Source organism: Lygodium microphyllum, chromosome 28, assembly GCF_053477565.2.
Source record: "Lygodium microphyllum isolate KBCC chromosome 28, Lygodium_microphyllum_v1.1.10, whole genome shotgun sequence".
NCBI classification, from domain to species: domain Eukaryota; kingdom Viridiplantae; phylum Streptophyta; class Polypodiopsida; order Schizaeales; family Lygodiaceae; genus Lygodium; species Lygodium microphyllum.
Window position 1 is genome coordinate 79,334,154 of NC_141162.1, and position 72,089 is coordinate 79,406,242.

General features: G+C 42.4%; 1 protein-coding gene across 2 annotated transcripts; it reads right to left on the reverse strand.

Annotated features, from left to right (window-relative positions):
- Positions 1 to 330: 330 nt before the first annotated feature.
- On the reverse strand, positions 331 to 49,818 carry LOC148011646 (DNAJ heat shock N-terminal domain-containing protein). 2 transcript variants are annotated; one of them, XM_087669925.1, is made up of 9 exons: positions 48,905 to 49,818; positions 35,140 to 35,268; positions 34,803 to 34,932; positions 34,578 to 34,698; positions 33,828 to 33,909; positions 27,697 to 27,750; positions 1,275 to 1,313; positions 916 to 1,024; positions 331 to 787 (listed from the first exon to the last, which is right to left on the reverse strand). In XM_087669925.1, the coding sequence occupies exons 1-9, from the start codon at positions 49,286 to 49,288 to the stop codon at positions 627 to 629; spliced, it is 1,209 nt and encodes a 402-aa protein (XP_087526051.1). In that variant the 5' UTR covers positions 49,289 to 49,818; the 3' UTR covers positions 331 to 626. The 2 variants fall into 2 exon arrangements, with proteins under 2 accessions (XP_087526051.1, XP_087526050.1); XM_087669924.1 differs by having other exon boundaries at positions 331 to 796; positions 48,905 to 49,764.
- Positions 49,819 to 72,089: the final 22,271 nt, after the last annotated feature.

Sequence of the window (72,089 nt, forward strand, 5' to 3'; positions counted from 1 at the left end):
TAAAGTGTTGTTTAAGTTTAGCTGAATAAATGCTTGGGTTGTCTAATTTCTTTCAGCCCTTGATGGGTATAGGTAAATAAGGACTTACATTGCCTATTTTCCTAAAGCTGCAAACATTTATGCAAGTGTCAACCTAATTGTTTCTAAGCCAAACATCGTCTCTAACTTTGTTTGATGTGCCCAATACATTTACCACAATCAAACTTTAGATTAGATAGAGATACAGTTAGAAAAAAACGACTCCAATTTTGGGCAGGTTGCATCCTTAAGTCCCTACAGTATATCCTTCAGTACTCGTCACCTATATAGGTTCAGGTAACTTTTCATAGCTAACAAAGTAGGCTTGGTATTAATTCAGTATAATTTTTTGGAAAAATCAGATAGCTTAGGATCCATGACTCACAGTAGGACTTCTGCCAATAGTGCAGTGTAATCAACAATAAATCATACAATTTATAAGTTCACGACTAACAATTGACATCTGCCAATAACATGGAGCAGATGCTGCTTGCAGGTAGTTACAATTATGGTACATAATGTTACAATGCTGCTGGACTATACATCAGTGCTGTTGAACTGAAGTGTAAATGATCCAACCCTTCATCACAGAGCCAAAAAGTAATCCTTCAATTCTTTGCCATCTCGGCAGACGTTTCACATTCATCATCAGACTCGGAATTGCAAATTGGAGGTAAATTGTAGATGGGCCTTCTATCTGCTCCCTTTCTGGAGTATTCCCTCCATCGTCTTGCTGCCGCAGCAGCCTTTGCAGCTCTTTCTTGAATCTCTGCATCCACTGCAGAACGAGAGTTTAGGAAACATGACATGCAGGCTACAAAATTTCCTCAATACAGTTATGCAGATTTCCATTTCAAAGGATTGCTCTACTGTAACCATCCAGTTAGTAAAAATCACCTGGATTTTCCACATCAGATCCTTCTGAGTCTTGATTCCACACATTTTGCCACCACTGTCCGTTCTTGCCCTTTCTTTTCTCCTTCATCACTCGTATCTTGGCAGCTTCCTGATGATTAGGCCATACATACAAACATACAACACTTCAACTCAGCATGCAGATATGATCACCATTACTGATTCAAACATTTTGGCCATTAACCAAGTTTTGTTCAAGCAGTAACAAATTTGGCTGTCTTTACTGCCAAATAATGACTTGAATTTTCAGTATAATTGGGAAAATCAGTTACACACATCTGTAAATTTCACGTGTGTTCATAAAAAATCTTAAGAGGGCACAGAGATCAGAATCTACATACCACAGCTCGTGCTTGCTTTTTCTCCCACCTTCGGTTTGCCTGCAGCGATCCCTTTGTTAGCAAGCAGTAAACTTGAGCTCAATGTTTAACTAAAGTTATCACACAATGCTTCAGCTGGTAAGCTCAGAACTTAAATGCGCAGAAATAATTTGATTCTTGTGGAAATGGAAAATTTAGTAACTAAGTCTGGAAAATAACTCAAATATTTTGCAAGCTATATCTGGATCCAAATCATGAACACACTTAGCAATCATAGGTTTTCACCATGGGTAAGGACAATGCTGACAGATCAACAGACGGGTGAACCTATTGCAAATGGTTGGAGCAACACATGCAGGAGTTCCATCCACAGGCTTGTTGCACACTTTGGTGGTGAGTTCTTTTTTGTTTCATCGCATGATGCTTTGAGCACAGGCAAGGGTGTGGATGTGCTTTCCCTCAAGTGGATAGATAGCATTGAGATGGCTCGGGTAGAGAATCTTGCAGCTTTTGTGGCAGACGGTGAGGCAGCAACTAGAGTTGTCTGCCATACTTGAGGAGCAATACCCTCGTATTACAGTATCTTATTGCATGGCACATTGCTTGAAAAATCTTTTGAAGAATATCAAGAAGCTTTCATAAGTAGAGCCATTATTACTAAAGCTAGTGAGATGGTCACCAACCATTTGTTCATGTGCCATGAGTTCACAAGGAAGTCGAGAAAGATTCCCCTCAAGTACTCAACACTCAGCTTTCCTTCATTTTCTTGATGGTGGTCATATAAGAGAAGGCAATGTAACAGTGAGGCATGTCTTGAGCCCTTGCTTGGATAAAATGCGTAGGCATAGCTGAGACCATGTGCTTTTGGATGATGTGAAGCAGATTGATGCCATGATTCAGCCCATTGTGCATCTTGTAGACACCATACAGGCATATATTTTGGCAAGGTCTACGAGGCTATGGATAGGACGATTGAGAAGCTAAAGGAACTGGTGCCAGATGAGATAAGTACAGTGAGATCCATGAACTTATATTGTGACACAATGTGTGTCACAGGTAGGAGAATGAGGAAAACAGTTATCACTAGGGGCACATGGTACTCGATGTTGCCATAAGATGCTTGGTGAGGGATCATGCAGCTTACAGGTCAATTTGTGGTTAATTTGGTTACATTGAAACACATGACGGTACATTCATAGTGGAGCTGCTTTCTAATGGGAAGATTTTGGATCAGATGGGCTTGAGCTTCAGTGTCTCCATAGAAAGGAGCAACCTTGGCATGTGGAAGACCAGTGATCTTGTCTTCATCAGTGCAAATTGTGTGCACTTAGCAAGAGTGGGACTAGGATGGCTGATCCCTTTACTCAAGTGGAACATGGAGTAGCAGGAGAAGCAAGCAGGAGGGCATGTCTAAAAGCCAAAGAAGGGAGCCAAGGTGCCAGCAAAGAACTGTATAGATGAGGAAATTACTACACAAACCTTGGAAGCAACCAATACAACACTTGTTCACCTTAAAAATTCCCATAGAGCACATCTTCCTTGCTTGTTGGAATCAAAGTTTTGGCTCCATTTCAAATTGCCTTGGATTCATTGCACATCTTTATCAAACAAGCCAATGCTTGTTTACTGTTAGGTGGGGCATTGCTAGAATGGTGTCTAGCAAATGTTTAGAATAACCTGATGCAGCTTCTTTCTTACCATCAAGATTCTTTGAGAGATGAACCTCACCAAATCCCTAAGCCGAGTTGGCTCCTTGTTCACACTACCAAAATTCCACTTATTGCACTAAACTTACATAACTGCAAAGGATTTGCAGTTTTGGCCACCCTCGTCCAGCCAACCCATAGCAGTAATAACATCAGTTTTGTCAAGAATTGACAACCAAGATCAAAACCTAGATGTAATACCTTGACAAGATATTGCTTTATAGGCCTTCTTCCCAATGTGGAGTGGTGACCAACAAGAAAAAGATGAACACAAAGATGGTGGACAAAAAGACCCCAGAAAAAAACGTTGAATAAGAACTAACATTATAGTTGTGGCACTCAGCAAACTAGCTGACTTGCCCATAAAGTGTGCAAGCTACCATGAATATGTCCAATTGGAAAGTGCCTACTACCGTGTGACCGAAACTGAGGGCCATGCCAGACCAAAATAGCCTAAATATGGAGCTGGATATCACCAAAACTCAAGATCTGCTCTGAGTGACATTCATGAAACAAGAGCCCAAATGAACTAAGGGGTCATAAAGCGACTACAGAGAAAAATGACAAACTCCAACTGTGTACAAAAGATCTCCATGACCGCTGGCGGGTAATGCCTTGGCAAAGACATCTCCTATCATCTATGTTGTCCTCTGCCTCCTCCTTCAAAGCGTTATGTTATGCCCCCTCCTTCAAAGAGTTATGCATTGCCTGTTTGGGTGAAGGGGAAGAAGCCTCAGGCTTGACAAAGGTGATAGCTCAATGAACAAGCTCTAGGATAGTATTATTGGGCTAAGGATTGAAGAGCACAGGACATACACATGCTGAAGGAATTGGAGATGGTATAATAGGTGGAACTCTAGAACTAAGGCACAATGAAAATCTGAGCAATAGGGTGAACAGATTGAGGAGGAGGAAAGAAGGGAGGAGGCACCTAATAGGTGGGTGAAGGGACTGTTGACCCGTGTCTGAGGTAATTGTGTGTGATAGACGAGAGAGAGAGAGAGAGAGAGAGAGAGAGAGAGAGAGAGAGATGGCATCACACGGACAGGAGTTCTGACTCCTCGACGAAGTACAAAGCATTGTTGTCCCTCACAACCTGTAAGTTGTCTATCTCTGTGCCTTTGTCACTGAAGACTTTTACTGGCTGGATACCAATCTTTTGGCCTGAATAACCAAAGTGTGAAGATCAGACCTGCGGATTAGGGTTTTGACTGTTAGGCATGATCCCTGTTCCAGCCTCCTCATCAACAAGTGCAGGCTTCAATACTGATGCAGACAGCTTGGGGAACAGCAATCAGTTCATGGCTTGAGAGGGCGTCTGTCCTGGGCAGAGACACAGGGACAGAAAGAGTGATGCGCAGGCTGTATGGAAGCTGACTGCAGCAAAAAAACGCAGGCAAAACTGATCGCCCAATTGGAGCAGTAGCTGCCTGATCAGCAAAGGGGAAAACAGTCCTAAAATCAGCAATAAAACACAGCAGAAACACAAATCCTGAAATCTGATACCATGTGAGAAGTGGTGCAGCAATGGAAGCGTAAACATAAGCTGTAATAAACTGCTGAAACACAAGACAAAAGAAAAAGGGAAAGAAAGAACACAATACAGATGAGAACTCAGATGTATGCTCGGGAAATGGAATCCATATATCAGACATGAGACTGTCACATACAACAGTGAGTCACTGGCTGCATGGGCACCCTGGCACCGGCTCCTCTCTCCTTGGGAACTCCAGGTGGTGAACTAACCAACTGAGAAGGAGGAGCCTAGAATAAATAGGCACAAATAATGCCATAAAATATGTCAGGTTGGCCAGCAATAAATGCCCAATATGTCCATAGAATGACATAATAAAAAATACCTAAATAACCTAAATAATGTGCCCAAGCCTTTGCAGCTCAGAATTACACATGAGTTGACATATTTGCTAACATTTCCCAGCCATTAGAGACCATTTTGGTGATGGAGATTACATATTTTTGACCTTGGGAAGCTGGCAATTGCTAGTGATGCACTTTCTCCTAAAGATCACAGTCTCTGATGCTCCTAAAGATCACAGTCTCTGATGCTCCTATTGTTGTTGATGCATCTGTTTGGGGCTGGTACAGCAGGGCAGCGGCTGCATGGAATTCGATGATGCATTCAAGAATTGAATGAGGGCAGTAACCAATATCTTTGCTGAATTGGCAAAAGATCCTCAGTTTACTCAGTTTTTGAACACTCCTACGAAGGACAACAAGGGCAAGAAGAGAAAATCCTCTTCTAGAACTTCAAGACAGCAAGATGCACCGAAGAACAAGCCAAAGCCTTCTCAAGATGCTCCTAAAGATGCTCATGATGAAAAGTAGTTGGTGCCAGTTCATGATGTAAATGCTAATCCTATGGTTTTTGGACAGCAAGGTTTGCATGAGAATTTGGGGCAGCCAGCTTACTTTGGTGGTAGCACAATTTTTCATGCTATGGTGGGTGAGCGACCGAATGTGGGAATGTATGGCACACCTCCCCATAATTTTCAGCAACCAATGCATGGCTTGCATAACCAGATGTACTCGGATATGGCTCATGGAATACATAATCCGATGTATGGCGGCATCGGTATGATGCCTGGTGTGCAAAATCACGCATATGGGCAAGCATCAGTACCTCGTCGTGCTTTTGGGACTCAAGGAATAAGTGCCGATCATGCAAATGCTCCATTTAATGCTGGCTATCATGGAAATTGCCTCTACACTAGCGGATACACTATGCCTTTCATGTGAGCTTGTTGAGGTCTTTTTATGGTGATGTGCCTAAGGATGTATCTGCTGAAATTCAGTCCAATGTAGAGGAGCTGAATAAGATATTGGTATTTGAGCAGATTTTGGCACATAAAGAGAAAAGGTCAAAGGTAAAGCTTTCATAAGCTATTGGGTGAAGTTTCACAACTGTTCACCAATGGATGCTAAATGGATGGAAGAGGATGACTTGGCAGACCATCCTCAGTTGTTGCATCTTTACCTTGATGCCTTTCAGTTAGAGCCGACTTTGGATCGGGCTCTTTCAAGTTCAGCAGGGCAAGGGTCCAGAGTACCACCTGATACTCAAGGGGGAGGTAGCACTTCCACTCCTCCAAGAATGGACTGCTCTCGTGTATAGTGGATCTCGGATGTATTCAGCATGCATCCAAGGTACTGTACTAGTCACTGTGGTATGTATGTAGATGGGTATGGTTTTCATTGCAGCTCTAAAACTGTACATTTGCATCAAGTTATGATCATGAGAGATTGATTACCGAGTGCTAGTTTTCAGTGTATGATCATTAGTTTCAGTGGTATTCAGCTAGTTCTATGGACAGAAGCATGTGTACTGAATGCCACTGACAATTCAGCCATGGTTTAGGCTCGGTTTATGCTTTACTATGGTTGTGTAGTCAGCACTATTGAGAAACAAGAGTTTGGTATGCATCTGATGAGTTTCTGGCAACAGTTCTGGACTAATGTTAAGCTTTATGCTATGTTTATGCTGGCTGGAAATTTTCAGCAAATGGTGGAGTAGCCAATGTTGTGTTGACTATGATGCCTTGTGGAAATTCCAGTGTAGTATTGTTTACTTTGACACATTACAGTGCAATCGAGGACGATTGCAAGGATTTCAAGGGGGTGGTCTGTCACGAGGACGTGAAAATTTGATGCTTTTCTTATGTTTAATTGACATTTGATTAAAGGATTAATCAAATGTGCAATTAAAAGATGCACATGTGTTGCATATGTGAGGTGCAAGCTACTTTTTTACAGTTGAAGGCCCAAGGACCCAATGAAAAAGATGGGTGGCAAAGGCAAAAGTTGTAACAAGTTACACTTGTTAGATTATAGGTGAGTTTTGGTGTCAGTTAGCCCCTAGAACCATTAATTGGCCATTAAGTGTCAGTGGTGACACTAGGGACTAGGTATTAATTAATGGATTAATGCTTGTCCAAGGGTCAATTAATGCATGGGACCACTTCGGGTTGCAAATGGCCTAGCCAATTAATTTTTGGATGGGCAAGGTCAAATTTTTGGGCATGGATTAAGGGCTGAATTAATTTTCAGAATTAATTAATTCTGAAAATTAATTAAATGGCTGAAAATTGCTCAAAATGGATTAAGAAAGCTACCACTTGGCAAAACTTTCCCATGAAAGTGGGGGAAAGGCTAAATGGGGCTGAAGGGAGAGGAAAATCTCGTTTTTTTATTTTGGAGCTGTTGGGAAGAGGTGTTGGATTGTTGCTGCCAGCTTTTGGGGCTATTTCCCAGCCATTGGAGACCATTTTGGTGATGGAGATTGCATATTCTTGACCTTGGGAAGCTGGCAATTGTTGGTGATGCACTTTCTCCTGAAGATCACAGTCTCTGATGCTCCTATTGTTGTTGGTGCATCCGTTTGGGGCTGGTACAGCAGGGCAGCAGCTGATTTTGATTAGTTCTTCGTGACAAATCTCAGAATTTTCTCTCTCTACAGCATTCTCTCATCTCCTTCAGCCTATGTTCAGCCATTCTCAGCAATTCTTAGCCATTTGGAGGAGATCTCAGCCATTTTTGGTGGGCTGATCTGTAATTTCTGCAGTAAACCCTAATTTACAGCAGAAATTAGGATTTAGCAACCTCCTTGGGATCCGTGCCAGAGATTGAAGGCTCAAGGGACTGAAATCAGCCGCTGATAATCGAAGATTATCAAGGGATTTTAGGAGCCAACCCATCCCAAATTGATTTGGGGCAGAATTTGGCCAAGCAAGGGTCAAATTGGAGAAGAAGTCCTCGGTGAATCAAGGGGCAAATGACCCAAAAGGCTTCTCGGTCATTTATGACCGCAAGAGCAATTGGTTAGCGAGAGGAGATTGAAGAATCTTGAGTTGTACTCCTTCCAATTGAACGAAAGCTAAAGAAATACCGCAAGGAGTGCCAATTTTGGGGTCAACAGGGTGTCTACTGTCCAAGAATGTTATGGTAAAGTGTGTATTTCATTTTATGTGCATTTATTTATTGCTGTAATTAACTCTTAAAGTAGGTTATCACCACCCATTCCAAGAAGGAAGGCTCGTTTCACTTGCTCGGAAGATCTCAACATTTGGACCCTTGGAGGCTGAGAAATTGCAAATTTCTCTGCTGTGAATCCTAATTTACAGCAGAAATTAGGGTTTAGTAGCAGCCTCGAGAAGCGTGTCAAAAATTGGAAGCTCCAAGACTTGGATTCAACAAGGCTGAAGGTAAATTTCAGCTAAATTCAGGTGGAAGACTTGCCAACCATTGAATTTGGGGCATTTTCATCGTCTATGAAGTGGATGAAGGCCAATTAAGTTCCCGAATCAAGGGGCGAATCAGATTGAAGAATTGCTGGTTACTTTGGACAGCAAGGGGAGTTTGGATTGTGAAGGGGATCAGGAGAATTCCATTGTAAATCAACTTTTTCTTCAATAAAGCTAAAGGAATACCGAAAGTGGAGCCGATTTTGGAGCCAATCGGGTGTGCATTGTCCAAGATCAGTAGATAAATTTGTATTTTCAGATTTGCATTTATTGTTTGTTGCTGTAATTAAGTTGTAATCAAGGATTTACCACCTTATCCAAGGAGGAAGGCTGGTTACATGGTTCCATTGCCGGGACACCATCAAATCCTTTGAATTGGTGGGCCCGTGGTACTTGATTGCTCAGTAGTCAATTATAGCAAGCATGTCTTCACATGGTGATACAGAATCAAGTGGAGAGGATGAATCACTACTTGGTTAATCACATGGTGAAGGGTAAAATGCAATGATTGATGTTGGGCATGGGTTCCTAGCATGGACAGCATGCTGAAAATGTGGGAAATGACCAAAATGTTGGCACTTCAATGCATAAAGAGGCTGATGACTAGCAAGGGTTTGAAGAATTTGATGATAGCTTCAAGGATCGAATGTGTATAGCAACAAATCTTTTTGCTGAATTGGCAAGGATCCCCAGTTTACTCGATTCTTGAATGCCCCAAAGAAGGACAGCAAAGCCAAAGAGAAGAAGACACCTTCTACAGCTTTGGGACAGCCACAAGAATTGAAGGAAATACCTAAGCCTTCTTTAGAAGAGCCCAAAATGCTTGAAGAGCACAAAGAGTTGGTATCCGTGGGGCAGCAATGCAAATGCATGGCCAACTTGGTAGTGCCAATCCATGGGAACATGGGTAGCAAGGCAATTATGCACATGCAAGTATGGGACAACAAGGATACTTTGGTGGTGGTACCATTTTTCATGCTATGGTTGGACAGGCACTGCATATGGGAATATATGGCACAAATCCCTTTGGTATGCAACAGCCAATGCATGGCTCACAACACCCAATGTATCCGGGTAATGCAAATGGAATGCCTAATCCCATGCATGGCAGCATAGGCATGATGCCTAGGGCACAAAGCGGGCCATATGGATATGTATCGGCACCCCCAGGGATTGTTGGAGCACAAGGGTTTGGTGCTGGTTATGTAGGCGTTTCAGATAGGGCTGATTTTTATGCAAATACAGCCAATGCACCCTTTTTGCAGCAGCCCATTTATGATAACTTGACTCCCATAGGTGCGCTGAAGGACTATAATGAAGGTGGCAAAAGTGTAAAGTTTGAACCTTTCACTGGTGCACAAGATAGGCTGAAGCACTTGTTTTTATTCAGCAGTTTGATCCAGCCAATTCTAGAGGCAACTTCACAGAGGCATCTAAGATACACTAGGCAGCCACATTTTTTAAGGGAAATGCATTGCATTGTTGGTCTACACTACTTATTCAAGGGAAGTCACCTACCACTTGGGTCTAGTTCAAGCAAATGTTTGCTTCAAATTGATTGATAAGTACCTTTGAAGTAGACATTATGATAGCTTGGAATTAGTTGAATTCCAAAGATTGCAAGAACTTGGATCAGTATAATAAGAAGTTTTGGGATGCATTGTTGCCAGTTACTTCATATCGCACAATACCTCTCCATGAGTAGGTGGAGAAGTATATTTGTGGTTTGCCAAAGGGTATTCGGGATTTTTGCATTAAGACCATTGTTTTCAACATGTCTCAGCTTATAGAAATTGCTACTGCAACCGACCCATTGCTACATGGAAAGGATGCAGGATTGCACAATGATGATGCCAAGTCACATGTCAAAGAGGCAAAGGCTGAGAAAAAGGGTAAATCTGAAAATAAAGCTGAAAATCAAGGCAGATCTGAAAAATAGGGCTGGAAAGAGAAACAGATCGTAGAGAAAGAGTGGGAAAAGTGATGCATTGTCATGTAAACCTCAATTGTCAGCTGCCAATATGGTTTATCACACTGAGTTGGATGCCATGACAGAGCAATATGTTGCTAATTCGAACTTTGCTAATGTTCATGATCAGCTTTGCAATTACCAAAGGCATGGACAATTTGTGCTAAGAGATGGATTTTTGATGATGCATGGACAACTGTGTGTCACAAAGTAGTTAAGGCCTAGAGTTACAACTGAAAGTCATGCTCCTTCATATGCAGGACACAGAGGTATTGATGCCATGGTCAAGGCAGTGGAGCATTTCTTTTATTGGCCAGCTTTAGGCATGATGTAAAACAGTTTGTTAAGACATGCATCGTATGCCAGAAGGTAAAGCATGATAGGCAAAAGATACTAGGTTTGTTGCAGCCCTTGCCTATTCCAAATAGGCCTTGGCAGAGCATTGCAATGGACTTTATTTTTGAGCTTCCTAAGACACCTTTAGGGAATGATGGATATGGATTATCATTTGCAGATTTAGCAAACAAGCCCATTTCATTCCGATGACGAAGAAAATAAAGGCTGATCATATGGGACAATTGTTTTTGCAGCACATCTTTAAGTATTATGGTATGCCAGAGTCAATTATTAGTGATCGAGACCCCCGGATAACCAGTTTATTTTGAAAGGGCTTGTTTGAGAATATGGGTACCACGCTGAAATTCTCATCATCCTTCCATCCACAGATAGATGGTCAGTCTGAGGAAGCAAATTCCACAGTGTTAGATCTTTTGAGGTGCCATGTTTCAGACCACAAGACACAGTGGGAGCAGTATTTGCCCTTGGTTGAGTTTGCTTACAACACAGTGCATAGTTCTGCAGGCAAAGCTCCATTTGAGGTTCTTGAGGGTGGCAAGAAGGTACCACCTATTCTGCAAACTAAGGATAAGATCTTTGAGGCTGATCGTTATGTGGAAAACTTGGATGTAACCTATACAAAGATAAAATATGCACTTCAAAGATCGCAAAGCAGCTCATCACCACAGACGTGCTTTGCAGTTTGCAGAGGGTGATTATGTATTGCTGCATTTTGAAAAGGCAAGGCTAAAAAATATGAAAGGAAGAGAAAGATTGTATCTGAAGTTGAGTATGAGATACTATGGGCCCTTCCACGTGTTGGAGAAGATCAACGATGTGTCATATCGGCTGAAATTATCTCCACATTGGCAGATACACAATGCCTTTCATGTCAGTTTGTTGAGGCCTTTTCATGGTGATGGACTAGAGGATATGTTTGCAGAAATTCAGCCTGAGGTTGAGGAGCTAGATGAGATTTTGGTACCTGAGTAGATTTTGGCACATAAGGAAAGAAAGGTCAAAGGTAAAGTTTCCAGGAGATACTTGGTGAAATATCAGAATTATTCAACAATGGATGCCAAATGGATAGAAGAGGATGACTTGTCAGACTATCCTCAGTTGTTGCAACTTTACCTAGATGCATTTCAGTTAGAGCAGACTTTAGTTTGGGCTCCGTCAGGTTCAGCAGAGCAACGGTCCAGAGTATTGCTTGATGCTCAAGGGGGAGATAGCACTTCCCCTCCTCCAGTTATGGACAGCTCTCATATGTAGTGGATCTCAGATGTATTCAGCATGCATCCAAGGTACTGCGTTGACAGTATGTTTGCCATGAGATCACTACTTAGTGTACTAGTCATTGTGAGATGTATGCAAATGAGTATGAGTTTCACCCGGGCACTGGAGCTATACTTTTGCATCAACTTATGATCAATTTAGCATGAATTTCGCTGCAATTTTGAGACAAATTCTGATCAGTTTCAGCTCAGTTTTTTATCAGATTGAGAACCATTTATGGTCACTTTTTGGATCAGTTTTGCATCAGTTTTTGCATTGATTGCTGGTCAATTTTTGCAATGAGTTTGTGATCAATTTGGGGTCACATTTGTAGCAATTTATGATCAGTTCTCAGATCAGCAAGTGATTAGTTTATGATTAGATTATGCTCAGTTTTCAATGGTTTACATTTGGTTCCATGGACAACAACATATGTTAGCATGCCATTGATGTTTTAGCCATGGTTTATGCTTGGTTATGCTATGCTATAGTTTGGTTTTGCTAGATGAGTTGAACTCATGAGAAATGGATATGTCACATGATAATCTGGCAATGTTTTGGAGATTCTTCGTGAGTTATATGTTATCTTATGTTGGCTGGTAATTTTCAGCATATGAATCATGATAAAGAATGGTTGAACAACAGTGCACAATGTTCTGTTGACTATAATGCCCTATGGAAAATTCTAGTGTAGCACTTTTCTTTTGATGCATTTGGCAATGCAATCGAGGACGATTGCAAGTATTTCAACGGGGAGGGCTGTCATGAGGACATGTATTTTTGAAGCCTCACTTAACATGTGGATTAATTTTTAATCACATGATTAAGTAAATATTGCACATGTGAGGTGCAACTAGGGTTACAATAAATTTACGAGCTCGGAACCCAAAGAAATCACGGGATGTCAAAGATAAAAGTTGCTATAAGTTATACCGCACAAGTACTTGGTGGTATCTAGTGCCAGTTGTTGGCCTAGGTCATTTATTTGGCCAAAAGTGTCAGTTGGTGACACTAGAGAAGTTGCGTTTAATGGTACCTAACACCAATTTGGTGGTCAAAGATAGAGCAAAGACACTCGGGAGTGGAAGATGCCTAGCCAATTTAATTATTGGCAAGTCAGATCATTTTTCAAGGCATCAAAATAATTATTAGATTAATTTTCAGTATTTAAATATTGAAAATTAATATTTAATTATGGATAATGCTGAAAAAACCATTTGGAAAGGTTGCCACTTGTAAAAAATGCCCATGCAAGTCTGAAAAACATCTGTAGAGATTGAAGAGATGCATTTTTAGTGGATTCAACCTGCAAGAGAGAGGGAGGAGATGCTACTAGTCTGATTTGCAACCATTGGAGGATCTTCTGAGGTAGCCAGGGGAAGGAGAAGACCAATCAACAGCAGGTGATAGCATCTACAGGCTGTTGAGACAGGGTAGCAGCAGTAAATGATTGATTTTCTTCAGTTCTTTGCATCTACAAGCTGTTGTGGCAGGGCAACAGCTGAGTTTGACTAATTTTCAATCATTCTTTGCGACAAAACTCTGAATTTTCTATCTCTACAGCTTTCTCTCTCATCTTCCAGCCATTTCACAGCCTTGCTCCGAAGATCTTAGAATTTGGACCCTTGGAGGCTGAGAAATTGTAAATTTCTTTGCTGTAAATCCTAATTTACAGCAGAAATTAGGGTTTAGCAGCAGCCTCAGGAAGTGTGTCAAAAATTGAAAGCTCCAAGACTTGGATTCAACAAGGCTGAAGGTGAATTTCAGCTAAATTTAGGTGGAGGACTAGCCAACCATTGAATTTGGGGCATTTCCATCGTCTATGAAGTGGATGAAGACCAATTAAGTGCCCGAATCAAGGGGCGAATCAGATTGAAGACTTGCTGGTCACTTTGGACAGTAAGGGGAGTTTGGATTGCGAAGGGGATCGGGAGAATTCCATTGTAAATCAACTTTTTCTTCAATAAAGCTAAAGGAATACCAAAAGGGGCGCTGATTTTGGAGCTAATTGGGTGTGCATTATCCAAGATCAGTAGATAAATTTGTATTTTCAGATTTGCATTTATTGTTTGCTGCTGTAATTAAGTTGTAATTAGGGATTTACCACTCTATTCGAGGAGGAAGGCTGGTTGCACTTCCTCTTTCTTCACAGTTTGACCGGTGGTCACAAACTTGGGATCCGTCTCTGGTGGATGTCACTCTCCGATACACTGCTCTGCCCTTCAGTATCTGTATACTCTTACATTTACATTCATTTACAATATTCATTCACTTTAAAGTTGTGTTGTTCTCTCCCTTCTTTTGTTTGTGTTTAAGTTTTGAGTTTTGCGTTTAGGGTTTGAGTCTTGCTTTCTATGTTTGTGTCCATCTCTTTGTGTTTCTGTCGTGGTCGTACACTCTGTGTTTCCTCAGTGTAAACCCTAGCGGTTTTCTTCACATGGTATCAAAGCCGGTGCTCTTGTAAAGTATATCCTGCGGATATTGTGGAGAGCTAGTCTTTGTGCGAGACACACAATACAACTTATAACCGAATCACAATGTCCCAAACACCTTCTCCAGTTCCTTGATGTCCTATCAGGCTTCTCCATCACTGGAGGCTCTGAGATGGCATTATGGACTTGGTGAGGAGGACGACACTCCACTTTCACCTTCACCTTCTTTTTCTACAATTATTTCACATTTCACTAACATGACAAAGGAGGACTTTGAGGAGTACTATCGCAATAAGTACGGTGATGTTTACACCCCTCATACTAGTTTTACTACCACATTCGAACCGATTGGTCAGGCTGGCCATCTCTTCGATCATGGAGGATATACGCATTTGGAATGTCTTGCCATTCATCTTCATCATCTCAGCCAGGTCCAATGTCAGGTTTGTGCAATCCTTTCGAGTTGCATGAATCAAAACCCTCGCTTGTTTCTTCTTTTGAGGTATAGGATCCAGATGGCTTTGCGTATGTGGACTGCAATAGAGGGTGCTCTCGAAGCAGACGGAATTTAGGTACATCTACAGCTTCTGTTTCATTTGAGCACGTAACACACACTTCTCAATTCCCTCTCATCCCACCGTCTTCTATATCACACCTTGATCACATCTCTTCATTCTTTCAAAATCTTGGATTACACTCCACATCCGCTTCACACACACTAGGGGTTGGATCTTCCATCTTCGCTAGCACCTTCTCATTCTCTACCTCTTTGCACCATGGTACTTTGTTAGGGGGAATGCCACCCTTTAACACAATGCCTCTCATCTTTCTACAAATGAGCACACCCATAGCACCTGGGACGGTTGTGATGGGCATCCCTCTCACTACCCTCAGTTTCACATCTCACATGACCACTCAGACGTAGGGGATTCCATCCTCGGCTTATGGTGCGTCATCCCACTTACCTTGGGTTACACCTATGCAGGGATTTCCATCTTCTGCTCCACGTGTTCCCATCCCACCTCCTTGGGTTACTCATACGGCTACCATGCCCATGCCGAGTCAGCCCATCCCTACCTATGGATCCACCTTACACACTACCGGCATGCTTGGTGGGCACTCTAGGGCCCATTCCCAAGTGCACTCCACTCCCCCATCTTACCCCCATTACACTTTTTCACACTACCCATCTCCGAGCACTACCACTCCTATTGCAACAGCCAAGAATGCCTTCACGATGCACTTAGGTAATAATTTCCTAGTTGTGACTCGTGTATGAGATAATAAGACTCGTTTTAATGGGTCGAATTTCACCACTTGGTCGAATTTCATGCAACAAGTGCTTGAGTCTCAAGGTCTTTGGGACCTCGTCATTGGTCTAGAGCCTATGCCAGTAGCTCACCCTGACTACATCTGTCAATGGAGAGCCCACAATGCCACAACCAATGTTGAGTTGATGTAGGGATTGCTTCTTGAGTTTCACTCTTAGTTACGTCAGAGCGTTGGAGTTACCTTCTCGACCGCTATGCAGCCTGCGATCGTACTCGGCGCATAAATCTTGACTTTGAGCATCAAGAGTTCTCTATTAAGGAAGGGGATGATCTAAAAGTCAAGCTGGCTGAATATAGGTAGTTACTCACCGAGTTCGCCACTACTGGCTCTCCAAAGTCAAATGACGATCAGGTTACATTTTTCTTGAATAAGTTGCCCAAAAAATACTTCAATTTCATTCAGCACATCATCTCACAACCTCGATTGCCAACCTTCTACGAGTTTGAGTGCCGGTTCTTTCATTACGCGAGATTGCATGATCAAGTCTACAAGGAATCCTCATCATAGCCCTATTCAGAGCAGAGGGGGTTGGTTGCCTCTTCCTTGGGAGGGAAAATCAACAATGGCAAGAACTTGCAAGATGTAAAGGCAAGCCAATCAAAGGGTGACTCCTCTTCCTCAAATGGAACCAAAGAATCTAGACCTATCTGGCAACAACTCCCTAAGAAAAATCGATTTTGCACACACTACCAGAGAGAGCAAGCCATGCGGACGAGGAGTGTTGCTCCAAGGCCCAAGGTCTTCCATCTAAAAAGCCTCAACAAACCATTGCAATTGCACAGTCCAGTGGGACAGTAGGCATTCCGCTCCTGCTTCATCTGCTCCTTCAGCACCCGTTGTTGCTGCTGGACATGTGGCCCAAGCACAACCTTAGCAAATAGTCTCTTTCACTACCCTTGAGGGACTGGCTGATTGGTTTACAGGTTGAGATTACATTGCACTTTATGCATCCATCTCACCTTCCTCTCCACCTCGTTAGGCGTTCCCTTGGTAGAGCCCTGCTATTGGACGTATGCGATGGTGGACACCTTCTTAGACTAGCATGTCTCTAGGTTCTTTAGGATACCCTAGGTCAGTCTAGCATTCATTTTTCGCACTCTTAGAGTCGGGCCCATAGGATTCATTGTCCTTATATTTTCCATTCTTATGTCTTCCACTACATTTACTCACATACATACACATTCATTGCATTGTCTTTTCAGTTAGATTTTCTCTCTGTTATGTTTTGCTTTCGAGCATCTCACCATTGACCTCTATGTTTGCAGATTCTTCTCTCTTTTGCAAGGTTTTTATCTTTCAATGTAGGGCTAACTTACATATTGCTTTGATCCTACCTTGGCTAGAGACGTGGGGATACGCACCGTTCCTTTCATGGTTTCATCATCCTAGGAGTGCTTGTTCTTCTTCCAACATGGAGGTTTCCCCTCCCGAGGTGGATCATGCAGCATCTCTCTCGATGCTATCATGGTGGTGACTTCTACCTTGCTCTTTCAGCAGAGTGTTTCATCCACTTCATCTTCATCATCTTCTTCCATTCCTTATGGTTCTCAGCACCATATGAAGACCGACATCAGACTCCTCTTTCTACTTCGGTATCTACATCCAAGTTGAGAGGGGGTTCCTACCCTTCTTGGTATTCTACACGCTTCAGCCCTTTGTCTTCGACATCGGCTTCTCCCCCCTGTTGTACCTTCCCCTTTGCATTGCATGATTTCATCATCTTTGTACTAGGGCGCTTGGGCAAGTGATCAATTTTCCCCTGAGAAACACTGTTCAAGTGACACTTGCTGCATGAGCATTCTTCAGCATGTAGCATACTTTGCATCTCATTGTGAAGAGTACCACTTGAGCGGATCCTAAGCTGTTTCCACTGGCGGCTATTGTCACCACACCACCATACTTCATCACATGGATACCTCATCACCTGTTTTTCCTCGTCATCGACACCCTTGAGTGGATGGGTAAGATTGTATTGTTTTGTAATGTGTTGGGTGTACTCTCCCTACTTCTATCTTCTCGGTCACTATTACTCAATCGGCCGCATCCCATAAAATTTAACTCACCTTATTTATTTATTTATTTTTAAAAAAATTAATGTGGTTCCATCCGCCTTTGTAGGGCTTGGTAGGCCACTAGCCAGCCGTTGTATACCCTTTTTCCGATGCCTTGTCCTCTCCAGGGTGACTACTTGGACTCCCTTGGTAAGATAAACATCGCCTCAGTAGTCTTAGTAGGCCATTGGGCAACCGTCCTGCACCCTTTGTCCGATGCCCTAGCTGCTTTGGGGTGGGACGCCTTTGGTTAAGTAAAAATCAAAGTGGTTGGCCTAACCCTTCGGCTCAATTTTGGGCCTAAGAGGGGGTGTTGAGCTAAAACACACTTTTCAACTGATTAGCATTCTTAAACAGCCCCAAAACACACTTAATTAATGAAAAATCCTAAAAAGGGAAGCGGTCCGAGAGAGTTTCAGTGGTCCCCCAAAAACTCTAATTTTTGGGACACCCTTCAACATCTATAAATAGACAGGCTGCCCCTATTCAACGCATCTCATTTTTGCACACGTGGCGGTCCAGCCCTTCGATTGCTGCCTCTCTTTCTCCATCAGCCCTTGCACTGCCCTGGTGCCTTGCTACTTACTGTGTTTGGCCCTATTCCTCATCACCAACACCTCCATCTTCATCTACACCCTGCGTTTGCAGCTTCTAGCTATAGGCGACAGTTGGCAACCCTCCTTCTCCGTCAAGTGACCTTCTGCTACTGCGTTTGGAGCTCTCCATCACCTGGCGGCAGCTGACAACCATCTTCCTCCACCTGGCAATTGCGTTTATAGCCTTCTGCTCGTGTTTTCATCATCAGGCATCATCCTCTACAATCGCCTACACTTTGGTGATTAGCGTTTGGTGTTCTTCCTCTCTCTTCACAGTTTGACTGATGTTGACACACTCCGGATCCGTCTCTAGTGGACGTCACTCTCCAACACACTGCTCTGCCCTTGAATATCTATACACTCTTACATTCATTTATAGTATTCATTCACTTCAGAGTTGTGTTTTTCTCTCCCTTCTTCTGTTTGCGTTTGAGTTTTGCGTTTAGAGTTTGTGTCTGTGTCTATCTCTTTGTGTTTCTGTCGTGGTTGTACACTATGTTTTCTCAGTGCAAACCCTAGTAGTTTTCTTCACAGGAAACAGCTTTATTGGATGTTAATTTGAGACTAGCTCTTTTGCAGGCACTATGTGTACAGAGTCATCCCTAGTCTGATATTGCAAAATTTTTCATAGAAAGGACTCACATCTCTCATGGTAGCACCGTTATTCACGCTTCTTGGTGGCATGTGCTTAATTCCACGAGGTCTATTAAGGTCTCCTAGTCTTTTCTCCTTTCTCATTTGATTGCATCTTGGCAGGAGATGTTACGTTTTGCAGTTTGGTGCCCCCCTGATTTTCATAAGGAGAAGAATTTGCTGCAATGAGAAGTATTGGCTACCTCCAGGTTATTGGATTGGCCTGATAAAGATTTGCAGTAAGACAAGTTTAATCGAATGGCTTGTTTGGGGTTGCATACAATCCTTGATGGTGTCATTCCTAGGCAGTGGGCAGCCCCGTCTTTATTCTTTCCGGCGTATTCGTCACCACTTTCAAGCGCCTCGAGGATATCATGACATTTGATCGTCCATACAGGACAGGCTTCTGAGGTTCTCTCCTTTGCCTAGCTTACAGCTATCATCTCCTTGGCAAGATTGGATGTTTGTGCTTCCTCATGATTTCGAGAAAAGGTCAGCTAATCAGATATATCATCAGATGGTGGAGGCCAAGAGATGGGTCACTAGAAAGCCTAATAAATTATGGCATATTTGGGATAGCAAAAAGAAGTGGCAGGAAAGATTCATCCAACTTTGGAAGTCGAAGGTTCCTTATCAGGGTAAAGTGTTCATGTGGAGGTTGCTTATTGGAGGTCTTCCAACTAGGGATGTGTTGCATGCTTGTAAGATCTCTGCTTGTCGTTGTATATTTTGCACTACATGTGACAAGACATTGCTTCAATCTCTTTGTCTCTTGCCCTATGGCTCAACAAATTTGGAGTTTTCTTTCCCGTATGTGGTCCTCGGTACTCATCAACGGATATTAGCTTGTTTGTGGATTATAGGAAAGATGACCTCTATATCTACTTTGCATTCAGATTATTCCTGCCTCTTCCATTTCCTTAGATGGACAGCCTTGTGGCATATTTGGCGTACTTGGAATGCCTTTATTTTTTATTTAACATCAGGCATCCATGGTCATATGGCCCGTGTTCGTGGTTTAGTGTTATGGCAGATTTCCTCTATGGTGTCAGCTGATCTAGTTCTTTCAGACATTGCTACTCCCTAGCTGGATATTGTTCGCTCCACACTAGCTATCCTTTCTGTGTGATATTTAGTGTTAGAGTCTTGGTAGACTTTCATTTGTGTCTATTTTGTCTTTGCTGACCTCATGGTTTGATGTAAATATTTACTTCTTAATTCAATTATCTTCACGAAAAAGAAGAAGAGAGAATTGAAGCACAAAGATACTCACCCGAAAACAAGACCCAAGGTACCAACGAGTGAAAATACAATGCTCGAAGACCACAATGCATGTTGCCATACTTAATCATTCTAGGGTTGCACAAAGTGCCCTATAGACAAATCTACCCCTAAAATAGCTTAATTGTCATAAGAAACCCTAACCCTAGTGACACTAGAGTCCTAGGTGACTAGGTGTAACAATTGCCTTAAATGACAATTTAAACACACAAACAAGCCCAAAACATGGAATTAAAGATATCGACACATAGCCAATGCGATGGCCTACAAACTCCCTCCATGGTCAACCTATGATAGTATAAGGTATGACAGATCATGGAACAAAAGGTATCAAGTTCAAGGCTTATCGAAAAGTTTGGAACTTTGGTCAAGGAAAAGCCTTCGTGAAGAGATCTACCAAGTTGTTTTTAATGGATATATAAGACAATTATATATCTCTAGTTGACACTGCTTACAAACAAATGGCTTGTTCACTTGCCCAAGCGGCGTAGTACAAAGATGATGAAATCATGCAATGCATAGGAAAAGGTACAATAGGGAGGGAAGGCCGATGTTGAAGACAAGTGCCAAAACCTGTAGAATATCAAGAAGAACAAGAATCCCCTCTCAACCTGGATGTCAATGCTGAAAGAGGAAAAGAAGCTTGAAGATGTCGGTCTTCCTATAGTGCGAAGAACCCTGTGGATAAAGATGGGGAAGCATTCCTACTGGAAGAGCAAGGATAGAAGACACCCGCCATGATAGTATCAAGAGAGATGTTGCACGATCCGCTGTGGGAAGGGAAGCCTCCATACTGGTAGAAGAGCAAAACTTCAAGTAGATGAAGCCATGAAAAGAACGACGTACATCTCCTCTCTCCAACTCAGGCAGGATTGGTGCAAGCCTGCATATTAGTGTCAGAAGTGGAGCAGCGGTGAAAGCATAAACATGTGCTGAAATAAACAACTGAAACACAAGACAAAAAGAAAAGAAAAGAACACGATACAGATGAGAACTCAGATGTAGGCACGGGAAATGGAATCCATATATCTGAACACGAGATAGTCGAATACAACAGTGAGTCACTGGCTACGTGGGCATTGGCACTGGCACTGGCTCCTCTCTCCACAGAGTCTGCAGATGGTGAAGAAGATACTGATTGAGGAGGAGCCACTGAGTATATATAGGCTGAAAAGTGGGGAGCAATAATGCTGGTCGGACAGCATTAATGCTAGCCGACTGGTGCATAAAAATGCTCCACTGGCATAAAATGCCACACCAGAAAAATACCTAAAATACTGAATAAAAATGCCCAATCCAGATCAAGCTCAGACTCACACATGAGCTGACAAATACTCTGCTAACACCCTCTCTCAGATCATGGGTGATCTGATACAATACAATAGTACAATGAAAAGGGATCAGAAACTATATAACATAGAACCACCAAGTAGAACCATGGATACCCAAGCAGTGGGTGATCAAGCCACCACCAAGGTGCCTCGGAGAGAACCTCATGTCGATGTCGATCGTACCAAACACCGGAAAATAGAGAAGATCATAGAATGTCTCTGTGTCCATCATCAATGTCTCGCAGTAGCATACAAGACCATCCTGTCAAAAATGCCCCTGAACATAGGTGACCATGGATTCCCCGCCTTTGGCCAGACCGCCAAAGTGTCCCCTCATGTGAGCTCCAGACGAAAGCCTCCTGCTCTCTGTCAGATAACCAGCTTAGCATGAAACTGGATGTCGATACCAGCTCCAGGATTTGATTCCGCCAGACTGAAGTCGATGCGTCAGGGACGTCCCTCTCTGGAACCTGTACACCTGTATAAAAGTATAGATGAGGCGCGACTGCCCCATCTGAACACCCGCTCACACTCCCTCTCTGGCACAAGAGAGTCGTGAGGGATGACCTCATCACCACCACTAGAAAGCAGCCGAGGAAGGGGCCACCAAGCCCTTCCCGCGATCCGAAGAAGAGGATCCCTTCCGCGCCTTGGACTTCACCTTGGTCGGAGGATCGGAGTTGGAGTCTGATGAAGGAGAGGACTCATCGGTAGAGTCAACATCCCGCTTCGTCTTCTGCTCCTTCCTGGAAGCCGCTAACGGCTTGCAGTCCTTCCGCAAATGTCCCTTCTTGCCACAGTGGTAACACTGGGCCTTCGACTTCTTCTTCCCGTTACCCCTCTCTGAAGCTACATAAGCCTCGCCTCCATAATGTGCCGGAAGCTGCCCCTGTAATCTCAAGGATGTCTCATGCTCAAGAAGCATCGAGGTCATATGTGTAAAACTGACAGAAGATGATGATGTCTGGGCTCGCAAAGGATTGGCCACTCCATCAAACTCCGAGGGGAGCTTGTAGAGGACCGTCCCGACGAGATGCGCCTCGGGAAGAGCAGATTGCATGTGCCGAAGCTGGTCCTGTACCTGCGTAACACGAAGAAGAAAAGACTGAATAGTATCTTTCGGCTCAAACTTCATCTGCTGGAGCTGGCCATAAAGTGTGACTGCCCGCATGGTGGAAGGTGCCTCGTACATCTGCTGCAACTTCTGCCATACTTCAGGAGATGTCCTACAGGAGGTAACCGCCGGTAAGACCGCTTTAGAAATACACCGAAGCAACGCCGAGTAAGCACGGGCATCGTCTGAGTCCCATATGAGCACCGCTTCCTCATGGTTGTCCTCATCAAAGTCTTCAGGAAGAGGAAAAGGACAGAGAGGACGAGGAGTAGCTCCACAGACAATGTACCATAACCGCTTCTGCACAAACCAAGCTTTCATGACAGCACTCCATGTGAGATAATCAGGTCCATGTAACTTATCATCAGTGGAAGTGCACGGAGGAGCCATGTGGAGAGGATAAGAAGAGAAGTAGAGAAGAGATGAAATTTAGAGAGGAAACACAACCAAAACACAAGCACAGACTGCAGAAAATGAGAGTTCACATGCAATATAATCCAAAATCTGATCAATAGAAGACAAAATCTGCTGCAGAAAGTCAAAAAATCAGTCAAAAACTACCAAAAACAGCAAAAACGGCCTGAAGTAACAGTCATCCAGCCACGAGAGATGTTGAATCAGCCAAACGCAGGCTGTAAATTGGAGAAAAGCAGGTAGAAAACTGTCGCCAGCAGCTGCAGATGAAAAATGCAAGCAGTAGAGGGTGTGTAGGCAGCAGGCGATGGTAAAACTGCAGAAAACGCAGGTTGAAAACAGCCCCAAAATAGGTTGCCCGGCTGCTACAGCAGTCGCCTGATCAGCAGCGGTACAAAAAAGTCCTGAAATCAGCAATAAAACATAGCAGAAACACACATCCTGAAAACTGATACCATGTCAGAAGTGGAGCAGCGGTGAAAGCATAAACATGTGCTGAAATAAACTGCTGAAACACAAAACAAAAAGAAAAGAAAAGAACACGATACAGATGAGAACTCAGATGTATGCACGGGAAATGGAATCCATATATCTGAACACGAGACAGTCGCATACAACAATGAGTCACTGGCTGTGTGGGCACTGGCACTGGCACTCGCTCCTCTCTCCACAGAGTCTGCAGATGGTGAAGAAGATACTGACTGAGGAGGAGCCACTGAGTATATATAGGCTGAAAAGTGAGGAGCAATAATGCTGGTCGGACAGCATTAATGCTGGCCGACTGGTGCATAAAAATGCTCCACCGGCATAAAATGCCACACCAGAAAAATACCTAAAATACCGAATAAAAATGCCCAACCCAGATCAAGCTCAGACTCACACATGAGCTGACAAATACTCTGCTAACAATTAGCCCTACACTGAAATACAAAACCTTGCAAAAGATATAAAAAATCTACAAGCATAGAGGTGAGTAGTGAGATGGTCCAGAAAACAAAACTGAAAATAAAATAAAGCAAAGCTAGCGCAATGCAATAAGTATGTAAGTATGCAGCAAAAGTCTAGAAAGGGAAAGGCTAACTGTGTGGCCAGCATTGTGTACGGCGAGGTGGGGAATTGGTCATAGAAAGTGCAATGGATGTTCTAGGCATGGATGCGTAAAGTGCAATAGATGAGCCACTAGCAAACCAATCAGCTAATCCTTTAGTAGTAGTAAAGGAGATAGACTGTTGAGGTTGTTCACGTATCACATATCTAGTAGTTGTTGGGATAGATGAAGCAAATGGTGCAATAATGGGAGGCGTAGCCCCACTAGGCTGGCCAACTAGAGTGGAGATACTTGCAACAATTTGTAGTGATTTTCTAGGAGGAAGACCTTGGGCCTTGGTATAATACTCCTCATCCACATGGCCCAACCTCTAATAGTGTGTGCAAAACTTAATTTTCTTAGGAATTTGCTACCAAAGGGATCATGTTTCTTTGGTTCCCTTGGAGGAAGAGGTGTCACCCTTGTTTTGGCTTGCCTTCGCATCTTCCGAGTTCTTCCCATTGTTGGCTTTCCCTACCAAAGAAGAGGCAGCCAATCCTCACCCCTCTAAATGGATGTGTGTGGAGGATTTCTTGTGGACTTGATCATGCGGCCTCACATAACGCATGCTATAGGACTGATCCTTGGTGGCTGCAAATCACATCAATAGCCTCTCCTTGCTCTCTAACAGTCTTCTCTCTCACAATGACTGGAATAGACTTCCATCACCCCCTAAAAACGTTTTTCCCACTTGCATGGGCAAGTTTTGCCAAGTGGCAACCTTCTAATTTCATTTTTTAGCATTATCTAGATTTTTAAATTAATTTTCAGAATATTAATTTTGAAAAAAAATCATTATTATTCTAGTGCTCAAAAAATTAATTTCAGCCCTAACCAATAATTAAATTGGCTAGGCCAATTTGTCTTCCAAGTATTCACGAGCAGTTATTATCCCTTAGACTAACATTAGTTAATTAATTAATGTCTAGTCTCTGATGTCACCACTAACGTTAGTGGCCAATAAATTGGTCTAGGCCAAAATCTGACACCAAGTACCACCTACAGACATAATTTATTATAACTTTTGCCTTTGACATCCACTACATCCTTGAAGTCCTTGGCTTGTTACCATGAAATAACTGCCAAGTGCATTTTTAAAGCATCTCAAAATTTCACATCCCTGTGACACTACGCTTGTGAGTAGTTTGGAGGAGTGGGGATCCTACTCAGATGTTGTCCAAGGATAAGCAAAGAAAGAATCCTTGAAACATCCTCACAACCACGTATTGGGCCTTTGTCTATGACCCAAGCTAAACAAAAAAGCCTTTTCATTCTTCAAAGGAAGGAAAGCAATTCTCTCGTTTTGCAACATAGTGAAGAGAGGTTTGGGCAACTTATTTTGAACGTTGATGGTGATTTTAAAAGCATGGAAAGATTCTATAAGTTTTACATCACATAACCATCAACTTTGAAGGTCTTACTAGCTATTCAAACTGAGCCATCAAATCAATGAGCTTCTGCACTCAGTATAAAAGGCTAGGTCCTTCATGCTCAAAGTTACCAAGCCTTCCAGCATATCTACCTTCGAATCTTTCCAAACAAACTGAGTGCCTTGTATATAATTGCTGAAGAAAATACCTTCTCCAAAATGAGTGGAATGAGGGCAACCGGGGCCACCTAACCAGCAACCATCTGCTTGTGCATCCCTTCATCATCACCCTCTGCCTAGATATGTGTACATTGTCCCTGATACATAGCTACCAGAAACAGGCAATAGGGAATGGGAAACATCACAGAAATCAGGCGGCTGCATTCTTGGTAAAGTCAGGGAAAGGATTGTTAAAATAAGAGAAAATTAAGGAGTTCTCAGTATTTTAGAATGAGCGCTCAATATGATACAAGGACACTTTAAAAGGATTATTTTATACCATATCATACTAACAAAGAAAAAATGAACAATACTATATGTCTGGTCAAGAGACAGGGTGAGTGTGAGAGAGAGAGTGTGAAGTAGGCTGCGGCAAACAGTGAGAAAGAAGGGTGAAAGGTAACAAGACAACAAATTTTCAAAACATGAAAATCAAACAAACAGATCCAAAAATGTCAAAAAAAATTATGTTTGTCTTTCTTGTTCCCTAACTCCTATTTCCTACAAGGAAGCAGGACAAGAACATTCCTAACAAAGAGCACCAGTCGCAAATGGAAACAAGAACATTACACCAATTAGGAACATGTTCCATGTTCCAGTTGCTTCAGAACAGTGTTCCCCCATTCCTAGCTACCATTCTACCCATTCCATGTCTATGCTCTAATCATCTTGTATTATTTCCACATCACAAGTATCCATAGCCTAGATCAGATATGTGTGTAGCAATAAGAGGACATGCATCCTAGTGGCCAAGTCAGATTGAGAGTTTAGAATAAAGGTAGGTGCCACTAGTCTGAAGGCAGCCAGTGTGGCCACTCACTTATGAAAGGAGGTCCAAGCCTCATTATTGAGAGAGACCCCAACATCAAGTGGGAGCGTTCACAAACTTCTTGTTTCAATTTTTGTTCTCAAGCTTCCAAGACTCCCTCACATGTCCCAGTTCATGACATGTGGCTGAACCCATCCTATGCAACTGCATTTTCCATATTAATGCTGGAGTGTAGTTTACCCTATAAAAAGAGTTATCTAGCTATCATTTTACAACAAATTTATTCACTGTTATCTCCTGTACAACAGCTGAAGAGAGTAAAAATATCGTCACAATCATCTTTCTCGTTATTTTCTATCACTTCATTATCAAAATCCTAGACTCTCTATGAGAGGTGTAGTGGAAGAGGATACACCCGAGCAAGAAGAGCAACACTAAAGGCAAGAATGAAAAAGATGAGAACTCAGCAGAATCATGAAAGGAAGCTGATACAAGGCTCGGCCCTGCACATGTTACAAGGTATAGCTGCAGTGAGGGCACTGGGAGAGAGAAGGTGGCAAACAGAAGTCAACAACCGAAGTGATGTTGATCAACTGACAGGTGAGGCTTATAAATAGGCAAGACTGTCCTAAAATCCTCTAGGACAATGTTCCGCGCCAAGCAGATGGATGGGCCTAACATACAACAAATGACCAAAAGTGACCGAAATGATTGGACTCAAATACAGCTCCTAATGTCTCTCACTGACTCAAAGTAGGGCTCACAATTAGGAGATGACCATGCACACTAATACTCTCTCTTGGATCCCAGTTACCCATCAGCTTCCTCTTCTAAAGCTACAAGCTGCTTCAAGCCCCAAACATCAAAGTGTTCCAATGATACACTTTGAATGCTTACAATCCCCAAGTGTTCAATGACCACTCAACTGTGGCCATCAGGAAATAAAGAAGATGATATTGTCATGCAGACAATCTTTCAATGCTCTTTAAATTTCAAAGCAAAGTACAAGGAAACATTTAAACGTAATCAGGTTCCTTGGAGTGAAATCATAATATTGTGGGAAAAAACTGAACATATGAAAAACAGAGACTAAGTTGCATCTAAGAAGAACATGTAAAATTTCTCATAAAATCTTGCATTACTCCACTCTCTCTCCAAAATCCAAGCAATGCCAAAAACATTTGCTGGAAAAAAGTTTGACTTCAAATCAAAGAGTATCCAGAAGCATCTGAACTTTCAAAATCTAGAGATTGAGATCACTTTTACTGCACCATAGTGAAGACATCTGATGCTGATGACCCCATACCAGAAAGCATTACTCCAACCTAAGAGGAAAAAAATCAAAGAAGACATGGTTAAAATGAGGGGAAACATGATTGACTGCCATGCCTATTGTAACTATGAAACGTCATTTACAAATAATATTTTACATAACAAATATTGAGCTGCATATGATCAAGCAAATGTCACTTATCAGTCAAATAGCTTACTGCAAACACACGCACGCACGCGCACACACACACAAGTATTATTATTCTTTTCCAAAGAAATATTGAAACATTAAAGCTGTGTATTGACTGCTATGCCTCGTGTAACTTTGAAATGCCAATTTACAAGTAATATGGAACATAACGAATGTAGGGCTGCATATGACCAAGCAAGTCTCATTTAGCAGCTAAATAACTTGCTGCAGAAAAAACACACACACAAAATTAAAAACTTTTTTCCAAAGAAATGTGGAAAACTTAAAGCCATGTAAATCCAATTGTTTGTGGTGCTTTCAGAGGGCAATAGAGCTGGAGTTCACTTTGAGAAATCCCATAGCATGAAATCTCATGTATTATTGTTTTGTTGTACTGATTACAGATTACCTTCATGATACAGTTCTCTTTATTCAAAGACTTAGTGAAATATATCAAGGATAGCTGCCAGCTGTGCACAAGTTCATGTAAGAAGACTGAATAAGGAAGAATAGTATGGACCACGGTGAAAATGCCCTGCAAAGGTCTCCAATCTCCACCAACGTGTGTGGCCAACATTCCTGATCGCCTTCATGAAGGAGAAGCTTCCAAGTCTGTCTGCCTAGCATAGGAAGAGAAGTGAGGACTATAGTGAAAATCCACTGCAGATTAGGTCTTCCTTTTCCACCAAGGTGTGTGGCCAATATTCCTAACAGCCCTCACAAAGAAGAAGCTTCCAAGCTGTTTGCCTAGCATAAGGCCCTTAACCAGCAATTTGCCTTACAAAATACTCTGACTCAATGATCTCCAATCCACCATTATTGAAGATTAGTTTGCCAGGCCACCTTTGCTTGAGAATCCCTTGATCCATCTGCAAAGGGAACTAAGAGCCAGGTTGTGCAACTGAGATGCACATGCCACCAAGAAGCGCCAGCATAAAGTAATATATCATGCCATTCCTAGCAAGATCTAGTTGGCCACTAAAGCCCTACCCATTGGTGAGAGGCAAGCCATGCCCCAATATGTCAGCTTCTGCTTGATGGAGTCAATCAGTGATACATAGAGCTAACTCAGCCTAAGCGGCTGTGATATCAAGTTCTAATTGGAAATAAAGATATCTAACTGCTTGCATTCTGCTAACCCCTTTAAACCCAAGCTGGACTCCCCAATTTGTACTAGAATCTGGATCTATGAGAAAATCGACTCTTCTACCAATTGTTTTTTGCCCCTAACATAGTGCAAAACATCTCCAAGCCTAACTATACCTCTCCAGCGTCATAATGTTCTCACTGGCAGCCCAAGATCCCTTACCCTAATGGCTCCATATAAAGTAGGACATTGCCTCTGCATAACATTGGGAACATATGCCCTAGTCCAAAACTGACACGAGACACCCACTAGTACCTCACCAATATAACTTATTACCCTTTGGCACCCACTATAAATTTAGGGTCCTTGGCCCATTATTGTGACTTATTTGACTTGCACATCACATGTGCACATTTTATTAATGCCTAATCCAAATGCTAAGCAAAGAATTAAAAATACACATCCATGTGACATGTCACTTAAGATTAGGAAGGTAGAAATAGAGCCTAGTATACCATGTAGTACTGAAGGAGGAGACACCGGAACCTTTGTCCCTTGCACAACTATAGGTTGAGGTACTTGGTAATAGATCGATGGTCCAGTAGGTAAGGTCATGTGAGCAAACTATGACCATCTGGGAAACACTGTGGGTTGATATGCTTGGGTAGGTAACCCTTGCTATTAGAACCCCAAAGGTGCTTGGTTTGGGGCAATATACCCCCACCACCAATGCATCTCCACCACTTGGTTGCATATAGGCTTAGGATCTTAAAGGATGAGTGTTTGAAGATTGTGTTCCTTGGTGTAGTGAAGTGTGCCAAAGAGAGGACTTTCAATGTAAAATGTTCATGGAATTTGAACTTGAGTGTAACATGAAGGCGGAATGGGTGAAACATGTGAGTTCAATGATGCACCAAAAGAAGCAACACCCTATGCGTCAGGTAACGAAATAAAAGACTAGAGAACACAATTTGTTTAACTTTCACCAATTCTGCTAAGTTTGGATTGAAGAACAGTACATATTCCATGTCAGTGAATCTTCCTTGGGCTGAGAGTTCTAGATCCTTGTCTATGGCATACCTAGGTTTTTGTGCACCTTCCTCCAAGGTGTAGATGGGATCATCTGGATGGTATGCCGAAGTAGGAGTAGAAGTATACAGTGTACCAATTGGAGGTAGGCCCTTCCCTTGTTGAAGTTTGTTGGCTCTCATCTTGATGACTTCAACATAATCTTCTATAGTAATTGCATATATCTTTTGGTAGGATGGTCTGGAATGTTAGGAGCATTTAGCACTTCGGGAGGTAATTCTCAATCTCTTTAAGCCTCCGCAGATATGGGTATCAGTACCGAATAAGTGAGTTATTTAGGAGACTAATTTGGTAACACTGGATGGGACATCTTCCCTTTTTCATTATTAATTATCTTCAATGTCAAGCTTTCAGATCAAGGCTTAGGTATCTGCAGAGTGTACCCAACTCTAATACCATGTATTCAACTCTAAACCATGTAAAGAAATGCTTGAACAGAGAATGAGAACTCAAAGTGTAGACAAGAACACAGAGAACACAGTTAGAACTCAAGGAGGAGAGAACTCATAATGAAGAGTAAATGAATGAATGAATCAAACAATGCTAGTAGGACACAAGTAATGATGGGCCTCAAAACCTGTCCAAATCAGGCTGATGGTAGAGGGAAGAAGCAGGGTGGCCTGCTGGCTGCAAAATGCAGTGTCCAGCTGGCCCAAAATGCAGCCTGGATGCAGAACACAAATCAGGTAGTGATGGCAACAGCTCCTTGAGATGATCTAATGGCTGGGCAGCAGCTGGCAGTTGAAAACAAAGCTGCTACAGGTCCAGACAGGCAGTCAGCAGCACCCGAACAGGCAAGCCTATTGGTGGAACACGTAAACGCAGGTGCAATGATGATCAACAGCCCTGGAAGATGCCAACAGTTGGGTGACAGCTGTAGACAGGTTGCCTCAGCAGTAGGATGTCTGAAATCAGTGATAGCAGCATTCCGAGGTCTCCATGCACTGATGTATCTGCCAGAAGGGATGTAGACAATAGTGGGACAAAGGAGGGAAAGTGGGCGCCAGATGATTGAGGGTGTTGGAATGATTCACTTCAGCATTTTGTGCTTTTGGAGCTGGCTTAATGAGACTTAATTGTGGCTCATCAACACACAGGAGGTGTTTACAAAGACCGCCAGGCCATATTTGTTTAGGATGTTACCTCAGAAGCAATACTTTGGGCAGGTCTTCAGGACCATGGGCTTTATCAGCTCCATTCCCCTTCTACTTTGCAAGGTCCTTCTTGGCGTCTCCCCACTGCCACACCCATCAGGTTTCCATCCATTCCACAGGTTCCTACCCATCCCCCACCATCTCCTCAAGTGGTTCCCTTGGACCTCTTTTCACTTTTAGAGGGGGATACCAACATTGGTGATGCAGCTCTAGGTTTCTTGGTCCCTCTAACACTTTTTAGAGGGGGATTCCCAGGATTGTGAACAGATATTTCACACGTGCACACTATGGCAATGCTTTTATCTAATGGTTTATCTAATGTAGCAGCTTCTTTCCCTCTTCTTCAAGCCACACTTCCTTGCTGGTAGCATGCCTGTCCCATGCTTTTTTAGATCCCTAATGTCTTCACTGGCAAAAGTGCTTTACAGCACCTTGGATAGCTCCTCGCTTTCTTCTTCTAGTTGGATGGAGGACATGGTTCATCCATTCCCCACAGGATACCTTTGATATTACTCACTCCTGTTGGCTTGTTTTAGCAGCTAGCCACCCCTAGCAGTGGGTTTTCATCTAGAGATGGGATACCATCAGATTTTCTATCTCCCTCTCCTTTAGCTGCACCCAAGTTTTTGAGAAGGGGTGTTAGCAAGCATGTTATACATTGTCTTCCTTTATGTATATCTCTTGCTTGTGAGCCTCTAATGAAGTTAGATGAACACTTTGATAGCTCTACCATTGTCTCAATCTAATATTGATCATCATTTTCATTGTGGGTCTTCTTCATTTCAAGCACATTAGGTGAAGATTAGAGTTCGTTTACCATTTATCCACTTGAGTTTGTTCAGATTGCACACTTATGATCAGTGGAGCTCACTTTTGGCCATGTGACAGCTCAACAGCTAACTTCAGCCATCACCATCCTTTTGGTGTTAGGTCAGCCTATCATGTATCCTATGCCTATTTATAGGCAGTCCATTGTCTGTGCCTCCATCATTCCAATCAGATCATCATTCCACAACATACAGGGGCTGATAGTGTGAAGCCTTTGTATTAGTGTTCCAATGTCAGTTTCTCAACAAGATGGAATGACACAAAAGAGATCCACCCATGGCTTGAGCAAGCAGCAAAAAAACACAAAGATCCAATGGGCAAAAAATGGGGTCATACTAACTGCAAATGGAGTGACATGAGAAAGGTCCATACTAGTAATGTATTCACATGGAGTCCATACTTTTGCATGATATGCTATGAGTACAAGGATTACAACAAATGTGCTAGCAGTAGAATGGATGAATGGCATTGAGTTGATGAGCCATAACTTAAACATGGGGTTTATGCAAATAGTGAGCCTTCAAACATTCAGCTAGTGCCCTTAGTAAGGGTACCATCTACCCTTTGTAATATTGTACGGCAATTGCTCAAGTAACTTGCTCAAAGACATTGCCAAATTATATGGGTTAAGACTGTCATTGAGCATGCAACTCAAATAATTGCATTTGTCTTTAAAACCCAGCTTATTGCAGATGTGTTCTCTAGGAAGTGACAAAAGATGCTACCAAAGTACACAAACACACAATCTGCATATAGATTCTTGATGTGGGTCACTTGAGGAGTGTGGTGGTTTATTATGAAAATCGATCATAAGTGACGAGTTTTTCTCCTATTTCATAGTTTTTACTCCTAAAGGAGTTCCGACAAACAAGAAACTAGATAGCACTACCATTTTTCATTATGTCAAATATAGTGATGTAATGTTAAGGCATGTGGAAGCCATTAAGCATGCATTGGAAAGTATATGGAGCCATGACAAGATAGGCTATAAAAGTTGGTACCTCATGAGGGCATATATAAGGAGATCTGCGATCTATGACAAGGTGAAAACTTCTATAGCTCCCACTTCGTAAAGGAAGTGGCCTTTGCAATCAACACTTTTTGCAAAGTGTGTACAAATTTACACTGACAAAAACAAGGTCATTGACCCTTTCCACAAAAATGTGGTTCCTTTTCTTTCACAAAATGTGAGAAAGGTCCAACGTAGTTGCTCTTTAAGTATTGGCTTCATGATTATCAATACCAGTGGGTACAATCTCCATCTAGACATCCTTTGCCCTTGGAGGCTTGCAGTTTCGCTCTTGAACCTCACTACCGAGCTTCTACTTACAGTTTTCAGTCTCTCAGCTTCAGTACCATTTGCAGTTTACCATTCTCTTTTTGTATAGTATGGCCTGTAGCCTTTAGGCTTTAGCCCTTATGTGACACTCTAGTTCTAGGTTTTTATCATTTTCTCAAAGTCTTGAAAGTTGTTAGCGTGCCTGTTTCTATGCATTGAGTACAATCTACCTTTGAATATTGATAGTACAAGCATACTCATATTCTTTAGAATTTAAGGTGTACTTTCTTGTAACCGTTTTTCAATGACATATGAAGTCTGAAAAAAAAAATATTCTCATCACATCATAGAAGGTGGCAGAGGAGGAGGAGAAGGGGATTCAATGTTCATCAATGACATCTACAAAATGTACCTTCATCCTCCACCAACAATGGCAGCTGCACTGCCATAATTCAATAAATGAAGAAGACAGACGAAAGGCTCCTAATGTTAAGGTCACTTACATTAACACGTTCAATTCTGCGCATTTCATCTTCCAGCAATGACAGCTGTGCTGCAGTAACCCAATGAATGCAATCTACAGGACTGCAGCAGTTATAAAAGTGAACCGTAAGTAACTTATTTGGAAGGTAAATCAATGAAGACAATCCACAGGGCAGCATTTAAAAGCAGGGTTTCTTTAGTAACTTGTTAAAGGTAGCCTAATGATTGCAATTCAAGGGACAGAATCAGTTAAATAGTTTGTTTAGTAATTTGTTTGGAATGTAATGTACTATTGCTGTTGGGTGGCCCGAGTCAGCCAGCTAGTTCAAGAATTTTACGGTTAGTATTCCAATGCAGAGATGCTAATGGTAGTAATAGAAGTGAGGCAGCCAAAACGCTACCATTATTTTGTGTGTATAAAAAGCTTCAGATTGTGGTAGTGGTGATGGTGACAGCAATGACAGTGATTAATGCTGGCACCACTGCTGGTGCTGGTGGTGGTAGTGGTTGTCGTAGATTTAGTGGTAACCAGTGCCAGTGGTAGTTAATGGTGGTCGTGGTTGTGGCGGTAGTGTGGTGGTTGGCTTCTAGTAGTAGCAGAGCTGGTAATAGCAAGGGTGATAGTAGTGGTGGTAGTGGTATTGATAGCAAAGGCCACAGCAATATAGCTGCCGACTATTTGATAAGTGCGGAAAAGAAGATGATAGAGCTTTGTATGCATGCTTGAGCAGATATAACACTTCCTTTTACAATAGCATTGAGAACCTGACCATGTTTCAATGGCCTGCTGAACTGCTGAGACCCTCCCACATTGAGAGACTACACGAGCCCTTCCAAAATCTTCCTCGATATCAAATGTCTTTGGAGCTGTGTTTGCACAATTTTTACAACCTGTAATGACATTGCCATTTAAAAAGGTTCCTATCAGAAACGTTGTCCCATTTAAGAGGCCACTCAGACTACTCCAGCTACAAAAGGAAAATCTCACAAATCACCTATGCAAGAAAACTCGTCTACAAATACATAATCTCGTGACTTGGAAATATCCAGGAAAGGATTTATAGATTTAAGAGAGTATCCATTGATTTCATCATAAACCATGCGTTGCACTGGGTCACTCAAGACCTGCATTACAAGCATCTGCATTAATGACAATGTGAAGCAACCAGAAGCCAATATGTTGCAGTAAACAGCATAAACAGGCTGATTACTCTTAACTTATCTTCTTTCATTATGTTTTTGTCACATGATAACACAAGAAAACATAAGTTAAGCCAGAAGAATTCAAATGTTTCAAATATAATCTAAAGAACCTTAAGCTATTAAACTTACCTCATAAACTTCATTGACAAACATACAGAAACTGGTAGTTTCTAAATGTTCTCCCGCCAGGTCTGGGTGGCAAGCTTTCATGCAAGAGTAGTATGCTTTTTTAATTTCCTCTGGGGTTGCTTCATGTGTCTGAAGTCAGTTAATCATAGAAATGAAATACAAAGTTAGAGCAAAAGATACCACATTTCACAAACTTAATGCATGGCTGGCTTAAGAAACAGAGTTCAAAGATAGCAGAAAAACATTTTCCAAATCACCCAAAATCAGCTAATAAAGAAGTAGAGCTGGATATGAAAAGAGTGCAGGGACCAATAGCAACAACAGGAACCGTTTGGGGACCCAGACATCACATTACTTTTCCCATATGGCAAATCAATCAGTTCACATCTGATTCCTGCACCCTCTTAAACAAGATTGTTTGGCTAGACATGGAATTGATTTTAAAGCAATACAAAAATTTGACCTGTATGATTTAGGACACCATTCACCTTGAATGTTCTGTCTAAGTCAATTGCTGCAGGACTTGTGATCCTTATTTTCTTCAATTTGGTAATGTGATGAAGCAAAATTCAAACCTTAAAATGATCAAGCAAACAACACAACTGATTCCATAAATCAGCTCCAATAATTCTGACAGAGAGTGCCACACAGGCACTTCCCAACTGGACAGCCATCAAGACATGACTAGTGTGAAGCAGGTAGCAAACGTAGTTTCGATGTTTTCAAACTGTGCTAACTCCACGTCCCAGTCCAAAGGATAATGAGAGCGCAACCGCAGGTCCAAAACCACAAGATTTTGCACAGTCTTCCATTGTCTCTGTTTCTGCCAAAGTCTAATGGTGAGTCATAGGGCAAGAGCTAGAGTTGACCCAGAAGTCTTATGATGGCACTACAAAGCTTCTAACCTTTCCTTCCAGTGCCCCCTCACCCCCTTCCCCCCCCACCCCCCCTCCCCCCAAAAAAAACCACAAAAGGGGAAAAAAAGAACACTGAGATTACTCTAATACCATGATGGAAAAGAAGAGAAACTGCTGTGAACAGCCAGAAAACTCAAAAGGAGAGGAATGGGAATAGAATTGCAAAAGCAAGGAAAACTGGAACTGAGTCTGAAAATGTCTACACAGAGTGTGAGGCAAAATTTATGCAGAGGCCTGCAGCAAATGGTCCAACATGCTCGTTCGTCAGTCAGCCAAGCCCCGAACAGGAGCCAAGGTGAATTGGATCCAAATACAATCAGAAGATTAATCACTCTCTTCCAGGTTGTATCAAAGCATTGCTCTGATCCAATCCATTGCAAAAAAATCATTAACTTCTCAAAGATTTTGCTTTCTAAACCAGTAATATAATTCACTAGCTTCATTTCACAACATAGAAATTTCATTTCAATGAGTTTTGTGTGAGTATGGTGCAGGGGGGAGCAACGCAGGGAGCAGGTGGGCAAGCGACGCCCCCTCGACAGAGCACTCCACAGCCCCCCCCTGCCCGTCCCACCCGACAGGACTGCAACCCCCCACATCCACCACCCACGCCACAGACGGCCTCGCCTGAGTTCCCACAGCCCCCACACCCACCCCCCTCTACATCCCATGCCCCCCCCCCCCCCACTGACCTTGGCCCACAGCCCCCCCTTTCCAAGGCCACCAATCCCCCCCATACACCTGCCATGCATCCCTGTCCATCCCACCATCCCTCGATCCTCTTCCCCCCTACCACCTCCCCTACGGAGCACCCCCTGATCCGCACCCGATTCATTCCTGCCCCCCATCCTCCCACAAGAGGTGATGAGCCCCACACACCTACTTCCTCCTCGCACCAGCAGTCCTCCCCCTCCCATATAGCCACCAGCTCATCCGCCCTTGCCGCCCGTCACACCTTCCTGAGACAGGCACAGTTGTTGCCCCAGGAGTTCTTCCACAGTGGCCCATGGTCCTACCTGAGAGTTGCTGAGTGCGGAGAGTTCCCACTACCTCTAGAGGTGGGGGCCTTCGTGGTTCGTAAGTCAAGGAGGGGCAAGGTCCATCTACTAGCACCACCGGATGGACCGAACTGCGCCTTTTTTCTTCAGTCCTCTCACTCAAGGGAGTGGACGACTACACAGATAGAGGAGTTGAAGAGTCAGGTGGCGGATCACATCTCCCAGTGGATGGGAGATGAAGGATTAGCATTGTTTGCACAGCAATGGCCTGGGTGCATGATGGACATTAACTAGTGGGTTGGTGCCGAGGTCCCACACTTGAGCATTATCTTTCGAGCCCCTCCATAGTGGAGAGCTCCAAGGGACGTGATCAAGTGGCCCCTGGCACAGGAGGCCCATTTCTACCAATGTACCAAGTCATGACTCTCAGCATGGCTAATAGATGCATTGATAGTACCACCTAGAGCATCTATCATCCCTATGGTCCGACCGAGGGCCACCATGGGGGACTGGAGTTCGCCGTCCAGACTGTGGCAAAGCGTACTTGCATGCCTCATAGTTTCTCCTCCTCATCAGCAGCCTCTACACTGAACAGATGCATGTTCGGTCAGTCACAGGTTTCCCCATGAGTTTACACCTAGCATCCTGGAATGTGAATAGCCTCCACTACAGTGGCGCATGTGGTTCCAGGAAGTTAATTATTCGGCAGGAGCTGCAACCTACCCTGGCCAGACGGATCAACATCTTGCTTCTACAAGAGCATAAGCTCACCCCCACCCAGGCCCAACGGGTAGGAAAGGTGCTGCCGGGCATCTCGCACACTTATTGGGAGCACGCCATAGGTGCCCATGGCAGGAGTGGAGGCGTATGCACCTCTATTGGCCCAAGTCTCACCACCTGTGTACAAGACCACGGGGCGATAGTGGCAGGGAGTGTTCTATGGGTCAAATTGGATATTGGGGACTCGTGCCTTGGAGTCCTCAATGTCTATGCCCCTACGGAGGTTAGGGCACGGAGCAGGTTCTGGATGGAGATCGCAGATTGACTCCCAAAGGTGGACTTCTGGATTGTTGGAGGAGACTTCAACAATCTGGAGGCTCTAGAGGACCAACAGGGCAGAGGTAGTAACTACCAAGGCATGGCTAGGGAGGAGCAGGAGGCATGGGAGGTCTTTTTGTTGGCAGTTGGAGCACGCGATGCCTAGAGAGACCCTGCCTTCCACAGGAGGGAGAGGTCGTTGGACTTCTCTTGGGAATACAGGTGGCTGGGTGGAGTTCTACTGGAGCGGTTGGACAGGTTTTAAGTGGGAGAGTGTGGAGGCTCTCGTGGAGGCTAGATTGAGTAGTTGGCAGGCACCATGTTGTCCGATCACTGTCCGGTTCTCCTAACACAGGGGACCCCACCCTCCACGCACGAGAGGTGTGCGCACGAGCAGCCATTGCTGGCCTAGAGAACAGGCGCTCGGAGTTCTCTTTCCGAACCTCAGCAACCTTCTAGGTGCGGAAGGGGGACACGATGTGTAGGGAGTTCTTCCAAGTGCACCAGCCTCGCACCGCAGGAGAGCAGATACGCAGCCTCCGAGATCAATATGGGAGAACCCGTTCTAGCCCAAAGAGGTGATGGAGATTGCCACCGACTATTACACGCGCCTTTTCCAGCAGGAGACAGCTTTAGCTAGAGGACAGAGATGTAGACAGCAGATATGGGATCACATCCCGTCCCTCGTCACAGAGGAGATGGGATGCTCCCTCCTAGCCTCCTTCACAGAGAAGGAACTAGAGGAGGCTTTTCATACACAGGATGGGCAGAAATGCCCAGGGGAGGATGGCCTCTCTAAGGCCTTCTTCAATACCTACTGAAAAGTGGTGAAGGACCCCCTATTGATGGCCTTCCAGGAGATTTTCACTTCAGGACAGATGCCAGGGAGTCTCTCGACAGGCCTTATCAGTCTTCTCCCCAAAGGGGGAGACCGGTTGGAGCTTTTCCAATGGAGACCAATCACCTTATTGTCAGTGGCCTATAAGGCACTAGCAAAGATGATTGGTAGGCAATCACGCCCCGTGCTTCCAAATATCATCCATGACACTCAGACAGGCTTTATCCAGGATAGGAGTATCCTAGACAATGTATTTACCTTCTTTAAGGCGACAGAGTGGGCTCAGCACAGTGGGCAGAGTCTGGCCGTACTACTCTTGGATTTTGAGAAAGCTTATGACAGGGTGGACTCGGATTTCCTAGAGGGCACCATAGTGAGGTTGGGATTCCCCCAGGCTTGGATTAGTGGGGTCTCCGCCCTATACAGATCGGCCACCAGCAGGGTTCTCATAGGCGGAAGGCGAGGGGAGGAGTTTCGGCTGGAGAGATCAATTCGATAGGGTTGCCCCCTGGCCCCATACTTGTTTCTACTCTTCGCAAAGGCGATGTCTAACTTCCTTAGGTCACGTGTGAGCGGATTACGCGGCCTCCGACTTCCAGTAAGAGAGGAGACTAAGTTGTTAGACTCAGAGTACGCAAATGATACAGCCCTCTACATAGAGGATGATGAGTTGATGCTGGAGAGAGTGAGGCAGGCTCTTGACATATTCTGTTCTGCAGCGGGAGCAAAAATCAAGAGGAGAAAGCCAATCGGTTTCCTCACAGACCCGGACTTTAGCACAAAGTAGGGCGTCCACCTAGGATTTAGATGGGTGAGCAGAGGGCAGACCGTCCGGTACCTAGGGTTCCAGGTGGGACTTGACATCTCTCCTGCGCCAACAGTTTCTTCCTGTCCTTGATTCTATTCGGAGGAAACAGACCTACTGGAGCACAGTTCGCCTCTCACTAGCCGGACAAGCCCTGGTAGTTAACCAGGTCCTCCTAGCAACGGCCTGGTACATCGCCTCGTGTTGGTGCTTCTCTTCATCGTGTGTAGTGCAGCTTCGCCGCCTAGTGCGGAATTTCCTTTGGTCAAGGTCTGATGGTTTCAGGGATTCCAGGGCCAAGGTGGCATGGGCGACCATCATACGACATAGGCCACAGGGAGGGCTTGGGATCATAGACCCAGAGTATCAAAGTATGGCCTTCTTGGGCAAGCTAGTTGTCCGCGGTCTCACACCAGGTGGGCAGACCTGGAAGGTCTTATTGCAGGAGGCCCTTTAGGACTGTAGACCGAGGCTTGGCGGTGAGTGGAGGCCGTCCCTGAGATGGATCTTCACGTCAGCCCAGATTACCCCCTCCAGATCACCTTTCCTTCGCAGCTTACTCCGTGTGTGGTAGGGCCTCCGTAAGGCCCTAATCCAGAGCCCCCCAGGCTGCCAAGAGGAGATAGACCATCAACAGGTGATTTGGAACCCCCAGGTCAAAGATCAGGAAGGGGCACAGATAGGTGAGTGCCCCCACATCCAATGGGTTGGCTGGGAGGCTGGCTCGGCTCGTACCATCAGGACATGGCGGGAGGTGTACAGGATGGCGGACAAGGAGGTGTTGCAACGAGTATCAAGCTGCCAGAGAGGAGTGGAGTTGAGGAGAAGGGACATAGACGTAGCAATACCTTCGGAGTGGCTTGCTCCCTCGATACGAGAGCCGATAGAGCCCGAGGAGGTATGGGCAGCTAGGTTTTCACCAACAGGCATGCCCTTCAGGTGGCAGATAGAGTGGGTGGCGCCCCGCAGGGGACTTTCTTCACCATTCAGGAGGGGGGACGTCTGGCCCTTAACAAAGGGCAGCAGGATGAGGGGATTGCCACCCTTTCATGAAGGAGGATTCGGGTGGTAGGCCTTCAAGGGAAGACATGGCGACTGGACCTCTGTTTTTTCTGGAAGGAGCTCAGGAAGTGGCACCTTTGGATATAGGAGGGCAGACTGAGCTGGAGTGGGATCCAGGAGAGTGGCTATGGCCGGCCTCTGCAGTTGCCAAGAAGCCACCCAGGTTCCTAGAGTACACTGCTAGGATTGGCATACATGTACTAATGCACAAGGATATGGACTAGGCGTTGTCACGTAGCAAGCACTGGGCGGAGCACAGCATCACGGAGTCCTTCCGACGGACCTTCTGGTGCCGCCTATGGGATAGCTGGAGGCCGAGGAGAGTGTCGTATTTCTTATGGCTGGTGGCACATGAAGGCTTGGCAGTGGGAAGTTGGCTTGCCTAGATGCAGGAGGGAGGTTGTAAGCGCTGCACACAGCAGCCTCTAGAAACCCCAAAGCACTGCCTTTGGTCATGTGAGGAGGCGCAGCTCGTGTGGAGAGGAGCATGCCGCATCCTTCACCATATAGCACCCAGCCTTGGATGTATCTCATGGAGAGCTTTCTGTTGGTAGGCAGTAAGCCAAGGCCGTCACCTTCTGTATGAGGCCGGGATGCAGGACACGATATTAATTATCGATGCAAGGTCATGCGCAGTGGCCGGTTTGGAGGCTCTACCCATCCGCCAGGTACTGGAGCCCACAGCAGACCGCTCGGAGGTATGGGAGATCATAGGTATTGGATGGCATATCTAGAAGGCATGGTGTCAGGAGGCTTTTGGCGGAGAGAGACTTTCAACACATGCGACCTTAGCATAGCTCTAGACCTCCATCATCCACTCCCTCCGCGGCCGATGGGATTAGGTGCAGGGCAAGTCCAGGGCTCGTCAGGAGCTCCGAGGTCACTTCATGTGCACTTGGGGTGCCCAGGGTCTGTTCTTCGTGATGCAGGCAGGCAGCCCCAGTTGGCAATATACCCCCCCCCGCCCCCCATGGCTTCTTGCCCCCATCCCCCCTAGACCACCTTGAGAGGCTTGTATACATGATGTATTGATGGCTTTGCATCAACTCCAGCTAGTCTGTTGAGCATGAGCACTCTGTTGTAATCAGTTTTTTGAGTAATATAATCAGCCACATTTTACTTGCACAAAAAAAAAAAAATCTCCATCAGCCAGCTGGCTGCATCTACTGCTGCAGATCACCTACCAGCCTACATTTGACTCAGTTTTTCTCCCACCTAGTGCTGATGTCCTCTCTCAGTGCTGCATTTACTGTCCAGTCTGGTCATACAGCCTACCGCATCATTTCTACAACTTCATTTTGCTGCAACAGCTATCATCTGATTGTTCCAAACTGTTTCTCATTGTTCGGCTATCCATTTGAGGATGGGGTAATGCAAAGTGTCATGCTCAAGCAAAATGCTATGCAACGGTGCCACTTGGACAATGCCCTTGCTGGGGAATTGTTCACTTGCCCAAGTGTTCTTGTAAACATGCATTTGTGCATATTTATCCCTTTTCGGTCATAGAGTGTTTGACTCTAGATCCATCATATTCATGGCAACTCACATGGTAATCTCATAGGGCAATCTCTATGGCAGGATCCCCCATAGACCCTCCATATGTTTTTCTTTACTAGCACCCATGAGTAGACGAGATTGCTTTCTACTTTGTGATGAATTAGATCTAGCCATCCCTTTTATTTCCCCCTAGGGCAATATGTAATGGGATTAAAAAACAAACCCACCCCTAATTTTTTTTAAAAACAAGTTCAAAGTGATTCCATCGCCTTTGCAAGTCCTAATAAACAAGCACTCTTTGTCTAATGCCTTAGCATCTCCAAATGACCCTTTGGGCTTCCAAGGTAAAATAACCATTACCTCTATAGTCTTGGTAGGCCATTGGGCAACCAACAAGCACCGTTTCTCCGATGCCCCAGCTAATTTGGGGTGGGACACCTTGGGCTGATTATGGGACCTGGGCGCAACTATGCTTTGCAGTCCCAATTTTGGGCTTGAGAGGGGATGTTGAGCAAAAAAATGCATTATACGCTAATAAGCTCTTTATTACAACCCCATAACTTAATTATTACCAAAATTTTCTAGAAAGTGTATATGTCCCATAGGCCAAACCCTAATTTGGGAGGATCCACTCATCTATAAGTAGACAACCTATCTACTCAGACCTAATCTTGTTTCCAGATCTTCCTCCAGCTAGCACCTACTTCTCCACTGTTTTCTACACCCCTCCTTGGTAAATACCTCAATTTGTGGTGTGGCCAGCATCCATCAGCCCACAGCCCTCCATGCAGTTTTCAGCCATCGCCATCAGTGTGAAAACCTTCTATTGATTGCATTTGCTGGAGCCAAGCATCCCCAATTTGTGCTCGCAACTCATTTGTTGTCACCAACCTTCCAAGATCCCTTCTACAGCTGTGTTTACTGTTTCAGCAGTCATCTTCATCTTCCAAACAGTATTCAGCCTGCTGCCCACTCTTCCAGGCTGCTCTAGTCATGTTTCATCCTAATCTAGACTCTCTAGATGTGTGTTTACAAATACTCATAAAATTCAGAGGCCACCAGCTACCTTTTGTGATCCATACAAAGTATGACACAATCTCTATCTCATACTCTTTGCCACGGTCCTTCAAAGACATGGAAGTTTGAGGTGTTGTATTCACTTTGCATTGTGTGTTTACTGCATTGAGCATTGTATCTATTCATTCATCTTTTGTGTTCATTGTCTCTAAGTTACCCTAATCCTACCAAGTTCTTTTATCGTTCTGCACTTTGTTGTGCGATTCTGTTTTTATTCAGTGTTCGAGCATTTCTTTGTACAAGTTACGTCTAACATTCTTTTTGCCCACTGCCGATGACTTGGTGTCTGAGATTTGTAGTATCTTGTGCCTTGGTATAGGGATTCCATTTCTTGAGCATATCCTTATTGAGTTCTTTAGATCTTTGCAGTGTTCTTCTTTATTCTTTGTGTTTGTGTCATCTATTACAGCACGCACTTCTTACTTCCATCGCTACCCCCTATTCTAACACAACCTGGTTAAAGATGGAATTGACTCAGTTTCCCATAGTAACTAACCTTACAATGGTGGCAAAGCCTTAATAAGACTAGCGCAAACCATTGAGTGTCATAGATACCAACTAATTGTCAGGAACAACTTCATCAATGTTTAGCGACTACTCTCACTAAGATCTTGTCAAATAAGAAGCCATGTTACCTCCTCCGTCCATGTGAAGGTATTTGAGTAACTTATGAGGTAAGCAACACGTCCCATAATTCATAGATGATAAAGAGAAGCAAGCTGCTCACTTGCTTGTTTTGCTAACTTACATGACCTAACGTGAGGAATGACTCTCTTCACCAATAATGCAATACAACACGTGCCTAGGTATCATGACCATCCTAACAAATCTACCCTCGAATAGGAGGGGCTAAAGTAATAGAGAATGACTTAGAATCATGAAGACCATTGCATGACGTAGAGCTAGAAATGGCAGATGTAGGAGGAGTTGGAAATGCAACCTCCCCTCAATGCTAAATACAATTTTTCATAAGGTCTTGGTGACAAGGACATGCCTCAGCATATAAGCCCACATAGGATAATTAGTGCCATCAAGCTTGTTGTCAATCCCAAGCATGCCTCAGAAACCATTATTGTTGTTGGTCATTGCGATTGATCAATGAATATGAAGAGAGAATTACTCACCCCATAAGAGAGGGGTAGCCAACCATGAACACAATAGCTTCCTATCTGCCTGAATGCCACGTTTAGGGACAATGAATACATTTTTTAAATTTAGGAGAGAGAAAGCATGCAAAATTTAAATGCAGAAATTAATGTATTTTATCAAAAATGCAGGTGAACAAATGAAGTGCTGATGAAATGGCTGAAGCCTGTAACTATCCACAATTAAATGGAAACCACAGACACTTTATCTGAATGCCTTGTAAATTATCCCCAATCACACAATCTTTTCTTCAATTTTGGCCTGAATCAGCTCCGATAGACCCAAAGATGGCATTCTCAATGCACGATAGCCCATGCAAGAGGCAACAGGAGCACAAGCCTCAAATCTTTGCAGGTTGAGGGTGAGAAACGGCGAGGAAGATGATCCAGGGGCTAAGAAAAAAAAATTGAGCGACAGCCCCAACTTTTTATTGTGGGTAGATCAGGAAAATTGATGAAATTGATACTGAATCTGCACCAAATGTTACCTGATGTTGGAGGAATCACCATCAATGTCACTCGATGTCAAAGAAAGGACCAAACTGAAGGCCAGTTTCAGTGGATTTCTGCAAATTGATCAAAATTCCCAAATCAGGAGGTGAACATGGGTCAGCAGGACCCAGGTTGATGAAAAATCCCAATTTCTGAGATAGATTTCTGCAAAGAAGCTGCTGGTTGTGCAACTGACTGACTGGACAGTACCAAACTGCAGCAGGGCATTTCTAGAGAGGACCAAGGTGGCAGGCTGAGGCTGCACTATTAGTAACTAGAGGGCAGCCAGGCTACTACACCAAAGGTGGTGCTTTACAAGAGCAGGGGGTTGAAAATGCAATGTCAAGGCAGCAGCTGGGCAGGGTGGCAGTCATGCAGCAGCCACCTCAGAGGCAATGGCTCAAATGGCAGCCAACCAAGTGTGGAGCTCATTGGCAATGGCTGTGAGGGTGTGTGTTCGCAACGAGTGATGGATGGCTCTAATACACTATTGGTCCAATTGTGGAGCAATTGTGTGTGCATGCATGCAGGCATGTGTGTGTGTGTGTGAACTGAAGCACACTAATAATTACAATGATGAAGAAATGTAATCAACTGAATGAATCAAAGTACATTGAATAATCTCCACATTGTATGTGCTTTAATGCACAAAATGTCTTTACATAGAAACCCGTAGGACTAATTGTACTAAGTGCCCTAGCAAACCGGAGACATGATCGTGCTTGGTAACTATCCCAAGTGATAGTTAATTCTAGCTAGAAAACCTGAACCAGAGAACAAAGGGCATCAATAGCTAGCCCATGAGATGGCCAACACTTGCATTAGAGGAGACATTCCCAAGCCCAGAGGGGCTGATTTAAAAGAGGAATATTTAAAACTCTAAAATCCACTTTACAAAGCTCTGGGACAGCACGCATGTTGATGAAGGCTTAGGAGAAAGGGCTGAAGATAAGCACACATGCAGGTGTGATTCAAGCTCCCATTCTAGACATTTAGGTGGGGTGGCAGCCACGGTAGTGGACAAGGGTTTATCAAGAAGAAGGCTACATTTGAACTTGACATGAGACTTGAGCGAGCCAGCCAGTATGAGAGCCAAGACAGCCCCCTATGAACACCTAGAGAAAACCCTAAAGCACTTTAATGATCATTGAAATATATGTCTATTCTACAAGAATGGCACCAATAGTCTTGTGTACCTCTACACTTGAAAACTGATGAGCTTATATCCATTTCACAAGGGTTGGCACATCTATGCCATGTGAGGTAAGGGCAATCCTCCATGAGGTTTGCCCATTTCACACAGCATATGGCCGGGCTGCAGGGTTGGCTTGGAAAGCCACATCCTTCTTTCTACTGCTGTTCACCTACCTGTTGGACTAGTCTTCGGGCTCAGAGATGGTAGCCTACAAGAAAAGTAAGCTCCATCATACTGAGTGAAAAAATCGAAATCCATTGGCCTTGTCTGCAAAGGTTGCTCACATGCATCCATAAATTTTGCACCCTGGCTCTAAGTTTCACTCCCAAACCCTGCATACCAGATACAGCTCTCCATGTCAACTCTGTCTGTGTATTGAGATGCAGACTGGCTTTCTCATGAGCCCAACTTGTTGAAACAGCTTGCACTACAACAATCATGTGAAACCAAGGAAACCTTATGCCCATTCCCTGGCTGTGACTAAGGTGTATACAATCATGGCACATACATTTCCGGAAAATGGACACACAGTAAATGCACAAATAGGAGAGAAGGCTAGGGAATACATTTGATTTACCATAGTTTGCTGTGAGTATATCTAGAACATAAGGTCCAGCAAAAAGAATAGGCAATGTAATAGTGCATTCAGAAATGCCTTGCAGAAATGTATGGTAACCATTCAGCATAAAGGCAGAGTTGAAGCACAGGTTGGGTCCAGATTGCTTCAACAGTATACTGTATGATATAGGTGCAACATTAATGCTTCATAAATTTTAGCCATATGCCACAATTCAACTAAGTTACGTATATTGGCGAGAACTCATTGAATCAATTGTTTGGGCCCGTAACAAATTCAGGGCCACTCCTGTCTCATGAACTAGGGCATTGAGCATTATACAAGGACATGCTCTAGACATGGGTTGGGAAATTTACATCCTTCATCCCACTACTGTTCACCCACCTTTCTGACTAGTCTTCATCCTAGAGATATTAGCACACGAGAAAAGTTATTGCTCAGGCTCACAGCCTAGGGTCTTGCGTATTATACAAGGTCGTACTGCAGGAGTGACTCAGGAAAGTCACATCATTCATTCTATAGCTGTTCACCTAACTGTCTGACTAGTCCTCATCTTAGAGATATATTTGCGTGCAAGAAAAGTCACATCATTCATTCTATAGCTGTTCACCTAACTGTCTGACTAGTCCTCATCTTAGAGATATATTTGTGTGCAAGAAAAGTTAATGCCATCATACTTAAAGTGACACAGTCAAAATCTATCACCCTCAGCCACAAATGTTGTTCGCTGCATGCATCCATTGATTATGCACTCTAGCTGTGAGTCACACTCCAAAACCTTAAGTATCAGATACAAGTCTCCATGTCATCTCTGTCTGTGTGCTGAGAGCTCCAGTAATACTCCCAAACTGGTCTCCATTCAGCCAAACTGGCTGGAACAGCTTGGACTACCACAATGATGGGAAATCAAGGAAATCTCATTCCCGTTCCCTAGCTGTGACTAAGATGTATACAATCATGGCACACACTTTTTCAGCAAATGAACAGAGCAAGTGACAAATAAGAGATAAGACCAGGGAATTGCTGTGACTATATCTAAAACAGACAGGCCAGCACAAAGAATAGAGGTAATGTAAATGCCCATTCAGGACTGCCTTGCAGATATATATGGAGACCGTTCAGCATATTGGCAGGTTGCCTTCCTTTGTAGGTGCAACATTAATGCTGGCATAACTCATTGAATCAATTGTTTGGGCCCAGAACAAATTGAGGGTCACTCCTGTCACACAGCCTAGGGCCTTGAGAGTATTATATAAGGATGTGCTACTGTAGGGGTGGCTCATGAAAGTCACATCGTTAACCCTACTGCTGTGCACCTACCTGTCTGACTTATCTTTACTTGCCTTCCACGTGGCATCCAAACCTACATTGCACAAGCCAATCGTTACCTACATCCAAGTTGTATCCCCTTCAGGTGATACCTGCTGCTTCAGCATACTTGTCACTGTCCTTACGGTATACAATTGTCACACCCATTGCCTGTTCATTGGCTACCATTGGAAGATCCAAATTGTCTTTTCCTCACCTCATACCTGCTTCTTCAGCACACTGTTTTTCTGACTTACAATCAAGGATACAACCCAAGTGCTGCACAACATCTGCTGTATTGATGTCAATGCATCTGACAATAATAAGAAAACCATGGACCCATTTTTTTCAGTTTTATAGTCTTCAAGAAAGTCTGCATTGCATCCTGATAAAGTCTATTGACTGCTAACTTTGTATGCATGTACAAAGCAGTCCATTGATTCATGATTGTTGAGCAGCATTAGCAGTGAAATGAAGAATTATTGCAGTGTGTTCTTCAACTGAAGAGTCAAACAATCAAGACTACATGTTCCTCATCCTAGTGCTGTGAGGAATAGATTTGCGCTTTGGCAGTGATGCCCAGTTAATGAGTCAAGCATCATCTTTCTGACTGTACAGCATTCCGAGAATTGCAATGAGCTCACAACCTGCACCATCTGCCTCACTGTCCGAGGCACTTCAAACACATCAGTAGGTATGTCAACTATGAATTCCTAAGATGGCAATCTCCAGCAGATGCAACAAACTCAAACACCTTTGTCATAAGTCAGTGAGAGAAGCAGCTACAAGGTTCACAAACATATGAAGAATATTTACCACACCAAGCACTGAGTAGTAATCATCTGCAATGCCATCACCCGCCAGGTCCACCTCTGAACTTGCAGTGGAGCTGGTTACTTTAGCAGGCATGAAGCGAAGCTTTTTCTGTCCACTTGGAAGGCCAAAACCCGCTTGACAAGGAAGAGTATTGATGCCATGGGGCTTAGACTTCCCGAAGGTGTGGTATTTCATGTAGCAGGCAGCCATACGAGCACCAGGGCCACAGCCACGGCTTCGGAGAGGGGTATAAACCTCCAGGCTAAGGCGTCCGAAATGGGGGTATATGGATTGGATGCCAAACAGCGCAATACGATGATGATGTTGGGGCAGGGGAGCTCTGTTGCAGGTGCCAACACACGGGCTTGTCTGGGAAAGGGTCATGGTGACGATGTGCAGGAGGTATCAGGGGAGTGATTATGTGCGGAAGCTATCAAAGGAATGATTATAATTGTACGCAAAAGGAATCAAGGGACTGATTGTTGGCAGAAGAAATCACGGGACTGGCCGTGTTGCGGAACGAATCAAGGAAATGGCTATCTGCAGTAAGGTAATATGGTAGTTTCGACTAGTTGGGAGCTTCTTCGAGTGTCAGAGCAGGGCTAATTGCGTGTCATGGAATGAGGCTCATTCCTGCACGTCTCCCACAGTGACACAAGAAGAAGAATACGCAGCAGAAATGATGGCAGTATTATAATTATTGGATTGGATGATATATGCAGATTAAATGGGAAGTTTTTTTCGACACACAAACAGACCTTTTGCTTCTATCCTTCTTCTCTCTCTGCCATGTTCGAGTCGCTGAATCTTCCCATCATCGCTGGCCCACAAGGCCTTGATTCTTCTTGGGATTCCTCTCTCCCAGCCTCACACTTTCTAGGCGATTTCAAATTTCAGAAAATTATGTTGTTAATGCCAACAACTCCGTAATAGGTCGATGGGAAAACCTCATTCGGCCATGCGTGTTACGCTCGCTCTCTCTCTCTCTCTCTCTCTCTCTCTCATTCGCTACCTTAGACCTATGGTGGTTCTCTACCTGAAAGTGGCTGACCAGTGACATGGTGTGCAGTCTTGAGTCCCAATAACTTGTACGACGACGATAGCAACCATTCCTCAAGGTAATGAATGGCTTGTACGACGACGATAGCAACCATTCCTCGAGGTAATGAATGGCTCAAGCCCTCCCCTAACTAGCGACAGATGACCCCCGGAGCACCTAGTTGCATATCACAGACTTTGTGTAAGGGGGGATTCAAATTAGGGCGGACAACATTTGAAAGGCCAAAAAGTGGACAATCAAGACATAACCCTTCAAAGTTAGGCTTTCAAAGCAAGAAACTTGATGTTGCAAGACTAATTCGTATCCGAACATGGCAAGTCTAATTCATATTCGGACCCACTAGTTTTTGTGGTAGCAAGAAACCCACACCCAAAACGATTTCCGTACATTTATCCAATAAAATTCAACTCAAAGGTCAAAATTGTATACCACTAAGCGAGGCAACCAAGTGCAAAAGCCTTTGCAAACAGTTCACATTTATTCTAGAAAACAAAGGTCTTGAGTGACCCTTCCAACCCCCTTGTGTGAATCGGGCCTAATATTCATTAATAGAATGAAGTGGGGGTAGCAAAGCCAACAAAAGAACATCGAGCAACAGCTCAATCAGTAGGATGACTGTGTGCTAAGAAATCTATGGGTCACAAGTTCAAATGTTGGATTGAGTAGCTCAACACCATCTTGCCCTTAGGGGTACAAAGATTGGAAAGAAGCCCAATCACACTCACTTCAAAAGTATAAATTAAAAGGGATACAAAATTTGGGAAGAAGCCCAATCACAGTCACATCAGAATTGTCATATTGCCAAAAAAAAAAAAGGATCAATGGACAACACAAGTTCATAAGAAAAAGAATCTTCTCCTTAGCTACTTAGGTATTTAATGGTGGTTATGCATCACTGCTTCCCAACCTGCCGCTACTACGTCTTCATGTGCACCTTTTTCTCTCCTCTCCACTTGGTTCTCCTACATGCGACTTTGTGAGGTCAACTTGCTACCCTCTAAGATGAAGGGCACTAGATTTACTCCATCAAGTTTGTACTCATATTTAAGAGTGATATTTTGCTACACCTTTTATGTGCACTTTTCTCTCACCTCTAGATGTCATCTACCTCCTCCCTCTACACATTGTCTACCTCCTTCTTTGTGTAGGCAGATGACAACAAAATGGACTACAAGTCCACTAGCTTCTTGACTTCTATGTGGCTATTCATACCTTAGCCAATTTACCAACACAAACAAGGTCATGTATGTGCATGTGTCACAACTCTAAGCCAATCGCATAGCACAATGTTGGTAGAAGTTGACACCTCATCCACTGTAAAAAAAATCTAATGAGTGGAATGTTTGTCTTCACATCCCTTGTGGTGGAGGATGCATGCTAGTTGGGGGGATGTTGCATATCCAACTCTTTCTGTAGCTGGCAAAACACAAAACCAATAAGATTTTGTTGTGTGGAATCACATCCCCTTCATTGCTTCAAGTGGGTGGGTTTCTCTCTTCATGTGTGACCTCCCTAATTTGTTATTTGTTGATACATACAAAAAACACTTTTCTCCAAAAAACATTGCCTAGAATGTCATTATTTAGCTCAATATTTGCCAAATCTTTGAGACCACAACACAACAAGTAATGAAATTTGACATGGTATATTGCGTTTCATGTACACTTTAACCAAAGTATCATTTTTTATGTCATAAAGAAGAGATTATATTATGTATTATTATACAGCATAAGGCACAACTTAGGAGTTTTAGGTCCAAATACAACATTTTTAGAAGAGCTCTTTCTATCCATGGCACCTAAAAGTTTAAGGATCTATCCAGCAAGCCCCTTATATTTGTCAATTAGGTTACACAATATGACTTTCTTAATGTCTAAATCTATAAAGTTTTGAGCCTCCCAAAGGCTTTGTTAAACAACAACCCTAACAACTTGCTAATATTTCAAAAAGAAAGGGTTTATTATACACAAATGTTAAACATCTTCCAAAGCTTGCTTATAGAAAGGTAATGAAGCAACACCTACTTCCATTTTGAGAGAAATCATAGCTAGTGCAACTTAAGCATAAGAATCCTCAAGTTTTGCAAATGTTTCCTACTAGAAGTTCCTTTTACAACACCTTGTGGTGAGCTTTTCGTGCTTATTTATACCAAAATGCTTATCAAACCTAAACCCAAAGGTTGTGGGTTTATCATACCAGGGGAAGCTGAAGCCATGACTTCTCTTAACCTTTTTCAATCGAGTAAGAGGAACATTCTCAATAGTAACAAAATCAAGTTGATTTTTAATGGTCTCCCTGAATGAAGTGGGGCCACACTTCTTTAAGCCAACTATCTTAACCATTCAAACTCATCATTAGAAAGATTACAGTTATCCTTCATCTTTTCAATCTCTAGCTAGTGAACATTTTTGGCTTCTCATAAATCCTACCTCACTTTGATTCCTTTCTATACTAACCTATTCTTGCCATCTCGAAATCATGACCTACAAGAGAATTTCAATCATTGTAAAAGAAAAGGCATTCGGCCACATCGAAGTCTATAGGGAGGTGTCTCCTTCACGAGAAGCCCTTGTCCATTTTGCATTCTTAGATAGCATTTCCCATCCATTCTTAGTGATACTTGAATACAAGCAACTTGTCATACCACTTGGCACCATCCCACTTCCTTCCAAATATAGGCAAAGTAGAAATCCATTCACATAGTGAAGAAGCTTGAGGTTGGCTATTGTCTTCATGCTTTAAGCCACTTCTAATTGATTTGTGAGCTTTGGAGTGTAAATCAACAACTCCCAAACTACCATCAAATTTATTAATGGTGACTTGCTTCCAACCACCTGCCAAGAGTTATTGTTAGAATAAGACCACAAGAAGGTTCAAAGAATCCTACTAAAAAATATTCATGCACTACTTGAGAATTAACAAAAACATTGTAAATGACCATCATTGGAGCACGTGCTTAGTAGGAAGAGAGTAGTAACCACTTTCTTCCCTTGAGTGATGCACAAATCGAGTTTTATTGTTTATTTTTCCCTTAAACTTCTCAATCAACCATTGAAATCATTACCTTATGGTAACTCACAAGCCAATTGGGCAACCAATATACCTAATAATGATGCTCGGCCCAACAATCCTTCATCTAAAATTTGTCAGAGACTTTTGGGTCTTCTTGAAAGTGAAGGTCAAATGACTCATACATCTATAAAAAGAGCTAAACATGGACCAATCTGAAAGGGATAAACCCTTTAATGTACCAACATTCATAATCATATCCTGATTTCTTAATAGAAAACCTAAAATGATGGAGAATAGAAGTGAAGTGAGTGGACCTCCTTGCCTAAAAGATCTTGTTAAAATAAAGGATCCTCTTAGATAGCCATCAATACATACTGAAGCTAAGGCATTAGTGAAAAAGATATTGGCCAATTGACAAAATACATCTTTGAGCCCCATTCTATTCAAGACCATGAGAATCAAAACCCATATGGCTCTACTATAAAAATCAAGAAACAATACTAGATTAAACATAGCTTTGCCAATCCTTCTCCCATGAATGAAACTAAACTACTTGTCATGCAATACATTAGTAAGTACATGCTTAATTCTAATAGCCATTACATGCTGAAGCTAAGGCCTAATTCTAATAGCTCAATACATATTGAAGCTAAGGCATTAGTGAAAAAGATATTGGTCAATCAACAAAATACATATTCGAACCCCATTCTATTCAAGACCATGAGAATCAAAACCCATATGACTCTACTATAAAAATCAAGAGACAATGCTAGATTAAACATTGATTTGCCAATCCTTCTCCCATGAATGAAAGTAAACTACTTGTCATGCAATACATTAGTAAGTACATTAGCTAATATTTCATAACATGTGTTTAGCATGGAAAGGGGCCTCTACTCCTTACATCATTATCTCCTTAGATTCTTGGAAATGAGCTTAATTATATGATTGTTCACTTCAATTGATAGAAAACTATTCCTCCTAACTTCATTGAGCATAGCACAAAGGTTTGCTGAGAAGAGATCCCAAAACTCCGTTTAAAAACTCTATAGGAAGACAATCTTTTTCCAATATTTTATTCTTCTATATAGAAAACCACTAGACCCTTAATCTATTCAATATACAAGAGTCTATCAAACACAAGGATATATACATGAGTAAAAGCATGGTTTAGTGATACAGAAATTGTACCCATTTTTAGTTTTCCCCTTTGGTAAAGTTGGAGGGAATTTGGTATTTCTTTTTTATGCCTTTGAAGAAACCTTCATAACAGAAGATTAGAATTAAAAAAGAACAAATAGTAGGAAGCCTATTCATGGTATGAACATTTGATAGTTTGAATATGTGGATAGTGGTGGCCACATGCGATCTTTCTTTTTTTTCGATTTGTTATATGTCATTTCACATCCTGCATGGGACCTAATCACCGTCTCTGCTTTGCTCAATGACCACCGTCTTCTTCTTTCTTAGTGACAAAATGGGGGGAAGACTTTACAAAAAAGGGGAAAAAAGGAAGAAGAGAGAGGTGTGTGTGTGTTTTTGTATAAGAGAGAGGACTCTTATATCTATGCTTATGCTTCCTAACATCTCTTTTGTTAGCTAAAAGCATGAAGCTTTAGGCTTTCAAAGTTCCATTTTCCCTAGTTGCTACATATGAGGACACTAATGCACAAATGTATATTGAGGGTGAGCCCTAGAGCCACTACCAAGAAATGGTCCAAAGGGGGCCAAAACACTCACAAACAAACTAGAAAGAGGCACATAGCACCAAGGAGGGGATGCAACAACACGAGGTCTACAGCACCAACACAAGACATGGATCAATCATCAAGGATAGATGATCCCTTTGGTGAAACCACAAAAAAAACCTTGTGCAAGAGAATAGATCTACAATGAAGAAGAGGGACAAGCAGTTGCATGATCGAATATAGGTATAATACAAATTTTTGGTACTATGTGGTAACTAATTAGATATTGTGCATGCAAGGAAAAATACAAATGGATGAGAACTCCCTACTTAGAAAATTTTGCTCTATAGTAGAGAAACTACATGAGGAGTATGGCATGAGCCTTAAAGGGAAGGTCACTTGAGACTTGACCAATGCTAATTTTCTCAATGATCAATGGCTCACAGTGTTCAAGCTACGGCTTTGAAAGAATGCCAATATATACTTGAACCATTTGTAGCCAGGATTTTTTGAGGACTATAAATAGCTATCATGGCAAAGGTTACCAGGTGTGCTACATATTTGAGAGGTATAGTGTTGGAAAAAAAAAAACCATCAACACATAACATTGCATGGGTAAAGTTTATGAATATCATTTTGGTACATTTTGGTGCTTTATATCTTGCTCTCTATTGGCATATTTTGGTATATTTTATCTTACTATCTATTTATATTTCTTTGTAGTAAACCTTGGTTGGGGAGTTATACTATTTGGCACTTTTTGTACTGTTTGGGACCCATTTGTAATGTTTGGAAACTTTTCATAGCTCATATACGTTTAAAATCCCTTGCTACTCTTTTGGTATTAGGTTATATTCTTTGTATACTAAGGTCAATAAGTAATACTAAGGTAATATCCTATAGGAATGTAAACAAAAATAAACACTAAATAGTGGCAGTTGACATTAAAGCAATCAAGCAATACCAACAAAAAGATAACTAAGTTTGAGATCGGTGCAAAAAAGAACCCAAACTTGGTACTTAAGACATATATGCATGTGATGATCCTACCAAATTGTACCAATAGATTGAAAGAAGTATTTTAGCTATAATCAAACTACCAAAAAGTACCACAAACAAGTATTAAGTTTATTAGATCACACAAAAAAATAACAGTCTAGATTTTCAAAGATGAAGTTCTAGAGGTTGAGTGTCTAGAGTGGCTTTGTTAAAATGTTGGTTATAAAACTGAAAAAAGATAGAAGATTCATATTATTTCCCAGAACCCACATTGTAGATGAAGGTAGCACAATCCACGTTTTGGGGTCATGTGTTGCTTGTGGGGAGTGCTTAGACTCTATCTATGTGGTTGGTTTTTCATGCTAAACTACATGCACCAATAGCACCCCCTTTGTTTCACTACTACTCTCATGAAAAATGACACTTGTGCAAAGTTGAATGCAATTAGTAGATTCACGAAGTTGCCAAGAGTTGGTGGGCTCACAAGAAACATCTTTAGAAGAGTAGGTAATTATCCACTTCTTTTTTTATATTGTCTGCCTTATTCCTCTATTTCTTATTTGTAATGGGTTATCTTGTTGAACTTTGTAGTTTATGAGGCAAATATGTGTTGAGAAATGCGCAATCACATCCATTATAGACTCTTTGTAACGAACAACAAGGCAAAGAAACACATTGCAAATAAAGGCTTAGACTAGGTCATGTATGCATGGCTTATTAAAACCACAGTTGGTGAATACCATGGTCACTTTCCACCTTTTTCCACCTACCAATACCACCTATTGTAAGCCTATAAAAGGCACTCATCCCCATACTCATTTCATCTATCATTATCATTTAGTTGTACTTGCATTATGCTTGGATAATATCAGTTGTTCTTCTTTGTCATTGCTTATGCCTCATTATGATTATCTATTTGCTCATTAGTGATCCTCCTTAGCATGTATCTTCAATATTTTAACAATATGGAGTATGTAAATAACCATGCTGCACACAATGACTCAAAGGGTAGACATGACTTTGATGAGGATATGGAAGAGCTATAGGGGTTCATGGCCCCAACAACAACTTGGGTGACATGGAAATGCATGATACCATTATAGAACAAATTCAAGATGTGCTAGATGATATGCAAAATGAAATTTTAGATGGAGACAAGGGCACCACTACGAGACTTGATGAATATTTGCATTAACTCAATTGCAACACCCACTCCGAGGTGGTTTTTGATGTGCATGAGGAGATGTTAAGTATAATTGAACCCCTAATTACTAAGTCTTGTGAAGGTGATGGTCAATGCAAATGCAGAAAGGCAAGAGGGTATGCATGATGTGGAGCTAGAGTACAAGGTGGATGGAGTCAAGGACCACAATGGAGAACCTATTGATTATGGTGTAGAAGGGGGGCTTGAAGAGAGACAAGGAGCTCACTAAGCTTGATGTCTGTGGAGTGGAGAAGGGGGACTTGGAGAGAGATAGATAGAGAGAGAGAGAGAGAGAGAGAGAGAGAGAGAGAGAGAGAGAGAGAGAGAGAGAGAGAGAGAGAGAGAGAGAGAGAGAGAGAGAGAGAGAGAGAGAGAGAGAGAGAGAAGGACCCAACTAAGCATGTTGTTTGTGAAGAGTAGAAGGGGGAGTTGGAGGAAGAGGGGGAGCCCATTGAAGTTCTTGGCTTCAAAGAGAAAAAGAGATAGTTGGAGGGAGTAGAGGAGTCCCTTGAAGTTACTGCCTTTAAAGAGCAAAAGGGGGAGCTGGAGGGAGAGAAGCAGCCTATTGCAAAACTCACAAAAAATGAGTAGCAACCATGTGAACATGATGCTTCTCTAGCATAGCTTTTTAATAGGATAAAGTGCTCCCATGTGCCGATGCCTAAAATGCATGCATGCAAAATGCGATGTATCTACAAAGCACTACATAGCCATTAACTCATCCTCTTGTCATGAGTCTTCTATGACACATGATTTTTGGTGTTTTTTAAGTTTAATGATTTGTTTTGTCTCTTGCATATGCCTTGTTTGTGCCGCTTTTGAGTTTAACTATTTGTTTGTCTCTTGCATATATATCATTTGTTAATTTCTTTTGTAGCCATAAGACCTTGTTGGCTTGATGCGCATAATGCCATGTAAAGTTAGATTTATAATTATTGATATCAATGGGATGCTCTTGAAGGATTTAAAAACCCCTATAAACAGGATCAACTATCAGATAGGTCCAAACCAATCTGGATTAATAAAAAAATGTTACTGTATGGTGAGGCCAAAAGCCAAAAAGTTCCTCTACTAGAACTAGGATCTTGAGTCATGATATGGAGTTGTTGTAGGAGGCCAAAGCTGATGTTGATTTTGTAACACTCTGAAAAACCCAAATCTCCTTACATGTAAAGCTAATTGGAGGCCATTGGTACTTATGTGTTTTGTAGCATTATTGATTAAGTCTTATGTTACTATGTCTACATAAACATACATATTTTCTCAGGAAAAGTGTGAATCATGACTGGAGAGTTTTCATGGCATTCCTTGTGTTAGGGTTCAATATTGGCTGAAGCTTGTCTTTTAAAAAAACTTGAGAAAAGTATGGGCAAAATACCCTCATTTTGATGCTACTAACACGATACTTTTGGAAGACACCCACTACAACTCTTTAAAGAATGAATATGAAAACTACTTAGCAATTCATTTCTATGTGCCAGAAGTTAGGCTGAATATCTTTGATAGGTGGTTAGTAAGTCAAGTTAGAGAGAGGGGTGGGTGACACAAGATTTATGTGGAGAGTAGGCTACCTACTAGTATGAAAAATAGGGTAGTGATAAAGATGAAGCATACAATATTAGAAGCATATGGAAAGGGAATTATTGATAGGATTTTGAAATCTTATCCATTTATTCTCTCTCTTGCTCTCTACCTCTTACTATCTCTCCTCTATATTTCCTTAATTTCTCTTTATCTCACTATCTCTCTTTTTCCCTATTTTATCTCAATCTCTTTCTTCTCACTATGTGTGTGTGTGTTCTCACTATCTCTCTCGCTCACTCACTATCACTCTCTCTAAACAACATAACATGTTAAAAATTGTAGATTAGAAAAGGTTGGAAATACCAAGAAGTACCCAAAAAAGGCTTTGACTTTGACAATTTGATATAAAAAATTAGTACAAGTTTGATTTTGACAATTTGATACAAAAAGAAGCTTTGTCAACATTGATTGTGGAAGGGATGGCGCGCGCGCACACACACACAAACACACACACACACACACAGAGCATGTAAGGAAATCATAATGAGGAGATGGGAAATAAGTTATTACAAACCACATGTTTTTTTAAATAAGAAAAAAGAAATCCCATATAACACTAAATAAGAAATCAATTTGAGGTGTGCTCTACCAAAAAGAGGTAATGTCCTTGTCAGTCCATATTGTACCACCAAACCATGCTTTCACCCACCCACATCACTTCAGTTTAGGTAGGGTCTTAAGAAAGTTTTGAACTTCTCAGAAATATGCCATCAAAGTTTCTACCTCCTTCCCCATGATCGAAAAGGGATGATTGTAAAAATATTGAGCCACTTTCCTCTCATCTATTCCGAAGTCACCCTAAGCATCTTGCACTCCCTTAATAACTTCTTACATATGCTTTTTGTTGCTACATGAAAGAAGAATCTAAAGGGACATCCCCCACTTTTCATTCCACATTATTGCAAGATTTATAACATATAGTCTAAATCTCTTGAAGTTGATAGCTTTAATACAGAGACACTGGGTCAAAGTGGGAGAGACCTTGCTCATGAATTGAAACTTGAAGACAAGAAACTTATGATCACATGGTAGTGATTTGAGATGAAAACGTATGCTTTTGTTTGAGTTATAGTTTCAAGGTCTACCTAGAGCTACCATTGTTAAAGTGGACAATGTCCAATCAGATTGTCCTCTAGCTATGATCACTAAATTTATTTCTCTAAGCAAACAACATCACATCCTCCCTTCACCTAGCTCATAGTCATTAATCAAATCTTGCAAATTTTATATTCTCTCCCATGCATGGGACCCCTCGCACACATGACATCTATCTAATGGTTGTAAATGTTAAAATCAAGCCTCAACATCAATGGAACATGGATGGAGATCTTATCCATCAAGAGTCCTCACTTGATTAGTGTCATGTGTCTCACCTAGGTTGTTCCTCATCCACTCTCTCCTTATAGTCAACAAGCTATGCACTTCTCTTTTCCAACCAAGCTACCTAACAAGCTAAAGCATTTAGAAAAAATCTACAGTCTCTAAACCCTTTTCATCATCCATTGTAGTCCTAAAGATGGATGCATAGGCTTCACTACTCCATGATCCTTGTGTGGCCTCTGATTGCCTCAAGCTTTGATGGTCCAAGCCCCCGAAAACATACACCATTCTTTCATAAGCAAAAAGAGTAGAAAGATCAAAGTTTGGCACACACAAGAATGACCTTTCTATTATATTGCGCACTTCATATAGATAAGGATTAAGGTTGAGCTTTCTTCATTTTATCCTAATTTCCCTTTTTCATATATGTACAATGCTCGATATTTAGTTAGGGCCATCATGGCTTGGCATAGGATTTCTTTTATTTTTTCATATATAGGTTGCATCAAGGGCCTGACACTCAATTTTACAAGGAAGAATAAACATTCAATCTTTCTCTTTTGTTTTTTGTCAATTTTCCTTAGTTTCCTTTGGTTTTCTTTTATTTCTTCTTTGAAACTTTTGTCACATGTTTGTAATCTTAGTAACATTACCCTCCTCATAGATTGGTGCCAATCCCTTTGGCACTACATTGAGGGTTGGAAGGATTATTTATCTTCATGCATTGATGAGGCCCCATATCTATAGGAAGAAAGGTGTGTCCTAAGGGGGTGTGTCTAATGTGAAGTGTAAGTGCAATTGGGATATGGGTCTAACACTAAGGGAGGAAGATCCCTAGGTATGTGCAAACTTGAGGACCCAATTTGTGAATATTTAATGTATGTGTGGTGTGTTCAAGAAATAGGCTTGCTAGCAATCTAAAACCATGCCATGTAGTTGAGGACCCTAAAGCATAAGTAGGGAGAAGGGCTAGGGGGCTAACCAAAGAGCTTTTGATACAAGGTTATCATTAACTTGAGCCCCCTAGGTATTGTACTTGTGTGTGTACTATGATGACTACCTTTTTTACTATTTTTCTCTTTTTTGTGTTTTCTTTTGGTAAAAAAGTAGGGGACTACAAGGCTTTGTGAAGGGGTTGTGGGCTTGAGGGATTTGAGGAGGAATTAGTAAATGCATAGTTTTTTTAATGTAGCCTAAAGTGAACAGTGGAGCAATGGAGAAATGGGTAATTGCAAGTAGTGAACTTTCTCTAACTCATATATAAAATGTCAATTTTCGTAAGCATGGAAGAGAGTTGCTTGATGGCATCATCCAATCATTGTCCTAGCATCTATATTGGCTTTTATATCAAAAAATATTTCATTAACATCTCCTTATAAGGTGTCCTAGGCTAACTAAGTAGAAGTACTAATAGTTGAAGATAGTTAACATTAGGTTGGATTAGGGAAACTAGTAAAGGGATTCGTAATAACATTAAAGGAGGGAATGAGATCAAAAGGTTGGAAAAGGTATGACTTAGCTTTGTTAGAAGTACTAGATATTTTACAAAATCATAATATCCTTTGGAGGTATAAAAAGAAGGCATATACCTATGTTGGAAGGTGTAGTAACTAAGCTCAAAATGATTATTAGCATTTTATTAAAGAAGCCTATCCATAGGATTTGATTTTTCTCAAAAAGCTCATTAGGCTATTGAGCTTGTAAGCCACAAACCTATGTTGGAGTGAAATGAGCAAAATCTCGCCATTTGTAATTGTCACAACAGAAGACTACACTCCATGAGGTCTATTTGACTAGACCATTTGATTGCAAGGAGACCACTAACTAGATGAGGCAATCTTATTTTTGTTAGAGGGAGAAAAATCTTGAATCTAGTTGGAATCATGAAGTCAAATAGGGAGGTAAGGGTGTTTGGGAGCACTTGAGCCTTGAAGCTTTGGAGTTCTTCTTTAAGTACATTAGGCTCATGGTTTATGTTGCCATGGAGGGGGAGATTCATTGGTGGAACATGTTGGATAATGGAAGTAAAGAACAAATGAGGTGATCGTGAGGTGGGGGTGCAAGTGGAGGGACTAAACTTGGTGGTGGAGGGTAGAGCATCATGAGCATAGCCTTGCCATTCTAGGATCAAGAGAAGAAGGTGACACAACTTGTGCTTCTATTGGGACATCCTCATTGAAGGAGGAGTCCAAAAAGTAGCCTAATACCTTTACATGTTCTTTTGAGTAGCCCTACCCTATTAAATTATTGATACAAGCCTTTTTTATCTTATTCAACTCATTTGTAGTGAAGTTATTGACACTAGCCTTCTTTATCTTTAAACTCATTTGTAGTGAAGTTGTGGGCTAGTGCTACTTGGGTAGCTTATAGCTTCACTTTTAGGCTATTGATATCACCCTCCTCATATGAGGCATCGCATATTACACCCCATCTTTGCATTTACCACCAAGCCCCTTGTCCTCCATGGCTCCAACTTTGTGGATCTATGCTGTGTTGTTTGATGCAGATTCTTTGCCACTCTATGATCCCTCTATTCAATCCACCTTTCAAAGATAAGCTAGTGTCATCCATAACCCATACCATAAGGCCCCATTAATTGACAAGTTCAAAGATTTTCATGAAACTTTCTTGTCAAGCCTTAACCTGTAGGGGGTAAAGGTGCCTCTGCCTAGCCGCCCATGTATTACTACACTGACAGTCACCGCCACTGCACATTGAAGGTGGTGGGCGCCCGTCACCGTCACTTTATTCTTTATTCTTTTAGTGACAGTTTGAATAAAGGAAGGCCCGATCACACATTGTGATTGTTGGAGTTCCCATTTCTAGTCTCTCCCTTTCTTGCTCTTGCTCTCCCGCCATATCTCTCGAGTCCAACCTTTGATCCGTCGCTCCCTTTCAACTAGTATCAGAGCTTTGCTTTCCGACTCTTGAGCTTGGTTCGTGGCATTCTCAGCATCCCATCGACTCCCTACTTGCATTGGGTCTCCTTCTCAGCAGCCATATCCGACTCCTTCAAGCTCCCATCACTCCCCGGCTTCCCGAGCACCTTCGTGGCATTGTTGGGCACCTTTATGACATTACATCAGAGGTATTTGATCATTTTCTTCAGGGTTTACTTCAGTTCTCAGGTCTCACAAGCTGTAAACAAGATTGGGGCAGCCACCATTGAAGCTCCCTTGCTTCATATCTCACTTGCCTTTGAATAAGACTTGCTGGAGCTTGTTTGAGGTCTTCCTTGGCTTTAACCGGACCCCTCCGAAGCTTGGCCACCATTTTTTGCAGCCCCAGGACTAGCATTACAGTTGGCGGAATCACGCAGCCCTCCCATATGTGTCTTCAGCATTGACAGTCACAATAGCAGCCCTCCCCCTCCATTGGTACTTGGAAAGGCTCCATTTCGGGCATATGAACATGCTTTGATGCTTGGTTTTGATGGTTGATGTGTTGGCATAGCATTTGGACTGATTTAACAATGTTTTGGGACTGTCATAACAGTCCACAGGCAGTCTATGACAGTGTTACACTGACATTTGATGCTATAGCTTGTTTGGCATTGTCATTTGATGCCCGGATGTTAGGGGAATGTATGCCTATTGTTTGGCAACCATTTGGAGCTGATTTTGGTGCTGAAATTCTTAGTTTTGAATAGTAAATCACTGCTGTACACAGTTGGGCTGAAGTCATTTCACTCATGTATACTTATACCTATGCTTTTCGCGCTAAGTTTCGGGCATATATGGTGATGTATTGACACTTGGGGCTCAACATAGAGCTTGGTTTTGATTCGGGATTGTTGGTTGAGCTTGAGCTCGCTTTGCAAAGCATTTGGATGCTCCATCTTGGATGTACTTATGGCATGTATGTTGCTTATGTCTGATCGATCTTGACATGCTTAGCCTATGCCATTACTACATGCTAGTTACATTGTTTGGAGCCTATTGCTACCGGAGCTTGGTTTTGGCTTGACCTTGGATTCTTGGAGCTTACTTGAGCTATTTATTGGCTTTCCAGAGTTGTATCTTGGGATGTACTTGATGTCTTACATGCTTATGGATGCTACATACGAATGCTCTACCGCCTACATGTTCGGGATGTACTATTGATGTATTGTCTTGGACTTATGTCATTGGCATTGTGTCTTGCCTTGGCTTGAGCTCGTACATACGGCTTTTGTGCCAGTGGGAGCATTCTTGAATTCTTATCAGACATTGAGCAGGTGGTACTTTTATGCATTGAGCCGTTACATGGTATTGAGCAGTTACAGACACTTGAGACTTTGGGACTTCTTACCTTTTGGGATGATACATCATATGTCTTAGTTCACTCTATCTTATGAGCTAAGTCTCAGTTTTTGGATCCGTATCTTTGTGAACTGACACCTACTTGTGTCAAGTTTTGGTAGTGGCAGGAACACTTTGCCCCATTGCCTGGGGGGTGTACCTACTCATTGGCAGATGTTTGTATGACATACTTGGGTGTTGGATTCATGCTTATCGACCGTCATATGCTTATGCTATGCTCGCATGATGCCGACTTTGGTCTTGGCAGTATCTGATTGCCTTGGGATCCGATTTTGGCACTGTTAGCTCTCTTTTACTGAAATTTGAAATTTATTACAACAAGCATATATGTATGGACTAACATGGATTTTTCATGCTGAAACACTCTGAAATGATGTACTTTCACTAGTACTTGGTGGGCAGCAGCTTTGGTTCCACTTTCTTCGCCATTTTTTCTCGATTTTGGTGATTTTTTGGTCATTTTCTATAGTAAACAGCAAGCAGTTTTGAATTGTCTACAGTCTTCCAGCCTGCATTATGGTGAGTTCGTCCACTAATCATGCTATTTTCAACATCACTAAGCTTGATGGTACGAATTACTCTTATTGGAAGAGCCAGATTTGGCAGGTGTTGGTACAGAAATCACATATCAAACCTTTGAGGTTAAGCGGGCATCCACCTGTAACTATGCCAGATGAGGAATGGCTTGAGCTTGATGAGTTATGCAAGTCCACTATTGTATTGTCTGTCACAAAACAGGTTCACTATAATGTCTTTGAGGAAGAACAAAGTGCATGGCAATTGTGGGAAAAGATAAAAAATCTCTATGATAAGAAAAGTCCAGCGAGTCAGATGTATTGGCTGAAGCAGCTTATGGATCTGCGCGCATGAAGGAGAATGTGACTACGTTTGCTCACTTGAGCCAGTTCCATGCTATACTCAAGAACTTGACTTCGCAGGACATCACTTTTGTAGAGGATGTCACTCCTCTTTTCTTGCTTGGTACTCTTAATGAGTCATGGGATGTATTCCACACTGCATTATGTGCCTCTACTACTACCTTGAAATTATCTGATGTTGAGAGTGCTCTTCTGCAGGAAGAGGTTAACCATAAGAATTTGGATGCCTCTCGTGTGTCTCATGCTATGATAGTTAGAGGCAAGAATGATGGATATGGAAAGCATGGGAGTGGTAGTGGCCGTGGACGGGATTCTCAGAAATCTCGGTCCAAGTCTCGTGGGAAGTCAGGTAGCAAATCCCGTGGTAGGAATGCAGATGTTACTTGTCACCATTGTGGAAAAAAGGGCCATATTAGGCCACAATGCCATGAATTGTGCAATGAAAGGCGCAAAGATAAGGGGAAAGACAAAGTGCAAGATAAGTCTTCTAATCGCAGCATAGTACTTGCAAATTCTAGTGTTAAAATTGAAGAGATCAATGCTATGCAACCTGAGAATGTTGATGATGATGATTATATCCTAGCAGCTTCTTTTAGTGCTTCGTAGATGACAGAGATACACTCTATGTATGCACAGTGTTGGCTCTTGGACTCAGGTGCGTCCTTTCATGTGACACCTTGCCAAGAGTGGTTTAATTCATACCGTACTGTTTCGGGTTCTATGCACTTGGGTGATGACAGCTCTCTTGATATTGTGGGCATTGGCGATGTTAGGTTGTAGTTTCCTTCTAGTAGCAGTTCTGTTATGCAGGATGTACGTCATGTACTTGCTTTGACACGCAGTCTCATGTCAGCTAGACAGCTTGATGACGCAGGATATCATGTATGTTTTGGAGACTCTGCATGGAAGATCACTCGGGTGGCAGACTTGTGATTGCGAGAGGTGCCAAGGCTGGCAGTCTCTACCCCTTGATTGTATCAGCTTCTTCCCTTGATCATGTTTTGTCTGTGGGTTCTATCCCACATGTATCTCTTTGGCATGCTCGTTTGGGCCATATGTCTTTGAAGGGAATGAAAATGCTTTCTGGTTTGCAGTACTTACTTCCCTTTGATTATGCATGTTTTGATTCATGTGAGCATTGTCTTTATGGCAGGCAGACTAGGTCTATGCATAAGAAGTCTGGTAGGCCACACATGAGTGAGCCCTTGGCATTGGTACATTCGGATGTCTGTGGGCCCATGCCTTGTCAGTCTGTGGGTGGTGCAAAGTATTTTGTTACGTTCATAGATGATTTTTCACGGAAAGTTTGGGCTTATCCCATTAAGCTGAAATCCGATGTCTTGGTTGTGTTTCAAAGATGGCTTGCATTGGTTGAGAACCAGTCTGGGTATAGGCTAAAATGCCTAAGGACAGATAATGGGGGTGAGTATGTCTCACATGCTTTTGAGCAGTTATATGATGGGAGGGGTATTAAGCGTTAGTTGACTGCCCCTTACACCCCCTAGAATGGTTTGATTGAGCAGATGAATAGAACCATCCAGGAGCATGTACGCAGTATGCTTAGCCATACAAGCCTACCACGGAGCTTTTGGGCTAAGGCAGTTAGTAGAGCTGTGCATGTCATAAACAGATCACACTCTAGTGGTTTGGATTTCTAGCTTGTAGAGGAGGTATGGACTGGAAAACCTCCCTCTTATGCGCATCTCCCTGTCTTTGGATGTGAGGCATTTTGCCATGTGCCCAGGGACAAGAGAAGTAACCTGGACCCCAAGAGTGTAAAATGCATTTTCCTTGGTTATGGGGATGTAGACGAGATGGGTTACCGTCTCTGGGATCCGCAGGTGCGGAAAGTCATCCACAGTCATGATGTAGTCTTCCATGAAGACAAAATGCATAGGCAGCCTGAGAGAGTTGTTGAGATCCACAGGGTCATATTTCAGGAGGAGCCGAGAGCTCCCACACAGCTAGTTGGACAGCCTACAGTTGCAGCAGATGCTAATGGTCAAGATGTTGGACAGGCAGCTGGGCAGGCAGCAGAGCCTACCGTGAGACAGTCTACTAGAGACAGACGTCCACTTGATAGATTTCAGCCCTTGATGCATTATGTCTTGGTTACAGATGCAGGAGAGCCTTTCACCTATGATGAGGCTATGTGTAGGGGTGATAGTCACTCCTGGGAGAGGGCTATGCAGTCTGAGATAGACTCCCTACATGAGAATGACACTTGGGATTTGGTTTCCTTACCTACAGGCAAGAAGGCTTTGCCATGCAAGTGGGTGTATAAGCTAAAAAGTACCCCTGGACACCCCAAGCCGGCATACAAGGCTAGATTGGTAGCAAAGGGTTTTAAGCAGGAGCATGGTGTGGACTTTGACGAGATCTTTTCTCCTATTGTTAAGATGACCACCTTGCACGTAGTCTTGGATTTGGTTGCTCAGCTTGACTTGGATTTATACCAGATGGATGTCAAGATGGCTTTCTTACATGGGGAGTTGCATGATGAGATTTATATGGAGTAGCCTAAGGGCTTTGCAAAACCTAGCAGGCACCATTTAGTGTGCAAATTGAAGAAAAGTCCTTATGGCTTGAAACAGGCACCTAGGGAGTGGTATCATAAGTTTGATGCCTTTATGCAGTCACAGGGCTACAGTCGGAGTGCTATGGATCCGTGTCTTTACACAAAGAAAGCCCGTGATGGTTCTTTATTGATTTTGGTACTCTATGTGGATGATAAGCTGATAGCAGGGAAAGCTCATGATGAGGTAGATGCTCTTAAGGCTCAGCTCAAGAAGAGCTTTGAGATGAAAGATTTGGGGACAGGCTGCTCATATGCTTGGTATGTGCATTAGATACGACAGGCATCAAGGACTCCTTTACTTGTCACAGAGGGAGTATATTCATAAAGTCCTTGAGCGCTTTCGCATGCATGACATAAAGCCTATTGGCTGTCCATTGCCTTCTTATGTGAAGGTATTACGGGCTGATTGTTCATAGACAGATGAGTAGAGGGCCGAGATGACCAAGATTCCCTATGCATCCGCACTGGGTAGTCTTATGTATGCCATGATAGCCACTCGTCCAGATATTGCCTTTGCAGTTGGTGTTGTGGCACGCTATATGGCAACACCTGGCAAGAAGCATTGGGATGCCGTGAAGGGTATCATGAGGTACCTGAAGGGCACTGCAGATATGTGCATATGCTATGGCAGCCAGGATATAGGAGTCGTGGGGTACACTGACTCTGATTATGCAGGACATGCAGATAGTAGGAAGTCCACTTCCAACTATGTATTCACCTATACTGGAGGTGCTGTTTCTTGGATGTCCAGGGTGCAGAAATGCACGGCCCTTTCTACTACAGAGGCCGAGTATGTTGCAGCCACTGAGGCTTGCAAGGAGGCCATTTGGTTGGGTCGTTTAGTTGCTGACCTTAGTATTGATGCTATCCCTACACTGCATTCGGATTCTATGAGTGCTATTCAGTTAGCCAAGAATCCGGTCTTCCATGCGAAGACGAAACACATTGAGGTGAGGTATCACTTCATACGTGGGGTCGTTGAGGACAAGTCTGTTGATCTTGTCAGGATCTTGACTGACCAGAATCCTGCAGATCTGCTCACGAAAAGCCTCTCTACACAGAGCGCTTTGCCTTCCTCAGGAGGTTGATGGGCGTGGAATGAGATGACGTCTTTCCTCATCCTATTGTACATGTGTATATGTTGTACTGTCCTTTTTCTTTTTCTTTTCACTCCTCACTGGGGCAGATTCACCTTTAAGTGGGAGGTTGTTGGGGGTAAAGGCGCCTTTGCCTAGCCGCCCATGTATTACTACACTGACAGTCACCGCCACTGCACACTGCAGGTGGCGGGTGCCCGTCACCGTCACTTTATTCTTTATTCTTTTAGTGACAGTTTGAATAAAGGAAGGCCCGGTCACACATTGTGACTGTTGGAGTTCCCATTTCTAGTCTCTCCCTTTCTTGCTCTTGCTCTCCCACCATAGCTCTCGAGTCCAACCTTCGATCTGTCGCTCCCTTTTATAACCATTATCCATTATCCTAGCCTTCTATTTTGTACTACAATTATAATTACCAGACCTACTATTTCCATTGATATTTTCTCATTTGTCATCCACATCTTTGTTGCTTTTCAAAGTTTCATCCACTCCCCTTTCTCTTTAGTTGGAAGACTACATGGGCCACTCACTTGAAATCTACCCTCTTTGTTGCTTTTCAAAGTTTCATCCACTCCCCTTTCTCTTTAGTTGGAAGACTACATGGGCCACTCACTTGAAATCTACCATCTTGACATCTTGTTGGAGATATGTGAAGGAGAGGAAATCTCATCATCTTTCACACTTTGCCTTGGCATATTTATATATTTCTTCATTATGTGCCTAGCAATTTTAGGAACAATACATAATTCAAATGCATATTTTTGCATTTGGTGGGTTCTCCTAAGGTAGCACACTTTTTAGCTTAGAGTTCACAGTGCATATGGATTCATGAGCTCAATGCACATGAGTAGCTCTTTTGCAAATTGTTTAGATTTGATTAAAATGACTTCCACTAGCTTCAGCTATTGATTGCTCACACATCAAGCTTTGCCAAACCCCTTGCCAAAATCCCAACTTTGACGATATCCCTGCTCAATTTTGGTGCATGCATCATTTCCACTCTTTCTTGTGCAAGAAATTTGTGACACACAAGAGCATAAATGGGATGTTTGCATCTTGGCCCTCAGCAAAACCAATGATATTCTACATTGGAAAGCATCGTCAATTTTTATAGCAATTCAAGAGCTTTGATTAATATTATATCCATTCGAATGCTTTGAAATAAGTATTACTAAATGTTAGATGCTCGCATATATGCCATACATTTCCATTGCTATTGTATTGAAAATTATGTGTTTATTTGATTTGATTTAAGTACATGTTTACCAACTGTGTTGATTCGTGTGCATGTATTGTTTGCACAAACTCCCCTAACAAACATAAATACTTCACACACATGACATTTCATTGCAACATGGGTAGATGAAGTAACATTGAAAAAGTGCAATACATAAAGATCTTTACATCCCTAATCTTGATCACATAATGAAGCTATACAAGTGGAGTGCTTATTGTCATCCTACATAAACATCTAGTCATGATGATTATTTGCTTGCAAAAGATCTAGAAGGAGCAAGGAGTTCCATAATCTTCAGTTGCACCTCAAGCCTTTTCTCCTTTAGCTCAATGTGTGCTTGCCCAAAAGCCCTTGCAAATGCCCCAATAAAATGCTCTATGGATGCTCTTAGTCCTCTAGTGCTAGTGTTGTTTTTTGCTTATTCCTCTTCTTGCATCGTATTGCATGAAGAATGACCCATAACTGATTTATCCAAGTCCTCATTAGTGGAAATAACTACTGTGTCTAGGTCCTCATTAGTAGGAATTGCAATCAAGCATATCATATGTGTTGTATAATGAAAATTACCCAAATTACATACACTAAACTTGCAAATACTACATTGCAACTTACATACTATGTACTTATAGTTGCAAGTTTACCCAAACATCATTGCTTGGTCTTGTATTCTATATGAGACAAGGATATTGCAATTTGCATAAACCTAGAAATTGCAATCAACCACATGTATTGTAGAATGGAAAGGATTACCCAAATTACATGAGAATTACATATACTAAACTTGCAAGTACTACATGACAACTTACATATACTATGTACTTGAAGTTTCAAGTTTACCTAAATAATTGCCTAATTTTGCATTCTATATGAGACCAGGATACATGTGACCCAATTTTCCTTTTTATTTTATGTCATGGTACCAAGAAAGTGTTACATGATGTGAGAAAGGAAAGGATAAGGAGCTTAAAGTGTAGCATAATAAAAAAAATTCTTGATAATTAAATTGGGCACAATTACTTGAGATTGTGGTGGAAACCTTACATGGCTATTTATATGGTGTAAGTGGCTATAGGATAGTTATAGGTTCATGACATGCATAGAACCAATTCTATCAAAAGAGATTGTGGAATGAAGGGCCTCAAAAGAAGATAAGCCTAGTACATATGGCATAGTTGCATAAGGTGACTGTGATGGTGGTGGAGGCTCCATTATCATGGTCACTTAGGTGGCTTGAGTAGTTAGTGGAGCACCTACAACATATGTAGTGAGAAACAGAGGAGGTTAATAGGAGTAGATGACATGCAATCCATCCTACTTTTCATGATGGAGCGCAATGCTTGATTGTAGCCAAATTGCCTATTATATATACACCTCTTAAGGGCATGTATTCTTACAAAAGCGAAAGCATAGTATAGATGTATGGAGGCTTTCAATTGAATCAATAAATAAACTACAAAATGATCTTAAATAGATCATGCTTTACTTTTGATATTACTAGAAAATGGTTTTGAATAGATCAATCATGCTTTAATTGTCATATTACTATAAAATGGACTTTAATAGATACAGGTTTCGATATTACCATCCTAAGTAGATTATTAATCAAGTTAGAAAGTCTCATGGAATACATAATTGAAGTTGAATGTAAATATAGGAAAATAATAGTAGCATGAAAAAACTATTTTGAATTACATGCTGAAAGCAAAATGAATTGAATGCAAAAAAATGCATCTTGAAATTTTCAATAGCTACATGTAGAAAATTTAGAAAACTTTGGAGTGATTTCAATTGATAACCTAATCATCAAAGTTGCATGCAATAAGTAGTCTACGAGATATTGATAGTTTTTCATTTTAGGGCTGAAACAAGTAGTTAAGAGGAGGAGCTACATGCCATATGCGACATTGGGACATGTGCTAACAAATTCAATCAGATTTGAGTGAAGTACATATTTGTCAGATGCTAATGAAACTGAAATGTACGAGTGTCTCCCCTTCCTGGGCTAGGCTCACCTCCTTAACCTTGACTGGTCCCTCGATCGGTTCACTTGTTTGCCCTTGACATTTGGCACCCAATAGGATCACTACCCTATCCCCTTTCTTGAATTTCGTAAATCTTTTAGGGAGGTCCTGCGGTTTTCTCTGTTCTTCCGTTCGTGTGTCCTTGGGTTGTTTTATCCTTTCCTCTATGGCCCGAGTGTCTCTAGCTTAATGTTTCATGTGGACAA

What these genes read in the sequence shown, in the direction of transcription:
- LOC148011646 (XM_087669924.1), bottom strand. Translation starts at nt 49,288, where the DNA reads ATGACCCTTTCCCAGACAAGCCCGTGTGTTGGCACCTGCAACAGAGCT. An exon ending in ACTACTCAGTGCTTGGTGTG is followed by an intron (nt 35,269 to 48,904) that starts GTAAATATTCTT and finishes AACTGACTTCAG; the next exon opens with ACACATGAAGCAACCCCAGA. An exon ending in AAAAGCAAGCACGAGCTGTG is followed by an intron (nt 1,025 to 1,274) that starts GTATGTAGATTC and finishes CCTAATCATCAG; the next exon opens with GAAGCTGCCAAGATACGAGT.